We start from the raw sequence: 72,089 nt of genomic DNA, 5'->3' as shown, positions 1-72,089 counted from the left end.
ATTACCCAAAGATTTTACAAGGACTTTTCAAACTCTAATTTGGCCCTTGGCCTTTAAACAAAATGAAACGTATTGATTGATGTTCTGGCCATGATGCAAATGTACCCAAAAGCTCTGAATCAGTTTTATTGGTTTAAATGCACTTTCTTACAGCTGATAAAGCAAGCTACTAAAAGGGAAAGCTGATATAAAACCCAACTGGAAGATTAATTCTGTGTTAATTATAGCAAACAAACCCAGTTTTGAGATTTTGTCCTTAATGATATGGAAATATACTAATTTCTGAGAATTTTGAGAACTCAAATGTTCAGAGGTATAAGCTCTGGAATTTTTTTTTCAGGTATCCTATTTGTAAACTTGTGGACACTCATGGATGTCAACTCTAAAAACTGACAATTTTTATATCCCAGTGAAAATGCGTGATTATTTTTTTCTTCTTGAGGGTAAGATACATTCATGTTCCAAGAGTTCAGAGTGGTTACTGATGCTTTAAAAATGATTATCATATCATCTTGTGTATGTCATGGAACTAAGGGAGTGATGGGTCAATTTTTTTAAAAAAAGATCTCTCATTGAAATCCCCAAACCTATTCCACTGAGGTAAGCCTTAAAAACTACATAAATAGTGAGAGATAGTGACTGAAAAATCAGATTACGTGCCTCTCAATTGTTCTGTGGGAAATCTGATAGAAGTCACCACATGGCTTTTCCTAGGGCTATCCAAAACTTTGATTGTATATGTTGATTTGAAGGTGAATCTGTCAAATTAACCAAGAAATTAACAGTGGCATTTTCTTTTACTTATTGGAGTAATACCAGTGATTGATTCTTGGCACGCTCTGGTTCATCAGTGATCTGGGTATATGCAGCATATGGTGGCAAATAATTCATGTACCTTGAAAGTGTTGATTTACCAGACCAGTGATATTTTTTTAAAACTATTTTTTTTAAAAAAACAAAACACAAACTAAGTTCAGAAAGGAAATGAAAGAGAGAGAACAGAAAGTGCAAGAGAAGTAAAAAAGGGGAAGAAAAAGGAAAAAAATTAAAAAAAATCAATCTTTATTATGGTAATAGAGAAATATAAAAAATAAACATTAAAATAAAGAAAAACAATATGGCATATGGTTACAATTAACCATAATAGTGAATTGAATAAAGAAAAAAAAGAAAAAAATGGGTGAATTGCAATCTTCATTACAACAGGTATGAACAAACCCAGGAATTCTTTACATTTTATAAGACTACAAGCAAGTACCTCTTTTTCCCATAATCCACTCTTATCCATACACAATCCATAAATCATTTAACATTTCAATCCTGGAATCAAAAATCCATACAGGGTTCCCAAAATTTTATGGAAATTATTTTAACCTTTGAAACAAACTTTTGTCTAGTTCCTTTTGCTTCTAGTAATCTTGATTTTTAAAATTCATTCAAATGTTGTCATAGGATTTGGTAGCATAGCAGCAATGTGTCTCCTTAAAGGAACCACATCCATTTCGAGGCTCATAAAGTAACCTGGAAAAAGCATGGCTGATTAAAGCAGTTGTACATTCTTGTGCATTCCTAAACATAACTTCCAAATAACTTTTAAAGACACACAACCCAATCACCAAAACATCTACATTGACTCTTAATATTAGACCAATAGCCTGTGAGATATATCTTCACTCAATAGTAAGTGATCTTACTACATCTACCTAGAGTACAATTGCCCTAAGAAAATAGTTTAATGTGTAGTTCATTTAAATCAGAGTGGTTTGAGAAAGGGATGCTTATCTTGTGTTATGCAAAATGCAAAACTAATGTCAATCACAGAGACTTTGGCTCAAATGATTGAGCAACTGTTGTTTTCAAGATGACCATCTGAAAAGATGCTGGTTACCTTGGACAAAACCTTGTAAAGGCTAAGTAGATATGAGCGATATAGATCTGCATACGATTCAGATAATGGAGAATGGCTTTACTAATTATACCTTTACCATTTCATTTCAAGTTCGTCATCTAACAATTTGGCACAATTAAATTAATGGATATAGCAGTTTGTGGGATGTATATTGCAGCTGTGTTATTCATCAGTTTTAGGTTAAGGTTAGGGTTAAAAACTGATTTTGCCACATTGACATTCTAATTTGATATTTCCTGTGGGTTCTCTTTTCCTAGATTGACCTTTAGTATTAAACAAGGGTTTGGAAATGCTCTCTGAGCTTGGTTGTTTGCTTGTGGATATTTTATGACATCAACTGGGTGACATCATCTTCTACAAGCAAATACCAAGCTCAGAGAGTACCAACAACTTCACAGTTCGACCTTTTTAAGCTACATGTATTCTTTTCTGTTGAATGTGAATAGTCTTAAATTTCCTTTCATGTGAACAAGAGAAGAACAGGACAACATGAGCAAGAATTATGGAGCAATTTATTTAATAATGGACTACATTTAGATTTATTGTTCACAACTGGGTAGAGTAGAAGCAATTAACTTGTTATTACTGTTTAATGCAAAGATATGTAGACCATGGACATAGCTTTTATTATTTTATCAGATATTCTAAGAGAGAAAAGGGCATAAAATACTAGTAGGCTTGAGGTAAAGTTAAACGTAACCAGCGCAATAATCCAATAGACTAGGGCAACTTCAATAAACTGAAATAATTTTAAAAAATAATTGAATATGGAGGGTCAATACATGTTTACTCTTCTTTATTACTGAGACCTAGGACAGATCTATCAATTCAGCAATGCTGTTTACTTCTAGTTGGATCTGATGGATCCAAAGACATCCAGACCCTTGTTTTTCTCAGTCCTAGTCCTACATGTTAAACAAAACCTGAATATATATTTATATTTTTTTGTTATCTATCTAGAATGTATAAAGATGATGAAAGGAGCAAGATCAATTTTTTTTCCAAAGATATATTTAATATATAGAGACCACCAGTCTTAATGGCTTGAAGAAAAATTCTGGGGCTTTGTTTTCCACTTATATTTTGGAGAAGATACAGGGAGATTTAAAACTACTTCATTTGATGATCAATTGCTTCACAGTTTCAGGAACAATTAGAGAGACTTAAAAGGGGGTTACCTGAATCCATGAAGGAATTTCCTCTATTAGGTAGCCGTGTATATATTACCACAATGTCAGAAATAATGAGACAAAACTGCTGTGTGGGTTTCTAATAGATTCCAATTTGCAAACCTGGGATCATATCCAGCACAGCTCTTTTCATATTCTGCACTGCATTTAAACTTCACTGACCTCTCACATTTTGTTTGCTTGTTCATTTGTGGGTTGAAGCGGATTCTGTGGCAGTTGGCATTCCCAACCCTTTAAAATGTGACTTCTGGGGGATGGGGATACAGTTAGCAAGTGTTTTAGTTACCATTTTTTAAGCAAACCTAGTTATACATACTTCTCCAGCCTGGATTCCCAAAATGCACTTTAGCTCTGTTCCCCTGCTTCGCCACGAAACTATGCAATTGGGCTTAGTTTTGGGGGATAAAAATAAGGGGAAAAATTGTGCCTCTGCCTACCAGCATCCATCGGTATTCATCTGGTTAGCGTCCTGTCAGTGTGTGAGAGAGTTGAGGGCTGTTTGGAAACTGAAGCAGTATTTGTGTGAGCAAGAAGGAGACAGCAAGGAGCCTCGGCATGGCTTAACTCAACTGTTCTGTACTAACGCTGGTTGCTGCTGTGAAACTAAAACTAAAACTGAAACTCCTCTCCTTTGCTTGTGTTTTGCATTTGGAACGGATTTCTTTTGAGGTGGGGAAAGAAAGTAGAACTCCTTAGCATCAGACCGTGTTAATAATAATATAGAAAATACAAATGCTCTGATGGTCATTTCAAAAAATCCTTTCTTGGGATTTTTAGAAGCCAAGAGGAACATACATGCCAAATTTCAAGTTTGTAAGCTTTACGGTTCTGGAGATTTTGTGATGATGCATGACTGGTATTGCACTTTCATATACTGTATATAGATTGCCCATTGAAGAAGATTTGGAAACATTAGCCATACAAAACATGACCAGTATTCTTATAGAGACTAGCAGGCTACAGACATCACATTTATATGCACTGCTTTCTTAGTAGTGACTCTGAAGGCAATTTAATTTTGTTTGTGTAAATCTGTCTGAGTATTAAAATAATCCTCCGAGGCTTTAATTGCTGATTAAAACATTGCATCCTACAAGACTGATAGAGGATAAAGATTGGGCTTTTTCGGGGCTGACCCTTTTTTTCTGTGGAAGTCCCCTTTGAAAATTATGGGGTAGACTCGAATCTGTATAACAGAAGAGTGGTTTCGGGGTTTTTAAAAACTGATTTATTGACTTTATGTTGTTTTGTTGTTTCTATTGCACATTGGATTTTTTTTTAACTACTTCACTCTTGAATTAGTTCACAATTTGTTTACTGTTTTATGATACAGATACTGAATTTTTATTTTTGCCTTCATTAAATTTGGGCAGACCATATGTTACAAAGGGTTGTTGTTTTTTTACAAGCCTCGAAGAATAAAAGAATAGTGTAATATTTTATACTTCCAGCAATTCATGAAAAGAACAAAAACAAACAAGCCCTGGAAATTGTTATTCTTTCCACAGTAATAGATGGAAAGCACCTGGCTTTCCTATTCAAGAGTATAATCATAACACTTACGATCTCCAAAAATGTCCCTTATGCTTTCTTCTAACTCTCGAAGATGGACCTCTGAAAAATGGCTTTTTAAAATCAATATTCTATGGATGCCCCCCCCCTTTTTTATTTAACTGGTGATCCATCAGAAGCATTAACTTCAGGAAGAATATCAAAATATGAGCATCAGCTTTGGCAAGGGTTAATCGAAAGGATTTTCTTGTTTTCTTGGCACAATTCACCTCACAGTTTTGCAACTTTCTTTGAGAATAGCCTACTTTCAGTAATGAGTTTAAAATGTAAATTATACCTAGGAAAGAAATACGCCAACACCATGTTGGACTCCCCCCCCCCCCCGATTTTACGCAACATAAGATTTGCAAAGATCACACTCTAGGCCATGGAAATGTTGTGAAATAGCAAGGTGTCTCTCTGTGTGTGTGTATATGTGCGCGCGCATGCAGAAGGTTTTAACAGCAGTTACAGTAGTTTTCCTAACTCAATTATTTGAGACTGGAAGCATCTCTCTAAATAATTGAGAGCTATTGATTTAAATTTCAGGGGAATCTTATTTTCTTTACTTACAAAATTTCAAAAGTATTAGGAAATATATTGGTGATGTGATTTCTTTTCCTCGGGGCATCTTAAAGTAAAATTAGTGCATGAAAATGCAGTCGTATTTTGCCTAACCAACTAGAGAGTAGCTAAGTGGGAATATTTCATACAGCTTTTATACAGTGGTGCGCCTGTTCAAGCATTATACGCTAATTGTTTATATTGAAGACAACATGCATACAAATGTATGTACAAAGCCCTTTTTTCACACAGACATTTTTGCTGAATCTGTTAATATCTGCAGGATATTAACCAATTCAATTTGTGAGGTATCTGTGGGTGAATGGGTGTATTAGAGCAGGATTATCATGCAGTGACCAATCAATTTTAAAACACAATGTTTTCTTCTTGATTATATGTGATAGGGGGTCTCCTCTATAGGAGGAAATAGCCAAGGTCAGGAATTGAACTCAAGCTTAGTAATTTAAATTCACAGTATATGAATTTAAATGGCTTACAGCCTAATTAATAACTTTTCCCAGTATGAATTTGTTATATTATTAAGATCTTCCAGATGTGCATTTTTTAAAAGTTGCCCTTGCTCTCAAAAGCTAGCCATTCTGGGCCATAGAGAGAGCCTGCGTCATCTCTGAAGACTATCTTCCTCATTTTTCTGTAATGATACATCCCCAATGGCCACATCCCTAGCATTGACTTGAACGACGAACCATTTGCTACAAACAACTGTTTAAGTTTCTCAAATGTTGTCTGACAAGCCCAGCCAGCTTCTGAAATGGACTTTGGAATGTCAGGTAGCATTCAAGAATGGCGGTATTGAATTTTTCTTGTTGCTGTTTGGGGGAATATTTTGATTTTAAAATTTAAAATTCCAGCTATGTAGAATGCCCAACACAGTCTTTTTCCTTACCCTTAGATGCACGGGCTGTTTTGAAACCTACTTGTTCTTGTGTCCTTTTCTCAAGTTATTTCTTGCAAATTCACTGGATCCTCCGGTCATCTTTGCTCATATAGCTTTTCCACCTGCTATTTTCAATCTTAATTTTGTAGAGAAGTTCTTGGTGATGAGAGAGATCTTCCTTCAAAAAAGTTCAACAGGAGACATCCTGAAATGTTTTCTTTGAATGGCTAGGAAGAGGGACATCCCAGTCAGCCAAATGGTGTCAAATGGCATCCAACCTCTTAGACATTCGGCATAATTATACTTGAAAGAATGTAACTTGCATGTGTATATGGCATATTCACAGTCCTAATTTAATTTTCTAATGAAATCTCAGTAAGTACTGTACATGAGTGCAGTTTCTGCATGAACAACTCATAATGTGTCTTGTTTCAGGGTTCTAATTATGAGCTTTAGCTGCTTGATGTTCTACTCATGCCTTTGCAAAGGACAATTATTTCTCGGTCCATCATTTACTCTAATTCAGGAAATAGGACATGGTAGCATGCAATGCAGTGCTTATGACTCACTCAAAATGTCTGTCAACCTAGGCAAATCAGAGTTCAAGGCTGAGCTTTGGGGCCTCATTTAAGAATTGATGATTCTATTGCTTTTTAAATGACGAAATCATGACACCCTTCTTTTTAAAACTCAAGAAATATGTATTTATCCTATCTAGAAAAGAGGAATTTAAATGTGTAAAAAGAGGCAAGTCTATATTGTGAGTAGAATTCCCCAATGTAGCATTCAATGCAGACATTTTTATGCATTTTCACTTAAGGGAACACATTTTTTTTCATCTTTTGACTAGATCTAGAGAAAAATCCATTTTTTTTGGTGTGATTTCTATTTTAAGCAATGAAAAAGAATAGGGTTAGTTTAATTAGAGAGAAGAATTGAAATAAATTTCCCATTAATTAGATGTAGGTGACTGTTAGTTTGCTGATAAACCAACTTATATTTTTCTTTCAGTAACCATTTAAATTATTTTTCTAAATATGGACGAAGGTAGCAAGAATTGAGACTATCCTTAAAAGTACAGAAGCTTGTATTCTGTATATTATAGGGATCTATTAAAATGGTGTGTATTTGCATTTGGGTATAACACAGCGATGGATAGGATGGGGAAGGGAAAGAAAAATGAAATGAAATGTAATATAATGTTTATAGGATGGCAGAAGACAATGCATCCAGCCATCCCATGAACTTCAGGATTGTGACAGAAGATCCATTTGGAAACACCTATATACTGCAAGGCTAGTAAATAGCATAGAGTTGATTCTAAAATCAATGCTCCAGCTCTAATATTTTAAAAATATTTATAGAGTTATCAAATAGGAATCTAAAGAGTGAAGTGTGCCAATAAGTCTTTATCTCATTATGCCTAAAAACCACTGGGGTTATATCCCATGGAGAACAACTTTAAAGGTAATATCAACCACTAGCCTTCAAGGAATCTACACAGAAACGGGGACAGTTTTCAAGGAAAAAGCTTACTATAAGGGCCTACTCTGATCGGAAGAGGTAGTTTTGTAAATACCTGGGGGCCAAGCCATAGAAGCCTTACTTATAGTTAAAAACAGCACTTTGAACTGTAGAGAAATTTAATTACTGTCAACATAGTAAATACAACATAGGTTTTATATATTCTTGGTGACTATTATCCATCAGCGAGCAAACCATATTCTTTACTAATTGCAATTTCCCAGTAACTTTCACAGGCAATTCCTTGCACAGCATAATGTAGTCATCTGCATGGGTAGAATTATGGACATGAGCTATTACAGTGAAATCTTCATACCCCCAGATGAAGCCACAACTTAGTGTACCAGTTGAAACTGAGCAAAGACCTTCTTGTTTACTACCTCCACCTGCCTGATTAATAGTAGCTAAACAGTAGTTTAATAACTAACACAGCACCCATTGAAGGCATACTCCTTCAATGGTGGTGCCTTTAGTCAAGAAACAGACTGAGAATCATGATGGATCCACAGTAACATTGTCTTGATAGTATTCAGTATTGGCTTTTTCATCCCATCCAGTTCTTCACAGCTTCCCGGTAGTGAGAGAAATCTTTCACAAAAGCAGTGCTTCAACTTGGAGGGGCAGTCTTCAGCTGTCTTACCTTCACCATACTCATGACATTGTACCTCAATTTTAGATGTAGATTCAAGTAGATGTTGTGATTCGCCAGCAGCCGGTGCAGAAGGCAGTGGAATCGGACAGTGGGGAAGAACGGGGACCAGTTTGGGAATCTGGAGAGGACTCGGACGAGGGTTCTGCGTCCAATGCAGAGATGGGGCCAAGACCATCTGGGAGTGGAGTGCTAACTCTGGAGCCTCTGGAGTCTGGCAGCAGCAAGGCCGAGGAACAAGGGGAGCCTGTTCCCAGTGTGCATGTGGCAGAGCTGCTAGAAGGCAAGAGCAGCTGAGATTAAAGGGGCAACTTGGGAGTAAGGCTTGGAGGTGATTGCCCCTCCCATAAGGTATAAAGGACAGGCAAAGATGAAGAAACCTTTGTGGGAAGCAAAGTCATTTATTCTGTCCGAATTAATCCTTGAAGCTCTGTGTGGACTTTGTACTTCGACTGGTTTTGTATAATTCATTTGGCACTCTAGTTGTTGGCAGCAATTCAAAGGAAAGAGGTGGGTGCTTATCTCAAAGGGACTGTTTGGGACTCATTACCGGCTGGGAATGAATATAATTCCCAGTGTTGAAATAAAACAAGAGTTGTTTTAAAGAAGCATGTGCTTAATTACAATCTCAGGAAGCCTTGGTCAGAACAGTAGATGTTGAACACTAGTGCAGGGAAAGAATAAAACTGGTCGGGGTTACTATAGGTTAACAAGATTGGAAACGAGGAGTTGAACTGGATTGAGGCAAGAGAATTGTTCCTTTTTTAAAAAAAAATGTATGTGGTAATTGTATTAAAATGCATATTGTTTATATGCACTTATACCTGCATTTGGAAGTCATGTATATTGTAGCAAACATATTCAACATGCTTACGTCAAACTTTATCATAAAAATCGCATGAAATTTAACTTGGGAATGGCAAACACAAAAATGAAGTTATTTTATCTCATTTCTGAGAAAATTGAGTATTAAAATGCTTCTGGGCGTTTACCATATTTTTCACACTATAAAATGCACCTGACCACTATAAAGATGCACCTAGGTTTAGAGAAGGAAAACAAGAAATAATAATAATAATAATCAGGCGGAGCCTGAGAGGACCACAGATAGGTGTCCTCTCGTGTTTCAGCTCTGCCTATTGATTCCTGTACTGCGGAAAAGAGACAGAAGAGGAGGACTATGGCAAAGACAGAAGAAGTGGGACTCAGCACTGTAAAAGGACCCTGCCACTGTGGCCCGGCTGCTATTCACCAAAGGACTGGCACTGACGCACAGACATTTCCACCCACTTTTTGGGGGAAAAATATGCGTCTTATGGAGTAAAAAATATGGTAATCATTGTGTCATAAGATAGAAGTATTATCAGTATCCCTCTTCTTCACATAACTGTAATAGAGATACAATTCTTTGGCATCTCATCTCTTTTTAGACCTGATGATAAAACCAGGTCAATTAAAATACATTTGCATTTCTTTCTTTAAAAAAAAAAAAAGAGTTGCTTTTGTAGACCATGAAACATTTCTGTTGCTGATGGTGACAATCCTTTTATCAGGTTGATGACAATAAAGAGTGCATATTGGATTTAAAAAGGAAGTTATATTAAAGCACGTGGACATTGGATAGATTTAAAACCTGCTTCCTTTCAAACGTGCCACAAGTTTTTAGAGCAAATATTTGAAATTCCGGGTTTCTCTTGCAAATATTAAATACAGTAAAAATCTATCACAATTCTCTGGATGTACCAGTAGGTGCTTAGGTAATCACAAAATGGCAGCATTTGCCAACTGATGGGGATAATGGGGGACTGAAAATGCAAGAAATATTTAATAATAATAATAATAATAATAATAATAATAATAATAATATAATCTTGTATCAACCATCAGTGCCAGTAAATAATATTTGTGATACATTTTTAAATGTTCAGTTGACTGAGTTTCATGTTTATTGAATAAAAGTTTATAATAATAATTCCATCTAGGCCAAAACTGCTGGTGGAAGAAAGCAAACATCAGAAAAAAAAGGGTAAAATAAGCTATCCGCGGCATTCTTGTTGGTCACAAGAGGAACATCTAAACCATAATGCTTAGCTGTTGATGCTGTATTAGCATTGTTAGCATTACTATTAGTACTGATTTTAATGCAAAAAAAAAAAAAGATTCAGGACTGAGTAATAACAGGTAAATTGATGTTTGTATACATAGTTTCTCTCGTGCCTTGTGAGCTTCTAGAAGTAATAACACAGCGCTGTTGTCATGATTTATTTATAATGGAATCCTTTTCTGCCTAGTGGAACATTTCAGGGCCTGTCTATACCCCACCCCTCCCCATTCTTAGAGACACCTGTCAACAATGCTGAAAAAGCACCTCTGTTTACGAAGGCTGCGTGTTGCCATTGTACCGACAGAGGTCGCTAAACTACTACATGGAGGGAGATATGGTACCTGGTTAGGCTTTGGTGAAAATGAAGCTTCTGTATTACAGTAGCTTAAAAGGCCTCCCCATCACTTCATCTAACAGATTAATCTGATTCAATAATGGGGAAATAGCATGAAGAGATGGACATACGTTTTGGGAAAATGGTTCTTTCAAGAAAAGTTAGCAGCAGACCCAGTCGTATTTCACTGCAGATTTAAGTCAAAATTGTACACAGGATTAACATTCGAAATCAATTATGTTAAACATTTGATTCCAATTGTGAGAAGTAAAATACTTTGGGCGGATACAGATATTTTTATGCACATAGTAACTGATACTTTATCTAAACTAGACCTTCAAGGAATAGTTATATGATGGAGAATGTTAGCCAAAAGATGTTGACTGGCTAGCAATGTGATATGATTTGATGGTTCGTGGCTTAGTGAACAAAACCAGGCACAAAATTGTGTGTGGTTTAGCATCATGGCCCACCTAGTGGGTGGGTTAGGAGTCAAGGTGCAGATTAACAGCACTCATATGTGCCACAGTGTCTTTGTGATAATAATTCCCACTGCTTAATCTATGCTATTTGTGTGGTGATATTGAAGCACAGCCCCAATGTACTGGATATTTATGCTTAACCTAATATATGAAGCAAGCCGTTGGATTAGTACAATGCTAAGTAACATGAACATTAATAAGTGAAATGAACATTTTTAAAGAAACAACATATGATATCTAAGATATAAGCAAAACTATTTGGCTTTTATTGCTAGGTTAGTGTCAGCCAGGTGGGGTAGTCCCAACAGGAAGCATGACTAGATGTTCTAAATCTGCTTTATTGTAAGATGACATTAACAGAAGTCTGAAAGTACATCCTCCCCTCACTTTGCCTTTACAGTCCAAGAGATTAAGGAGGGTTTCTTTTGAGATGTCTGCCGTGCCACCAATCCTTTTTTCTAGTACACAGTATTGGATTCCATCTCACTGTCAGACAGGTACGCATGGATAACATTCTAAGTTATAAATAGTATTTTCCTATTCCTAAAGGTCTCTGCATTCCCTTTTATCAGGTAAAGTTTATTGACCAGGACAGTCCGTGATCTTCATTTTTCCCATCTCTCCCGACTTTAAAGCTTCAATAGGACACAGTTTAAAACTGTGTTTGTCTGACATACTGTAAATAACCAAGAATATGTCGCCTAATATTTTCAGCAAACCTAAAGTCATGTGTACTTGGCTGCAGTTGCCATGAAACCCGCTAAATTGGTTTAACTATTTTCATCTTAACTTTAATTTTCTGACAGTGAGAACAATCAACCAATGGAACAGCCTGCCTTCAGAAATTATGGGAGCTTCATCACTGGAAGTTTTCAAGAAGAGACTGGACTGTCATCTGTCAGAAATGGTGTAGGGTCTCCCGCTTGGGTGGGGGATTGTAGGATGACTTACAAGGTCCCTTCCAACTCTGTTAATCTGTTATTCTATTAACCACTTGTGTCATGCAAACATAACATTGCAGTTTTAACTCTGCCCATCCTTAATGTATTTTGCAGAATTTAAACATGATGCTGGGATGCTGCGCAGGTACAGGGCAATTGGAGAGTTCTCAAGAAGAAGATAGAAGAGTGAAGAAGATTCAAAGTGGTAAGAAGAAGGTGGTAAAATGTAGAAAAATATTGAAAAGAGATGATTTGGATTCTCCTCATGTTCATTTGTAGAAAGCCAAACAAAGCAAACATGAAAATAAACGGATCAAATGGGACAAAGACAATGAGGCACAGTGAAGAACAGAGGTGGTTGGAATTTTGGAGCTGAAGTCCACAAATCTTAAAGTTGCCAAGGTTGGACATCCCTGGGTTGAAAGAAATGTTTTGTAGTCCAAGTAGACTGGAATTGTGCCTAGACCAAAGTCACTCTAATGGATTTGAGTTTATTCATCTCCGCTTTTTAAGGCACAATAGTCCTAATCTCTGTTTTAAGGATTAGATTAACAATTTTTGGCTTGCTCTTGTGTACAAATAGTTAATGTTGGGGTGCAATTAATTAAACCGATTTGGCAGGTTTCATGACACACACTGAAACTGCAACCAATAAAGAGCCTCACAGGCCCAATGGAAGATACCTTTGTTTAAAAAAATGAACAAAGGAACTTCACTGCATATCCACAAGTACAACAGATGCTACCTAAGAGACTTGTTTGGGTCTTTTATTGAGGTTGAGAAGATGGGTATTAGAAGGATGCTCATGTTTTGAAAAATGGGAGTAACAATTATAGCTATCAATTTATACACATGGAGGTCAGTTCCTGTGCCAAATGACCTATTAGTGTAATTTAATACTGGCCTAGAAAAACTTAATGCAAGCTTTGCAACATTGGTTTTCTTTCTAACAGAGCCCCTGTGAGATTCAAGCTGCAGACTGTCCCAATTTTACCTAGGGCACCACATTCCTGTCTTTATGATTGATTGATAGAAAGATCAGAGATGGATAATGAAGAAACTTGTTCAGATGAAAGGAGGAAACAGCAAAATAATAATAATAATAATAATAATAATAATAATAATAATAATAATAATAATGAAAAAAAACCCTGTCAAACTTCTTGTTCCTATAATTTTGTCCAAGGGGATTATTTAAATAGACTGAAAATCCACTGAGCTAGAAGTTAGCAACTTTCCCTTTTGAGTGGTTTATCGTTGTATAGTATGGAAGCAGGCATTCTAATATTCAGCAATTGGATTTTGAAATACTGCTTAACAAAGCAGACATTTAGGGTAATCTTCTGTTATATCCAGCCTCCTTTCCTTGTAATTGCTCCATGATACCAGAATCTCCTTGGGTCATTCTATTTTCACAATAGAAAAGTATGCAAGCCTTGTAATGCCACAGTAGTCCTGATACATTAGCCGTGCTAAATTAAGTAAGGGATCTTTGTAGCTACTGAAGAGAGTTTCCAACATGACAGGAGGTTACGCAGTACAGTGCTAGGACGACCTCCGAAGAGCCACTCAGAGTAAGCAAAAATAGCAAGACTTGTCCCCATCTGCTCTAGAATGCAGATTAGCAGTCCTCATCTGGATTTTCTTTCAAGTAGAGAAATTTGTTGCATATGAAAGCTAGTCTGTCTGGAGAAGGTGGTTCAACCCAACCCTGTTATATGAGGCTACTGCTATTGGGAAGAATCCTAACATAAACCTTGCATGTGTATATTGCTGAGAATCAGATCCGATTGGTTAAAAAAAATAGAAACCTCTGGCAGATGAATGAATAGAAAATTCTGCTCATGAAAAAGTCTGCACGTGGTCTTATCTGCCTCTACCCCAAGACTTTAAACAGACTTTAACTTACAATGGTATATGAAGTTTGAGAATTTTGAAACTTTGCTTTCATATTCACAAGCACGTAATTCTAATAAGGGAATATTTTGGGGGATTGGACAACCTGATAAACCTAAGTTGTTGATTACAAAGCTGCATGTCGTACAGGATAAAATTAAGGCACCTGCATGCTCGCCAGACTTTCTGGCTTAGCATGTTGTGCAAACATATCTAAGGAAAATATGAGAGTCCTGTCTCAAAACAGGTCTATCACGTATAGTTTTGCCTCTGGAGCATTCCCCGACCCGGTGCCTCACCATCATTCAATCCACCTGGAGGGCTACAGAATGAGAAGAGCATCTAAGAACATCCAAAATGAATATTTGGAATTACAAATGTGGCATTTGCAGGAGTTTCATACCGGCGTGGGTCAGCAACACCGAAATGGCAGGCATGATTGGTCAATAAAAGGTCCACCCCTTTTTATGACATAACAGTGCCCAGGTGTTGAGTACTTGGGAACAACTTTGCTAAGTTGCCCAAATCTGTTCACTTTAGAGAACAAATAAGGACACCATACATGGTTACAAGCCATGGATGAAGGAGTTGAATAACCTGCAGCTGTCAGCGATATCCCCATGAGCCTATATTTTATTCCAAGTCTCCAACAGAGGCAACAATGGAGTTCAGTGTGATACCTACGTTACCACACACTACTGGCAGAGGGAACCATTTGGGGGGGGGGAAGATTGTGAAGTCAACATGGCACCCACAACTGCATATCTAAAAAACATGACACAGGCAAATCAATTGTGGTGGGGGTGGTCTCAATTTTGCAATTGTGACCATCCTGACTTGACTCCCCATTGGGAGTCCTACGCCACCAAGGTCCGTGACACACATTTAAGGTTTATAATTTAAAAAAAACAGGCCACCTGAACTTTGGAAACTGTAGTTCTCGAAACATCTCTTGACCCTAAGCAGACTCCCAGAAGCATTTTTGGAAGACAAGCTGATAGGTGCCTACATTTCAGTACATTGTTTGGAAGTGGAGCACCTACCCAGAAAAGGTGAAGGGAAACAACTGGTAAAGAGTATATTGGGAGCTAGAGGGGATGTGTACTTCACACTTGTCACTACGGCAACCTCTTTGTCCAGAGTACCTGTGATGGTCTCTGAAAACTTTTACTTGTATTCACCAACTCCAAAGAGCAGGGAATTTCCGCATTAGCCAATCCTGATTTATTGAGGATCATTCCTATCTGTGGACAAGACGATGCGTGAAGATTGCAGTCCTCTATCCAGATTGCTACTGACATTGGTGGAACTTCTGTGTAGATCTGTACAAATGTGTCAAGGTGCTTCCTCTGAAGTGCCACTATTGGACTCAAATGAACACATTGTGCCATTTATCTACAAAATTTTTTAATTGAAATACCTGTATAAAAAATATGATCTCCATACATTTCACACTGTTAAACAGAAGGAAAAAAAAATCCAAATCCAAGCTGCGTAAGTGCAACCAGATCACAGAACACACATCTATTAAAATAAATTAAGGTTTATGACTCTGCCACTCTTCCTTCCAGAGCCAATGCACAAAGACTGTACAATGTCAATAATTTAAAACCCTTCAAAAACAGTATTACTTTACAGTTCTGGTATGTCAATAATACCAGACGAAAAAAGGCATACTAACTTTTAAAGTCATTCTAATTCCCTTAAATTAGACTTTGTACAACATTTTTCTATCTTCCAACCAAAAATGAAGGAAAAAAAGAACAGGTATGGTCAGGCTTTATATATTTCTTTGTCAACAACCCACCCCTAACCCCCAAAAGAGGAAAAGACAGGAATGCAAAAATAATTGTCGACTGATCCCAGAGAAATCTCCACAACAGAAGAGAGATAAAAAGCAGTGTTGCATAATTCTAAACAAATAAATTAGCTAAAATAAATAGCCACAGCTGAGTCTGTGAGAGGTTTTCTAAACTCCAGACAATAAATAAAACTTGTATTGTACAGGGGGGGGGAAATTTACATAAACACATTATACAGGTAATGGGAAAAGGAAAAAAAAAAACCCACGCACACAGTCCTTGAATATTGCATTGATTGTGCATTTAACATGCCCATTCATACTGGTTTTTTTTCTTTTTAAGACTTGGAGGTTGGGGGAACTGAGAAAGGGCCTTTTTTTTCTTGTGCCCAGTGGTAGAGATGAAATGAAATATGGATAAATGTTCCTGATAAAGAGCTGATAACCTGAAGGCTATGGAAATATGGTGTGGATCAGCAGAAGTTGTCTTGCTGGGGTCAGATTGGGGGTGGGGTGGGGGTTTGAGAAGGGAGAAAAGGCTGGGAAAGAAGAGGGTGAAATGTCTGTGTTCAAGTATTCCATCATCAGTTGATGGGACTACTTCATTCAGTCACTGAACATGTTTTCTAGTGCATCATAGGGAGCCGCTTCCCCAGCACCCAGAATGGAGAAGGGAAGGCAGGTTCTATAATGTACTGGATCTTCTTTGGACACACACAGCTCAAAAAAGAAAGTCCCACTGAAGCAGCTTTCAAAAAGGCACTCAAAAAAGCAAATAAAATTTAGTCCAGGCTCTATGAGAGCAAAAAGGTTTACCGTGTTATTTAAAGAGGTCACTGCTTTTCTTAATAATAATAATAATAAAAAATAATAATAATAATAATATTAAGGTCAGTCTTTCGGGTTAAGTACTGGCCTGGCCAACTCCCATATATTAGCGTTTCCAAAGGAAATTTCTTTCTGAAGCAGAAACCAGCAATAAGGGAAATTTTTTTTAAAAAAAATCAATTCCCTCTGACAAAGATTCAAAGTACAGAATAATTAATGCATTTCTCTCCCTCCCTCCAGCCCCTTCTACATATTGGCAGCAGTCTTTTCACTCTCCCCCCCCGCTTTGTGGTTCCCCTCCCTTTACAAGGTCCTCAGCATTTCACAGGCTCTCGTTGCTTGAACTTGTGCGAGACACGTCCGTGCCAATGGTCCGTAACCGTATGTCACAATCTTCTGACTTCACAACTTCGGATTTGTGTAACCACGGGTGGTCAAAAATTTGCTCCAGGGTTGGCCTGTCTGAAGGCCTCAGGGAAAGGCACCATTTGATCAGTTGCTGGCATTCTGAAAGACAAAGAGAGGCAGTGGGTCAGCCCCCAAAACAGCGCTAAGTGGGGAAGAGAGAGAAACGGGGTCGTCGTGGAGATCTGCAAACTTGCGGCTCACCCAGGGAAATTCGCCTCCTGAAATACAGGCGTCCTCTCAAGATCTCTTCATCTTGCTCGAAAGGGATGTCTCCGCAGACCATGTCGTAGAGCAAAACGCCCAGTGACCATACAGTAGCCGATCGCCCATGGTATCTGTGATAGCGAATCCATTCTGGTGGGCTGTACACTCGTGTTCCTATGGGGAAGAGAAGACAAGATCCCCTGCCCTGTTAGCCAAGATGAACTTTGACTTGGGAGCATTATTTTACATGTTACCACTTCGAAAATCCCATTTAAAAAAAACCAAAACAAAACCCTCCACCCAGCACACAAACATATATGGGAAAATTCTGGACCTTACATCACCCCTGGGATTATATCATGTTTTAATCTCGGCCCTCGGGCTCGTTCTATTTTGTGGTGATGAGAAGCACAAGCTTCCCATCAGCTGACTGTTTACTAACATAAAGCTGCCTTTCCTTGACCACGTGGCGTCTGCAGCAGCAGCACCGTACCAAAAATAGACACAAAAGGACAAAGGAAGAGGGGATGAAAGGAAAGAGGCAGGGAAGTGGGGCGGGGGGGTAGAGAGGTGAAACTCTAGCCTTGGTTCCTAAATGTGACTAATCAGTTTTGGCCAGTTCCAAAAGTATGCCACTCCCTTTTTTTAAAAAAAAATAATAATAAAAAGAGAGAGAAAATCAGAGTAACCTTTTAAAAAGAGGAGTGAAATCTGCCTCGCGCATTAAGAAGGCAGTTAGCAACTGCCCTCCCTCTGCACCGAGTGGTTACTTGGATACCAAATGAAAACTGGAATTTGTGATGCTGAAGGTCACATGTCCAGGAGAGTCTCGTTTCACAACAAACAGATGTTAAATGCTGCAGCTGACTAGGGAAGGGAGGTGAAAATGGTGCCTCCTTTACTTGGATCACCTTCACCTCGAAAGGAAGAAAACCCTGCTGTTCTCTTAGGCAAAAAGCAGAGATAATGTATTCCGTACAACAAAAGGAGGCAACCTATGTTTCAGCGGGTAAGTTTTAAGAAAGGAAAAGAAAAACTTCTTTGGGGGGGAAGTTTCCCCCCCCCCCCTTCCGGTCCCTCAATCTGCAATGCGGGATTTCCAAAACATCATTAGGGGAATGAGGAGATGGGAAAGGAGAAAACCGGGTATTTGTGTGTATGGAGGGTGCGGGGGGAGCACTAAGAAAAGCACAGATGGAAACACACAAGCTTGACTCAACTGTAAACACATCGCCCTCTAGGAAAATGCCTTTATTTTTTATTTTTTTTTTGGAAGGCAGGGAACATATAAACTGCTGCGTCACTGCCTGGAATTGCTCCTTTCCTAAACAATTTGACACCCCCGCTTCCATCTGCCTCCATTGCGAAGGTTTTAATTATCAACCCGCTACAGACGTAGGCGACGAAGATATATTTTGTCGGCCGTAGGTGGTGAGAATGTGATTAAGCACGAGGGGGTTGTGTAGGGATGCATTCCCAATTAAGCACTCATCCACCCACCCAACACAGACAGGGACCGGCTGCGGCTGGGAGGGGCGCGTACCATCAAAGTCGGTGTAGACTGTGTCCTTGAGGATGGCTCCAGACCCAAAATCGATCAGCTTCAGTTCTCCCGTCCTGAGATCCACTAGAAGGTTCTCGTCCTTGATGTCTCTGTGTACCACCCCGCAGCTGTAACAGTGGCGCACTGCTTCCAGGACCTGATGGAAGAAGCCCCTTGCGGTGTCCTCATCCAGCGCCCCCTTTTCCGTTATGAAGTCAAAGAGATCCTTCACCAGGTCTGGCCGTTCCATGATGATCAGGTAGCCATCAGGCCTCTCGTACCAGTCAAGCAGCTTAATTACACCCCGGAAGCCTGAACCCACTTTCTTCAACAGGACTATTTCCAAGGGCACCATTACTCCACCCTACGAGGAGGAGGGGTTGGGAAAGAGGGAGAGAGAGAGAGAGAGGGAGAAAGAGCAAAAGAAGACATGATGAATTATTTGGAATTGCCGGGAAGGGAGGAGGGGAGGGAAAATCCCCTTCCTTGCCCATCCGAAAACAAATCACACACTTCTTTCTCAAAATGGAAATTCCAGCAGCCAGGCAGAGGACGGGGAAGGGGAGGGCTAAGCAGCTAGACCGATGGGGAAGGCGGCAGCTACTCCACTGGGTGTCTCTGCTGCCGCAGTCAAAAGGGGAGGGCAGAGGGGGAAGAGGAGGAGGAGGAGGAAAAGAAGAAACCTTGCCAAAATCCCCCCCCCCCTCAATGTAAACAATAACAGAGAACGGAGAGGCAAAGCAGCATGCGGGGTGGGGAAAGGGGAATCCATGGAAACCATCATCAGCCTTCTGTTATTGATACAGGGAGAGAAAAGCCGTTGGAAACTACTGCAAGGTGCAAGCAGGCAGGCAGGCGCACACATACGTTTTTGGGGGGATCCATCCTTAGATACTTACAATCGTGCCCCACTCTGTCACCCGCTCCTTCACCACATGTTTTACAGCTACCTGGAAGCAGGGAGGGGAAAAAAAAAAGAGAGAGAGAGAGGTTATGGGGAAACCAATCTGCAAATTGAATTTTTTTGGGGGGAGGAAACGGGATGGAGGAGGGGAGACCAAGTCCGATATGCCTGTTGCTGCTTGGCGTCAGAGAACTTGCCCAGGGATTTCTCTGCTCTGGATTCCAACAGCTGGAATTCCCAGCCAGGCAAAAAACGGGGATGGGTGTGTGTGTGGGGGGTAGCCACCCCAAGCCTCGTGGTGGTTGGGGGCGGAGAAGGGAAGGAAGTGTGTGTGTGTGGGGGGTGTTGCTCAAGAGCCTCCTCTTACCGGCAAGCCATCCGCAATCCTGTTCCCGGCGTAGACGGTGCCAAATCCCCCACTGCCCAAGACCGAGCCCACTTGATAGATTTTATCGAAGGGCTCCTTTTCCACTTTCACTGGAGAGGGGGAGAAGAGAAAGCGGGAGGTGAGAAACGAGGTGAAGGAAGAAAAAAAAAAAAGCCCTCTCAAAACCTAAGGGTGGGAAGGGGCAGCTGACACCCCCTCCGTCTCTCTCCCCCCCGCAGCGTTTCTTTTTAAAAAGTCACCAGCAACGTTGGACCCGAAATCAAAAGGGCGGCCAAGCCCAGATTTGGGAATTAATGGATGGGGCTGTACAAACTGACCGCGAGGAACGTCTAAGTCCCTCCCTCCCTCCGGGGTTTTTCTGGGTCAAGATCTGCCAGCCCTTCGGCCAAACGTCTTTCCAATTCTTCTTCTTCTTCTTCCTTTTTCTTTCCCCTTCATCATCCTCCGGGTGCAAAATATTCGCCCGCCAGACTCCGCTCCCCAAAACGCCCTCAACTCCCGGGTTTAGGATAACCGGGGGGGGGGATACAAGGCAGCTCCTCCTAACCCCCGGCTGAGATTTTATTTTTTTAAAAAAAGGGGGAAATGAATGAACGGCTCCAGCCGATCGCTGGGATCCACCACCGCTCCTCGTCCACGGCTGACGCGGGAGGGGAAGAGGAAACCTCGTCACGCACCTCACACACGCACAAGACCCACACACAACCGCGCAAGCAACGCCACACACGGCCGGTGCCCCCCCCTCGCCAAGAGAGGCGCAAACGGCAAAACTCCGGAGAAATTGGGTTTACCTGGCTGGAGGATCTTCACCGGCAGGTGATCCATGCTGGTCGGGTTGCAAAGATGAGCCAGGGACCCAAATTTGGAGAGTAGCATCTTCCCAAGCGACACCACAAAAAGGTGGGGTGGTGGGGTGGGAAGGAAAAAAATGCACAACACCCCAACGACCACCACCCACAATAATCACGACGCAAAGGCTTCTTCTCAGTCCGCCGGGATGGGGGGGCGGCTCGCTGTTTGAGGGCAACGGGACGGGGCCGGCAGCGCAGCTCCTTCCCCCGGATCGCGGGAAAAAGCCTCGCTTTGGCAAAGCCTCTCTGCCCGCTTCGGCGTCCCCGGTCTCTCCCCTTCCTCCGCCGGGAACACACGCACACACGCACGCTCTCTTCTTTCGGGTCGAAAGGCAACTTGCAAGTCCGTGCAGCCCAGCAGAGAATCCCAGGGAAACGGATAGATGTCCTTAAAGGGACGGGGAGGAGAAGAAGAAGAAGAAAAAGGGGGAAAAAAAATTCCACACGCCAATCTTTATTTTAGGAAAAAGAAAAAAATGAAAAAAAATTAGGCAAAAAACGACGACGGATCGGGCTCTTTTCAAGCAGGCAACCCAGGCCCCCCCCGGGTGTCTTCTTCGGTCGTGTCGCGCAAAGAAACCCCACGCGAGCAATCGATTAAATCCAGTCCGGGATGTAGCGCCGCAGTGAGGCGGTCGTGGTGGAGGAGCGGCGGCGGCGGCAGGAACAGCAGCAGCAGCAGCTCAGCCTCCGACTGACACCGCTCTCTTTCTGATCTCCGCTGCACGCAGCAGCGGCCTCTTAACTCTCAATATTTTGGTGGGGGAAGGAAGGGGAAAAAAAAAAAAAAAACAGACACGCATCTCCAAGTCTGTATCCCTCCGCCGGAGGGAATCGGCGGGTAGCGTCTTTCTCTCCCTCCCTCCGCCCTCCCATCGCTTCGAATAGGTCCGGAAAGACTCCGCCCCTCTCTCTTTTAAAGCTCCAAAGAGGGGACTGCGGAACCTCGCCCCATTGTAAATACGGCGGGTGGAGGCGAGGGACTATTTGCTTATAGTAAAGAGACGCGGCGAGTTACTGTCTGAAAAATTCTCATCACAGGATGATGCGGTGGAGGGAAAGGCGGGGGGAGCGCGGGGAAGGAGCGAAAAAAAAAACCACGCGCGCGCGCACACACACTCACACAAACACACACAGAGAAAAGGAAGGCTCTCTCTCTCTCATTTACATGCGTCGGAGCCAATGAGAGGGGCGGCTCTTTCAAATGAAAGCCTGGCTTCGGCCAATCAAGGGAAGGCGGATTTGGGTATGCATCAGTGGAACTTTGGGGTGGGGAGGGGGATCGGGGGGGGCGCTTACGAGCGAAGGGCGGGAATTCCTGGGCGCGCCTTGCTCGCGCGTCGCTAACCTGGCGGCGGTGGGGAAGGTCATTCTCAGCAGGGCTGAGCGCTGCGTCGGAAGCGGGAATTCGGGGGAGTCGCGGGGCGGGGGCGCAAGGCAGCCGCCATGATCGGCAGGCAGGAGAGGGCTTTCCCCTTCCCTCCTTGGTGAGGCGGTAAAGCCCCGCCGCCGAATGTCAATAAAACAGTAATAATCCCACCCCCACCACCCCAAAAAACGGCGCCATTTAGCAGCAGCCCCACCCCGTCAGCTCGCAAACCTGCAGCAATTTGGCGCCAAAGACCCTCAGAAATGCCGTTTTGGACGCCGTGTGACAAGAGCGGGGCATCCGAGAAGAAACTCGCACATGGTTCCCCCAATGAAGGGTTAATTAAAAGCTCCCTCAGATTAATAATATTTTTTAAAAAAATACGCAAGGAGCACCTTTCTACTCATTCTCTCGTAATCCAGAAGCGCTGTTTGATAGGATTTATAGTCCGGGAGGAGCGAAAAAAAAAAAATTCCGCACGGTAGTAGGGATGGGCTTTTTCCTAAGCGGCAGCCCACCCACCCGCCTTTTTTGGGGTTGCCACGGACACGCACACGCGTATTTCTTCCCTCCCGATTTGAAAGGATTTATAAGGAAGGAGTTCCGTCCTCGGTTGCCGCCACTTTTCCTGAGGCACCGCGGCTGCCCGGGGTTAATATAAAAAAACAAAAACAAACCAAAGCACGCCCTTATAAAACATTGCCCAGAGAAAAGCAACAGGACCCTCGCTCCCCGAGGGAATGCAGTCTAGCCTCCTTCATACCCGAAGCTGAACTTTTTTTTTTAATTTTTAAAAGGATGCTTTTATTTCGAGAGCGTATTGAATGTTGCCGAAGGACCCCCGCAGTTCCTTTAGACGGGAAACCTCAAGACCTTTCCCGCTTCCCCCCCCCCCCACCACCCCCGACCCCTCCTTCCCGAACAGCTTTTACCCCAAACAAACCCTTATTATTTTGTCTGGCACCGCTGGCCTGGAAATCCACCCAGCGCCACCCACCCACAAAGACTCTCGGAGACATTGCACGCGCGCCGCAGTGTCTCACGTTTGAATTCTTGCTTGTACAGTACTTAAAAGGCGTCTCGTTGACACCGGGGTGGGGTGGGATGGAAGTGGGGGGGGGGGGGTTGGGGGGGCTGAGCCGGTGTAGCGACCCTTCTTGCCCACCGGGGGCGCCAAATCAACGAGGAATCCTCCGTTCCGAAAAGGGAATCCCGGCTCAGCCGCAGAACGGACGGATCTGCTGAGCCTTGCACGTTTGTAAGGAGCGCCGCATTGGAAGATCAATGGGGGTGGGGGGGTCGAGGATCGATAGACAGCTGGTAGGCAGATGAAAGAGAGATAGAGGGTAAACATATAGTAGATAGGTGAAGTGATACATACATAATAGCCGAGAAATGGATGCATAGATAGCGACAAATGATAGGAAGAGATAGATGAAAGGTAGAGGGTAAATGGGTGATAAGTGGATGGATGGATGGAAGGGAAAAAAAAAAAAAGAGAGATAAGAGATAGTTACACGATAGAGATAAGTACAGGGGTGTCACAGAGCATGATCCAAAAAAGTCAAGGTCGTAACCATGGTGGAATAAAAGCACCAGTTGTTTTTCTGTCTTGCACACACACACACACACATATATACATACACACAAATGAGCGAAGCTTTGATAGCACTGTTGGGGCTGCCCATCTATATGACCACCACCTACAGACGCTTTTAGGTAAACAACAGACAAAAGATGTATTTTATATTATAAAAAGATATGTGAATAGATAGATACATACATGCACACCGAAAAAAGGGTGATTGTTGACAAAGAGGTGGTTAGGTGATAGAAAAATGAGGTTATAGAGCCGTGATGGCGAACCTATGGCACGCGTGCCAGAAGTGGCACGCAGAGCCATTTCTGCTGGCACACGAACCGTCGCCCCATAGCAGGTCTACTCTGCAGGTGCGTGCGCCACCCGCTGATCGTCAGGTAGCTGCTGGATATGTGTGGGGGTGGGGCGTGCATAGGAGACACGCGTGCATACGCAGAGACGCGCAGCACGTGTGTGGGGTCGCATGCGCAGAAATGCACAGCATGCATGGAGGATCGTGCGTGCATGCGCAGGGGGTGTGGCCCCCCGCGTGAATTGCCTTATGGGTGATGGTGCGCATGCGCACGTGTGCACGGGCACACACACACTTTTGGCACCCGAGGACGAAAAGGTTCGCCATCATTGGTATAGAGAGATGAGAGATGAACAGAAGATCAATAGACGTCTTTATAACCATTTACAGTTTTAAATGCATCTATGCTATCTTTTTTTTTTTGTATGTTAAAAAGAAGACGACAAAATTAATAACTTTCCTCTTAAGGAAATTACACTAACTATACCTTTCGGTTGCTTATTTGAAAACACTGAAATGACTCAATGGCCAAGCAACAAGTACATGCTAATAATATGTGGTTATCATAAATATGATATTAAGCATAGGATATTATTTCATAGTGTAAACTTGTATCCTTTTTTTTTTTTCAGGACATATAGTTCTTGTCAATTGTGCCTTTAACAGTGCAATGCCGATTTCTGGGAAAGTAATGGGAAACTGAAAACAACTGCAGTAGAATGAAAATCTGGAAAATAAACTGAATCTTTATAATTCCTGTACAAACAAGAAGAGGATTTGAGATTGTCAACAAGTGGTCCAAGTAGTTGCTCCTTGCAGGAGACCACAAGAAAGTTTGCAGCTCCGGGAGATGAGACAACAGCCATCTTTTAGCTGAAATCATGATTGGCACCTTCAAAAGGGCATTAGGTTTGCATAGTCTCTTTTCTATTCACTTTTGGAAATTGTTAATTGCTTTTCAGTTATCAGGGACTTTTGGATTGACAGGTTTTATAGCATCCTTCAGCCCTAAGCAAAAGAAATTTAAAACAGGTTTAAGAATCATGTGATTGCACCTGATTTTACAGCCTTTTTACGGCAAACAAATGTAGTCATAAAGCAAACCCATCGTTTGGCATGGGGCAATACTTGCCAGAAACCAGAAATAAACACTGCTTTCCAGCAAAAACATAAATTGCAATCATGTGATTGCAGGGTGCTGCAAGTGGCAAAAATGCAGTCATGTGACCATGGGAAAGGGCAGAACTTCAAAAGCGAGTTATAAAACCCAATTTTGGGGTTCGTCATATCTTTGAATGGTTGCTAAGCTGTCAATTGTAAGTTAAGGACTACCTGTATTGTATATTCTTATTTTTTCTTCCTTTTCCATTTTTATTTTTTTCCTGCACTTTCTATTTTTTCTTTTTATTCTCTTTGTAATATTTTAAATTGTAATTTTTAATAAAATTACTATGAAACAGTGAGATGTCAAAAATGCAACATGCGTATGTAGTGAAAAGAAACATTTTGCAATCACTAACTGATTTTTTTGTCCTATTGTGAGTCTGTGAGAGAACAATAACTTTACAAACACAGGATGGCTAATGTTTTGAAATATGGAATACAGTGCTCCCCAAATAGGAGAGGTGGTTCCTTATATCTGATGTAGCATCGTTCCAAATAATTTATCCAGTTCCTGAAACTTTAGGAGGGATAAGCAAAGAAAAGTCAGATGCAAACCCCAAAAGGAAAAGCAAAAAAGGTGTTTGGTTTTAGAATAGTTCTGCAATGTTTATTGAGATGCCTTTTGCTCTCAACTGTCACCTTATTTAACCTTTCGGTTTCACATGACTGTTGATGGCTCATTGGGCTTAACAGGGTGTGGATCTGGGGTTACACTATAATGCTTTAGTCCAAACAGGAGAAATGTGTTTTGTCAGTTGCATCTTTCACCATGCCAAGAAGGATATTAACCCAATATGTGATTTAACTTTTAGGTACCATGATGATGATAATGATGATGATGATGATGTTGAAGGTAATGAAAATAAATATGGTAAAGGAGGAATTACTGATACAATCACAGGTAGTTTGGCTGCCATCATCTGCTAAATGACATTACCAACTTGATTTTCTAGGACATGATTTTCGATTCCATGTCATTGTTTTGTTATAAAGTGTTAGCAGTTCATTAAAGTAAAAAAAGGAAGTGAGGAATCACAAATCCCATCTGATTCATTAGCCTGTTTCTCTCCTCATTTTTCTTCTGGTAACCATTCAGATTACTGGTTTCAGAAGTGCTGTATTATATATGTGGCTTGAGTCTTATGAGGGTCCACATGTTAGTGTTTGTTTTTTAAATCTCTCAGACTCCCCAAATCAAAAACAGTTATATCATCAGTGGGCTTCTGAGATGTGGAGAAAAAAAACCAGAAAAAAACCACACACTCCACCCCTGAAGTATGGCTTTTGTCCGGTGAGGTTCCCCACCTGTGTTTTAATACAGAGTTGCCCAGGGACACATTTATCATGGGTAAGGGTTGAATGTTGGAAAGTGCATGGGAATGCATCACACTTACAGATATGGCAGAGTGTAAAGAGAATTTGGAGGTTTGCTTTAGTTTTGAATGGTGACTTGTCTACTTTAGGGTTTACGCCTGTTCTCCTTTGCTTCCCACGCTGTCAGTTTGTAACAACCTTAATTGGAGAAGGCTCTGAGGTTGAAAAGAATGGTTGTGCCCATCTCTGCCCTGGAACTGCGTGTTAGGAGCCAAGATCATAAAAGGAAATGGTGTGCAGGAAAGATTTTAAGATACTGCCAAAAAAAAGAAAGTCTGGGGAAGATCCTTATTTCATCACAGGTAGAATAAACATTTTGTAATCCTCAGAGGCTTCTTTCACTGTATTTGCCAACATAAGATTGTTCTTGCATACTGAGAAATTATAAGACAGATAGGATTCAACCCTTAAAATAACCTTAGTTTTTAAGGAGACATGTATTTTACTCTTGCGGCACCCATTTGGTAATATTAAACCTTACTGATTCTCCTCAAAGTAAATTGTGCAGCCCTCATATACAAAAAGTTGATTTTTGTGATGAGAACTGGTGGATATTTCAAATTATTGGATTGGCTCAAAAAAAAATTTCCAATATTTTCTTATTTTAGGCCTGACACATCTGTGGTAACATCTGACTTAATTCTAAGCCAGCTTTGCCCATATACTTCAAATGTATTTCATAGATTGGTGGGTTAATGCAGGTAAGAAAGCAAAGTTATTATTGTAGTTTACAAACCTTATGTGGTCAGTTAGTGATAATTGGATAAAACTGTTTTTGCCTCACTATCAGGTGGAAGTGAGATTCTATAACACAAATTATATTTTCATAGTGTCTGCTGCACCTAATTTGCTGGTCTTTGTCCATTCCTGATAATGATTGTCATGAGTATTTTCCCTGTCTTGTTCGCATTTTCCCCTTTGCTGTTTAGTTTTTGTTCAGGGATATACTTTCATAACTGACTCACGCACAAAATACAGGTAGTCCTTGACTTACAACAGTCCGTTTAGTGACCGTTGAAGTTACTACGGCACTGAAAAAAGTGTCTTATGACCATTTTTCACACTTATAACCATTGCTACATCCCTACAGTCATGTAATTAGAATTCAGATGGTTGGCAACTGATTCATATTTATGAGAATTGCGGTGTCCCAGAGTCATCTAATCACGTTTTGCGACCTTCTGACAAGCAAAGTCAATGTGGAAGCCACATTTGTTTAACAGTTGTGTCATTAACTTAACAACTGCTGTAATTCGCTTAACCACTGTGGCAAGAAAGACTGTAACATGGGGCAAAACTCACCTAACAAAATGTCTCACTTAGCAACACAAATTTTGGGGTCAATTGTAGTTGTAAGTCAAGGATTACCTGTAATGCATTGGAGATGTGCAGTTACATAAATTGAGCAACTAAATAAATAAATGCAAGTATCATGAGCTCAACAACCTTCTTATTAAGGAATGAGACAAGCAGCTATATGGAAGTTTACAGTACAGCAGCTAACCTTTTCTGGACCGAGTGCCCAAAGTGAGCGCATGTGGGTGCGGACACCAACCCCCCCCCCCAATGCAATGCACATGCCCCCCTCATGTGCGGCCCAACACCCTGCACATGTGCACACGGTGCCCCCGCATGCGCCCTGCCCCCTATGTGCGGCCTTCCCTCATATACCCCACCCTCCACACACACACGTGCACCCCCTGCACATGCCCCACTCCTGCACATGCGTGGAAGAGATTGATGACCAGCTAGCCAGCGGGAGGCATGCATGCATGCACGGCGGAGCTGAACTGGGACAATGCGTGCCATAGGTTTGCCATCATCATGGCAGTATAGCATGGAACTCACACACTTGCTCCTGTTAAAGGAGGTTCCTTCTAATACAATCTTTCAGATAACTTATGTTAAAAAGCACAATTAGTCTAGGATCTTGTGACAAAATGTAAATGAACTGAAGCATCATAAACCCAAATGACCTAAACCAGCCTAAACCACGTGTGTTCAGAAAGCTACAGGGAAGCAAATATGACAAGAATCATTTCTTCAATTTTTAAAAAGTGATGTTTTCCCTGGATTTTCCCTGGATTGTAGACATAACAGATGTGACTGAAATTACTATGCAGATGTAAAGGCAGACTAGTAGAAATTTTTGTTTTAAACTTGCACAGTTTTATAATCTTATTGGCTGGGATGGAAATAACAAACAATTTTAGGTCTATGATACATATACTGTATCAACACTGTTAAAGAGAGAGATGCCACAGATCTAAAACTTAACATCATTGGAATTTGCATCTGCAAAGTTTAAGACAAAATTAGGTACATGATATATGTGGAGGGCAGGAGGTTAATCAAACCAGTATTTTTTCAAACTTAGCAGTGTTAAGTTATATGGACTTCAGCTCCTGAAGTTCTGGGAGTTGAAATCCACATATCTTAAAACTAACAAGTTTGAAAAATTCTGAACTAGAGTATAATCTTTCTTTGCACATAAATAGACTGTAATGTATGTATGTATGTATGTATGTATGTATGTATGTATGTCCTAATTAGAATACTCTGTGATGTACTAGACAGGAACATAATAAAATAATTAAAATGTTCAACCACTAGACCAGGGGTGTCAAACTCGATTTCATTGTGGGTCGCATCAGTGTTGTGTTGACTTGGGCGGGGGCAGGGCACATGGCTGGGATGGACATGGCCACAAGGATGTCACTCATCAAGGCTCCGTTTTTGGTCTCCTGGAGTCCTCTGCCAGGGAAAAGATAGGTCGTACAACCCTTGTGAGCTCTGTTTTCAGCTGCGACGGCCTATGCAGACCTCAGCCAGTGAAAACGGAATTCTGTTTTTGTTATGTCCTGAGGACTCAAGGAGTTCTCACTCAGGTCCACTCACTTTATGTGGGCGTTATTCCCCCATTCCCATTGGTTGGTTCTCCCCAGCAGCCAGCTATAAAAGCAGGCTGCGGGGTCCAACCGGTTGCTGATTGCTGCGAGCCAGTTCCAGGCTTGGCAAGCACGGTCAGCCCTTTATTTGTAAAATAAAGTACTGTTACACTCATGCTCTGGTTCAGCCTCTCATTGCTCAAACTTAACACTGGCGACGAGGATGGGATGGCTACCAGAAGCACCTTGCAACCGCTGAGTCACTAGCCACCGATCCGCAGCCCAGAGAGCGCGATCGGCTGGCGATAAGGGAAACGCTGATCCGCAGCCAGAGAGAGCGGTCAGCCAACAAAACGAGCGATCAAAAAGAGCAAAACGCTGATCCGCAGCCAGAGAAAGCGGTCTGATTCAAAGTTAGAAGCGTCTGTAGCCGCTTGTTAGCCCCGCCACGGGAAAGTGAAGCGCTGCGAGCCGCAGCCGCTTCAGATTTGGCGCGAAATTCAAACGGGTGTCATTTGAATTTCGAGCCAGTAGGAAACACAGCACAGCGCTGTAGGTAGTCACTAACGCCCACTTTTTGGCGCGAATCAAGACACCTCCAACGGCTAGCAGCCAACGTGGTAACCCAGAGAGAGAAAGAGAGGGTAGCAAAAAACCTCTCCAGAGCTGATATCACTAGTACGCACGAGCGCTCGTAGTCCCAGAGAGATTTTTTCCGCAGGTAGCCCAGCCGTTCCAGCACCATGAGTTCCAACCCAGTATTCCCGGCGTTTAAACCAGACGAAGAGAAGTGGGTATCGTATAAGAACCGCTTCAATCATTACATCGACGCGGTCGGCCTGGCGGACGCGGGAGAACATCGGAAAAAATCCTATTTCCTAATCTACTGCGGAGCCACCGTTTACGATACAGCCGCAGCACTCGTGGCGCCGAGAGAATTGAAAAACGTTCCGTGGTCCGAGTTGCTTGAGATCCTCACTAACCACTACGCTCCCAGGCCTTCACAAATCGCCAGGAGGTTCACGTTCCGTATGAGGAAGCAGTCAAGTAAGGAGACCATCAATCAATATATGGCCGCCTCAGAACAGCAGCCCTGCACTGCGGGTTTGGAACATACCTGGAGGACATGCTCCTCGATCAATTAGTTTGTGGGGTCAAGGATCTCAACCTACAGAGGCGCCTGCTAGCGAAAAAAGACCTCAACCTCGCGCAAGCGGTCGAGGAGGCCCTAGCAGCCGAACTAGCAACGAACTCAGCCACCGAAATTCAGGGCCCAAGTGCCAAGCTAGCATCGTTCCCAGTCCATTCCGAAGAGGTGGAAGAGGAGGAAACCCACAACGATGAAAACGACGTCCACCGCCGCAAACGACAGACGGTCGCAGGTAGGGGCCAAACAAGAATACACCGGTCCACCCAAGCACATCACATTGTGCCTAGCCTGTGGGGGATCGCATCAAAGGGCCACCTGCAAGTTTAAAGGAGCCACGTGCAACAACTGCCATAAGAGGGGGCACATCGCGAGAGTCTGCCAAGCCCCCCAAAGCGCTGCACACAGACCCCCGTCCTCGCACTCGGGACCACAGAGGCAAGTATTAAACTGTCGCACGCACCGCCTTGCCAGGCGTACTTGCCACACTGTTAGTAAAATTTCTCTCTCCGTTTCCCTAGAAGGTAAACCGTGCCACATGGAGGTTGACACAGGGTCAGCGCTCTCAATAATCTCGTGGAACACCCTCAAGAGACTCCACCCCAGCCTATCTACTACCCGGCTTCAGAGATGCCAGTTCGGTCTGAAGGACTACCAGGGGAAGGCCATTCCCGTGATCAGCAGAGGCAAGTTCTTTGTCAGTTTTAGAGCTTTTAAAGGCCACCTACCTCTAGTGGTAGTTAACGGCAATCTACCCACCTTATTGGGGCTCGATTGGTTTCCCCACCTCGGCCTAGGGTTAACAGGAGTCCATGCTGTCTCAACCTCAGACACTGACTCCTTATTCGCTGACTACGCAGATGTGTTCAGCGAGGAGCTGGGGTGTTATAATGGAACCCCCATCTCGTTCACAGTTGACCCCCAGGCAATCCCAATCAGATTAAAACCACGTAGAGTTCCATTTGCTATTCGACCTAAACTAGACGCTGAATTGGATAAACTACTAAAACAAGAAGTCATTGAGCCAACAGATTTCGCCAAGTGGGAGACGGCCTTTGTCACACCCCTTAAAAAAGATGGTAGCCTGAGAATTTGCTCGGACTACAAGACAACAATCAATAAATATTTACAAGTTAGCGCCTACCCTGTGCCCGTCATTCAGCACTTATTGCACACATTCGAGCCGGGCAGTATTTTTGCTAAATTGGACATGTCTCAAGCATATCAGCAGTTCCCTGTTGATAACCAAACAGCGGAACTTCAGACCATCGTCACTCACAGGGGTGCTTTCTGATGCAAGCGTCTCCAATTTGGCGTAAGTGTTGCCCCGGGTATTTTTCAATCCCTCATGGAGCGGATTTTACAGGGCCTCCCTGGTGTAGTACCCTACTTCGACGACATCTTGGTCTCGGCCAGGGACAGACCCCAACTCTTCCAGAGAGTGCGAGCAGTGTTAGAGAGGTTCAGACAGCATGGCCTCAAGTTAAAAAAAGAAAAATGCGCCATTGCCACTAGACAGGTGGACTTTCTGGGTTATAAAATTGACGCCTCTGGCATTCACCCCCTGGAGTCCAAGGTTAGGGCGATCCACGAAGCTCCCACACCAACCTCCAAAACGGAGCTACAAGCTTTCTTAGGGCTGCTGAACTTTTATGCATCCTTCTTGCCCCATAAAGCCTCAGTAGCCGAGCCCCTACACAGATTACTAGACAAAAAGTCACCGTGGCACTGGGGGCACAAAGAAGACCAGGCGTTTAACGCCATCAAATCACTACTTACGTCAGAGGCAGTGCTCATCCAATTCGACCCCAACCTTCCTTTAGTACTGGCAGCAGACGCATCCCCTTTTGGAATTGGGGCGGTCCCTTAGTCACAGACTCCCCAATGGCGCCGAGGCCCCCATCGCTTTTTTCTCCAGGACGCTCTCGGCCACAGAGCGAAATTACAGCCAAATAGACAAGGAAGCCCTAGCAGCTGTTGCAGCCGTGAAAAGTTTCACGAATTCCTTTTGGCCACTTCTTGAACTGGTCACCGACCATAAGCCCCTCCTGGGCCTACTGGCCGGCGACAAACAGACACCTCAAGTCCTTTCCCCTAGGATGACTAGGTGGACACTTTTCTTAGCGGCCTACTCATACAAACTTATCCACCGCCCGGGCAAAACTCTATCCCATGCCGACGCTCTCAGTCGCTGCCCCTTACCCGCTCCGGCTGAAGACCCAGCTCCTGTCAACGCCATTTTCGAAATCACCCAGTTGGACCTACCCATCACCGCCCTTGACATCACCGCTAAAACCAAGGCAGACCAAACGCTCGCCCAGGTGCTCGACTGGGTGAGGAGGGGGTGGCCGGGAGGCAACGTTGATAACAAATTCGCATCCTTTAAGACTCGCATGCAGGAGCTGTCCAGTTTGCAGGGTTGTCTACTGTGGGGCACTCGAGTGGTCATTCCGACCTCGCTGCGAACCCGAGTCCTGGAGGCGTTGCACGAGGGACACCCCGGCATTGTGAGAATGAAGGCATTAGCACGCAGCTACGTGTGGTGGCCGGGTCTAGACGAGGACATTGTCAATTGGGTAAGTTCCTGCAGCATTTGCCAGGAATCCCGTCCTGCTCCCCCCATCGCCACCCCTACCAGATGGGAGAGCGCCAGCGCCCCTTGGTCTAGAATCCATATCGATCTGGCCGGCCCCGTGCATGGAAAGATGTTCCTAGTGGTCGTGGACGCTTATTCCAAATGGATAGACGTGGCACAGCTATCCACGACCACCACACTAGCAATCACCAGCGTGTTAACGCGCCTGTTCGTTACACATGGACTACCCGACTCCATTGTCTCCGATAATGGCCCACAATTCGCATCAGTAGAATTCAGCCGTTTTGCTGCCAACCTGGGCATTCGCCACATTTTCACAGCCCCATTTCACCCTGCCAGTAATGGGTTGGCTGAAAGGGCCGTCAGGACCACCAAAGAGGCCCTCGCTAGGTTTGGCAGGGATGACTGGCACCACAAACTCGCACGGTTCCTGATGAGCCAGCACTCAACCCCCTGTGCAGTCACCAATAAGTCCCCAGCGGAACTTCTGATGGGCCGGCGCCTGAGGACTGTATTGGACAGATTGCACCCACAATACTGCCCTGACTCACCCCTCGCTTCTACTTCGGAGGTTAGACATTTTATGTTACAGGAGCCGATATTCGCAAGGAATTTCGCTGGGGACCCACTTTGGATTCCAGGCGAGGTCATCGCCATCACCGGGCCGAGATCGTATAGAGTCAGGCTGGAGGATGGTCGCGTCTGGAGGAGACACATAGACCAGCTTAGGAGGCGCCTCAGCACCCTTGCCAACAAGAATCCAGAGTCTCCAGTTGAAGGGGAACCGCCTCATCCGCCGCCCAGCCACATCGTACCCAGCGACCAGTCTGCACCAGCGGTCGTTCTGGTCAGCCCAAACTCGGACAACAGCGCCCAGAGAGTTGATCAACCGGGTCCAACCCACGAGAGTTTGACTCCAGGAACCAACCCGGTGGTTTCCAAAGATGCCCAGTCCAGAGAGAGTGTTAGCGACACTATGCCGGCTCGACCATCACAGACTGATACCGAACAGACAGACAATGTCCCCGAGTTGCGCCGTTCCGGGCGCCAACACAAACCCCCCGTCTACCTCAAAGACTATGCATGTTCGCATCTGGGGGGAAGGGGTGTTATGTCCTGAGGACTCAAGGAGTTCTCACTCAGGTCCACTCACTTTATGTGGGCGTTATTCCCCCATTCCCATTGGTTGGTTCTCCCCAGCAGCCAGCTATAAAAGCAGGCTGCGGGGTCCAACTGGTTGCTGATTGCTGCGAGCCAGTTCCAGGCTTGGCAAGCACGGTCAGCCCTTTATTTGTAAAATAAAGTACTGTTGCACTCATGCTCTGGTTCAGCCTCTCATTGCTCAAACTTAACAGTTTTGCTGGGAGAGGGCTACAGAAATCTGTTTCTGTTCTCTTTTGCTGGCAAAGGCACTGCGGGCCGGTCCTTCGTTGTGTCCATGGTGGCTCCACAGGCCATCTAAGCACCCCACAGGCCGGATTTGGCCCATGGGCCTTGAGTTTGACACCCATGCCCTAGACAGTTGCATGTAGTGGTTAAGTCATTAGGCTAGAAAGCAGAAGCAAAGATGGGCTGGAAGGCAGGATTTCTGTTTAGAGCAGCATTTTTCAACCTGAGCAATTTTAAGATACAACCTTCAGAATTTCCCAGACAAGTTGGCTAGGGAATTTTGGGAGCTGAAATCCTCCCATCTTGAAGCTGCTTGAAGTTGAGAAACACTGTCTGGAAGAATTTCTCCTACCTGCACAGGAGATTCTGGGAACTGACGTCCACCCATCTTAAAATTACACAAGCAAGGAAACACTAGTTTAGAACAAACACAGCGAGGGTGGGAGAAGCCATTAGCTCATGGCATCTTAAGAGAAGACAGGCAGGCTAGGATTTGTGTGTTCCACATAAATATTGAGCCTCAGTGTGAAAAGAGTGTCCCACTCATCTCAAAGTATGACCCAAAGGTTGCTGTAACTGAAAAGCAGTGTGCTTGTTCCTTGCTAGTAATAAATGATTAACCAACCAACTTGGCACAAATTCTACTGTGGACTTTGCCACTGGTGCAGAGGCCAATGCAGCCTATCATTACCTTTAATGACTTATTATCCATTAATGTTGGTAATCATCCATATCAACAGAGAGTGAATTGCACGCACTCAGATAATGTTGTCTTATGTAATAGGTACTGCCAAATTTATTAAAGCAGCTAAGGCTTTGTGAACCCATTTTAGATCTGAAATCTAATTTATCAGGATTGACTTCATCACGTGTTCTTCCCCTCTCATGTGTGTGTCCTGAGTAAGTATTTGCTGTAGCTTGGTGGGGTGTAAGATTCTGCAGGAAGGCCAAAAAAGTCAAGATGGTGGCTGCCTCCACACAATCAAAGCCCACCCATATATATATATATATATATATATATATATATATATATATATATATATATATATATATATTGTGTGTGTGTGTGTGTGTGTGTGTGTGTGTGTGTGTGTGTGTGTGTTACTCACACATATACACACACACACACACACACACATACACACACATACACACACATATATACACACATATATGTAAAAAAAATGGAACTTCGATCATGCAGTTTTTCTTTTGTCTACAGATAGCTTCTGGTAAGATTAATTATGGTGGTGAAAAGAATCTTGCAGCAGTATATTACTGCTGCAATCACTTACTTTCTGCCCAATATTCTAGTCCCTTCTTTATAGGAATGGTTTTAGGGATGTTCCCCTAAGTTTAGGAGAATCAATTTAGGGAACATTTGAACATAGAATTCTTCCTATTAACACCACACAAATTGAGCTTTTCATTTCATATATATTTTCGCGGGTATTTATATGTATGGTATTCAGCTTTGTTCGGGTATTTTCCCACGTCATTATAGTTGTGCTTTTAAAGTTGTAGCAGCGTTTCGGCAGAATCTCATCTGCCATCATCAGGCTTCTGTATTGTATTCGTCTGTGAGTCAGACTATCACAGCCATTTCAGTTTTAAATTTGGGGCAGCCTACTGCTGTGCCAGGATGGTTTTTTCTTCATCCTGATTGGTTGAGAGTCTTGGTCTGTGTTTATTGGTCTTGCAGTTTGCTGTGTTCTGCTTGATTGGTGTTTCTAATATCTTCTGTCTGTTTTGTAGCTTTTTTTTTGTCTTGATTGGCTGGCAACATTGTGTTTCCTGTATTGGAGGCTTTTAGTGCGGCTTGGCTTCGGTAAATGGACGGCTATCATTTATTAGGAAGCTATGTTCCATCTGGGTGCCTAATTGGGATGTATTTAAGCTGGAGGTATCAGGGAAGGTCTGTTTGTGCCCAGGTGTTTGCTTGGCTTGTGGTGTGGAGATTGTTTTGTTTATGAGTGCAGGCTTCCAGATAATTGACAGTCTGGTGGAGTCATCTCTTCTATTCTTGCTTTCAGGTCTTTTTACAATCTCTGATAATTCTGTAGCTTGGGTTTTCTATAGTAGCTAGGGTTTTGGTGCCATTGAAGTTGATGCTATGACCTGTGGCTTTCATGTGTTGGACTAATGAGGAAGTGTGTTCCAGCTTTTTTATTTCATTCTTGTGTTCTTCAAGGAGGGTACTTATCCTCCGTTGGTTTGTCTTATGTATGTAGCAGGGCATGATGCACAGGGGACTTCATATATGCCTTGGTTTTCTAGGTCAATTTTATCTTTGGGGTTTCTTAGGATGGCTGCTATTTTTTTGTCCGTTTTGAAGGCAGTCTTGATGTGATGCCTCTGTATTATTTGCTGATTTTGTCTGTTGTTCCTCTTATGTAGGGCAGGACAGCTGTTCCATAGGTTTGTTCATCTTTATATATATAGGATTTGATCAACTTTAAAAGGTATTTCATAACTTCAGGAGTGAATGATAAGCTTTTAGAGAGCCCTGGGTGTGGTTGTAACGATTGGCCCCAGTTCTGCAACTGATTGATTGATTTGAGGCATCTGCAACCAGTCCCAATTGCAAGATTCTGGCTGATACAGAACAAAGCAAGAATATGACCAGATAATTCAGACATTAAAATAAAGCATGAAATATTATGCAGGTTAGGATGCAAAAGGCCATTCCATTGGGTCAAAGACATGGTGGCATAAACCGATCTTCATGGGACTCAAAGTTGGCATTCTCCAAATGACTGGAGGGGAAGGATTTTTTAGAGGCTCAAAGCTCATAGTAGAGAGAGCAGGACCGCAATTTTCTTTTCTGCCCACAATATTTGGCATTGCAAAAGATGATCAGGAAGGGCACCAGAGTTCAAATAGTTTAAGACACTAAGTTCTGTGCGTAACCCTGAGGATCTGTTTTGTAAACATTATTGTAGAATGTTTTGAAAGGAAAGTGTAAGAATGCAAAAGGCCCTGTTTTATAATCTCAGATTAAGGAACATATGATCATTCTTACTAAATGCTTTGTAAATGCTTTGTCCCCAGATAACTGATATGTTGCGTTTACACACAAACAGCACGTGACTGATGGTGAAAGGAAACTTGTGGTGATTTTATCTAGTGTACTTGGCATGTGTTTTGATTTTACAGTCACTGTTCCTGCATTTGTTTCATAACCAGTGTTACAGGTCTCTTGTTTTGTTTGTACAGTATTTCTTCAGGTATATACCAGTACTTGATTTCCTGGAAGAAATTTCCATGGAATTACTTGTTATTAAGTACTTACTTGGAATTTGCTTCTCTGAAGTTCCATATAGGTTATGTACAATCAACTGTGTCCAAGTATGGAATATTTAGCAATTAAATAAATGACTAGCTAAACATTTGGGCAGATAGAACATCTGTGGCTGTAGTTTTACTCCTCCTGGTTTTCACTCTTTATTTTGACTTTACTAAATTCCAGTTCTATGCCTACTTACTTACATTAAGTCCTGCTGGAATTAGGGATCTGGATTCAAGACTAGATGAATGATTTCCATTTGAACAATGGGACATCTCTATATGTTGCTCTCTGTTGCATTCCTACTTTTGGAGAGGAAAGTTGTATTCCCACTTTTCACAAAGAACTACTTACGTAGGAGAGAGCTTTCTGAAATCCAGAAGATTAAGAAACTGTAAATTTGGGTTACTTTTACGTCAGGTTCTTGATAATAAGATTTATGTTCCATTTTTCTGCCTTTATGGAGTTTAATTAATCTTCTCAGCAGGTTGCAATGTTAATCACAGCATCAAAAATTAAAAAAAAATCACAGATTATGCTGTTTTTTTAAAAAGAAATAATAAAACAGCAGAGCACATAAATAATAAAAAGGAGATATTTTATGTGTTGTTTGATTTATTTATTTTTTTAAAAAAATACCAGTTTCTCAAAGTCTTCTCAATGTCATTTATAAAAATATCAGAATTAACATCAAAGTTAAATCAAATGTAAGATTCATATATTAGCTTTCTTTGCCTACCATTCTCCAGACGTTATGGAATTATACCGGTAATTGTTATCATACCAGACAACAGGCTGGGATAATATGAGCTGGAGTCCAAGAAATGGAAGGGCAACAGTTTGAGGAAGATTATTATACACAATACAATCATACTAATTTTTAAGAAGATGCAAATCCAGAAAACTGGAATATTTGGGGGATAAAAAGTAAATATAGCTGGAAATACCTAGGTAGGAAGTGAAAACTAGTGATCTAAGAATATGAGAGGAAACCACACACTGAGACCTAGAAAAGATAAGTCATATGTTGCTTCTGTGAAATATAAAACCTCTTTTTAGAACCCTATTGTCCCTAGTAGCATAGCATAAAAGAAAAAGTCTCACAGAAAACCAAAAATGATCTTTACATATTTAAGGCAGAAGGGTAATAATTAATCAATGTTGAGTATTGTTTGTTTTTATGAATAGAATGTTTCCATCCAACAAATTTCATATACTCTTCTTTTTAAATGTCTTGATTTCTATTAAAGAATCCCAGAAGTAAAGGTTGGCACAGATTGTAAACATTGCCAGACACATTCTTCCACCTCTCTTCAGCCATCCCGGAGCAGAAGGAATGACTGTTCCTTTTCAATTGTTGATCCCTGTTATGCTTGGGAAACCTGTGCTGAATTGCAAAGTAGTAGAGTAATACCAAAAAGAAGTTGCATTCCAGGAATCTCTTTGTAGGGTGTGAAGAAACTTTGTTTACCTGCCTGATCTTCTCAAGATGATCTTTTATAATGCTTAATTTATCATGCTTTTATCTCACTCTCTAATGAATTAAAAAAAAAAATCCTTGTGTATGGGAGAGTGAGAACAAGAATGCATGTGTAATGTGAAACTTGAATGCTGTCCTATGGATCAGATAAGGTTGAAAGAAGGGCGTTTTCAACCAAGCATCACTTTGTGGTGGCTTTCAGCTTAACTATTGTTCAAAGGATAATGTGTAACTCCACCTTTTTCCTTACCTTACTCAGCAAGGGCATTTTCTTCTTCAAAATAGTTTCTTACAAAGAAGCACATGTAAGTCTAGTATCCTTTTTTTTCTTCTTCTCAGCCCAATGCTTTTATTAACAGCACTTTGGGGAGAAGCATTCATGTATACTTATAGCGTGGTTGAGATTAGGAAAATGTGACTTTAAAGTTGAATTACCATCTCGGAATTTTGTCTACCTATTTTAATTTCATTTTGTATTTTGATTTCAAAATTCTGACTTGCATATGATGGGTTTTAGCAACTTTTTAAAAAACTTTATTTAGACAATAAGCATACCAGAGGAAATAAAGTATTGTCAACAAGGCAAATGCATTTAATATAATAAAATTATTCAGTCATCCAACATTAGATAACTTTTTAAACAATGACTTATTGAATAAAATATAATTATCTAAAGTGCTAAGCTATTAACCAAATAAGTGATATTATTGTTTCTGTGAAATATAAAAACCTCTTTTTTATGACTTGTAGTTCCTATTCAGGATAGAGTCAGGGTGACTAGTCTTCTAAATAATTAGACTTTTCTTGAATTCCTAAGAACATTTCCTAGGAATAAGCATGCAAGATATATTACATGTTTGCAAATTTGAGTAAATATGCATAGGTGTACTGCTTGTTTAGCTTTATTTACTTTAATTTCCCACAGAATCCTAATAATGATAGTAGCAGATGTTTGCCAATGAAGAAGTCCCAGCAGGAGAATGGGTTGCATTTTTCAACCATTTTTAGCTTTGGAATATTATTACAGCATAAGAGAAGAAAGTTCTGCTGAAATCTACTAAAAACAAATCCTATATGATTGTGAAGAAAATCTGTCTTAGGGAGCAGGCGCTATATGAACGCACGTAGTGGAAATTATGCTAAGATATATTAGCAGTATACAGTTTCCAAGATATACCCAGAGAGTGATCCCCACATTTAGTACATTACAGTAATCTAGTTTAAGTATGTCCCAGCTAATGGCTAGCGTTATAGTATTCATTTTCTTAGGAAGACACTCAGGTGTTGCAAAAAGCAGTATGCTAGTTTTTAATTTGACAATCTTACATTATGCACGAAGACAAGAAAACTGATACACAATTGTGATGTCCCTATCATGCATGCAAAAATCAACATTTAGGAACATTTTAAGGACAGGCCCTTTTTTATCTATAATTGTTTAACTGCTAATATTATATTACATTTAGGAATAGCCATAGTTATCAAATACTAACATTCACTTGTACATAAAAAAAAAAACAATGAAAGATAGTGTGCTTGAAGGTTATAGTTACACCAAGCACAATTACTAAGTGTGTGTTTATTTACAGATGAAGAGGCACCTGAGTTTTTGCCAGGAGCTGAGTGCTATTTGTGGAGCCTGGCTTTTTTTTTATACTGTTTTCAAAAATGTTTCAAGCCTTTTTCAGCTGAACTCCTACTTTCTATATCTGTGCAATATGTCATGGTTTCCCAATTTATCTGGAAGTTTGAGAAGGAGCCCTTTTCTTTATGACCACATAAATAATCAGGGCTGAACAAGCTTTGCATTTGGGTGTGTATGTGCATTTCTTTGTGAGATAGAAGATAGTTACAGACAAATTCAGTATCCCTCCTCTCTCTTTAAAAATTACATTATAGGTTGTCCTTTACTTACAACCACAACTGAGCCAAAATTTTCTGTTGTTAAGCACGACATTGTTCAGGGACTTTTGCCCCACTTTATGACTTTTCTTGCCCCAGTTGTTAAATGAAACACTACAGTTGTTAAGTAAGTAACACCGTTGTTAAGTGATTCTGACTTTCTCATTGACTTTGCTGGTCAGAAGATCATATGACCCAGGACACTGCAACCATCATAAATATGAGTTAGTTGCCAAGTGTTGAATTTTGATCATGTGACCACGAGGATGGTCATAAGAGTGAAAAATGATCTTAAGTCACTTTTTTCAGTGCAGTTGTAACCAGTGGTGGGATTCAAATTTTTTTTACTACTGGTTCTGTGGGCGTGGCTTGGTGGGTGTGGCCATGTGACTGGGTGGGTGTGGCTTTTTTGGGTCTTTTGCCACCCCCAACCATTTTTGGGAGCTTCCTAGCCTCAGAAGAGCCTCTGGGGGTGCGTTTTTGCTCCCCTAAGTTTCCTCTGGGGCTCAGGAAGGAAAAAAACAGCATGGGAGGGGCATGCAGGACCCCTCCAAGCTCCATTTTGGGAGATGGTTTTTGCTCCCCCGAGGCTCCTCTGGGGCTCTGGAAGGCAAAAAATGGAGGGAGGGCTGAGCTCCTCCCTCCATTTTTTGCCTTTCTGGGCCTCAGCAAGGGGAATCCTGGCTCAGCTGATCTATGCACAGCTGATTGTCAGGAGGGGAAAAAAAGAAATACCTTAGGTGAATGTCAGGTGGGCGGGTAAGCGAGCATCGGGCAGGAGGGCGATTGGATAGGGGGCATGGCCAGCCAGAAGTTACTACCAGTTCGGCGACCCACGCTATATTCTTGCTACCGGTTCGCTCGATCCGGTGTGAACCGGCTGAATACCACCACTGGTTGTAATTTCAAAAGCTTACTAAACAAATGGCTGTAAGTCAAGTATTACTTGTACATTGTTCCCTTCTATCCTATACTCAGCCCATTTTAATCAGCATATTCAAAAATTGTTAATTTTTTTTCTATTTTCAGCAACAAGTACAAAGAGTTTGGGTTTCTTTTGCGTTACTATCTGAGTGTAAATACCTACTCGGGCTTAGTAAAAATAAAAAAATAAAAACTACCAGTTTTCTTGTATAATTTTATATACTGATGGCGCAGTGATGGAATGCAACAACTCTGCCCACAGCCCGAAGTTCAATCCTGACAGGGTTCAAGGTTGACTCAGTCTTCCATCCTTCTGAGGTCACTAAATGAAGACCCAGTTTGTTGGGGGCAATATGCTGACTCTGGAAACCACTTAGAGAGGGCTGGAAAGCACCATGGAGCAATATATAAGTCTAAGTGTTATCGCTATTTCATATTTTTTTCTTTTCAGTTAGAAATCTCTATTGCCCTCAGAGTATTACCCAACTGCTAAATTCTCAAGGCAGTGATGGGCATGTAACAGAAAGTCTTTTCTCAAGAGTATTGGGAAACTTCATGTTTCACCATCCAGTGTTCATTTCTAACCTGTTGTCACTAATTTCATCAGGTTATCACAGGATTCTCATGCAAGCGTTAAATGCCAAATTTAGTTAATGCAAACATAAAGAATACTTGAGGATTGAACTGAAAGATGTAAATATTAAATAGTTCCTGTAGAATCTGCAGAAGGAAAAGGTATTATCTGTTTTGGTAAAGGGGTTTGGTGACTAACTTCTGATTGACTTTGGGTTATTTAGTACAGAAAATAACAATATATCTATGATTGCGTTGCTATGTTGGTTTTTTTTTTAATAATGAACAAATATCCTTCAATAGTAGAATTATTGGAAATTGAATTTAAAAAATTACGTCCACACAAATATTTTAATTAAACAAGTGATGTTTGAAACATTAGTTAATCTCGTCTTCTGTTGTTTAAAATATTCTTTAGTTTGGGATATGATAGTTTGTGCCAAGTAGGAAGCATAATTTGCATGGTGTTTACTTGCGGTGTAACAGATTTTTAGCAAATGAGTCTTATTTAATGAACTATGATCTGAATAGATGTTACTTATAAGCAAACATTTTGCATTGTTGACTTGTTTCTTTCTTCTTTATATGCTTCACCAGAACACTGTTGTATTTGAGTCATCATATGTTTGTGATACTATGCAACAAAAGTGAGCAATTGTTGAGAAAGCAAATACTTTTAGTCATATAACATTCATAAAGGCAATAATGTTATCTTGTTGGCTATACTTGGAAAATATTATTTGCTTTTCATGCCACCTTGGACCAGAATAAAAATTAAAGAAAAATAAATAAATTAAAATTAAATTTTAAGGAGAGGAAAATACTAAATCATTTTATGCATTTGAAATCATTCCAAACTGGCATTGGTTGAATAATTGATTGCCTTTTATATCCCATTGCATTTCTCTCTGACCACATTAACCTTATAAAGTTCCAAACAGTGATCAATTGGTGCTCAGAACTCCAGTTCTGCTATATGAAGATACTGTATTGTACTTCACATGATGTGCAAGGTGACCTCTGTTAAATAAATTTCATTCTTACAAGGACCCTTTGTGCTTTGAATGCACTGAATTCATAGAATTCAAAACAAGAAATATGAATGTATCAAATTTAGAACAGCACATTTTTTACATATTCTGTTTGAGATGTAAAAAAAATGGAACTACTTTGGTTAAAACTGGGTGTGGACTGGAGAGAATCTACTTTAAATACCAAATTAGTCATGAGACTCATTAAATCATTACATCTCAACGTGGAGCATAAACTTCTCATGATACTAAAAAGGGAGAGATGTTATCTATACCACCTTTGATTCTTGGAGAAATAGCGGGATGGAAATATAATACCTAAATAAGTAAGATTAAAGTCCAAACTATCATGATTTGTAAGTGGCAAGTTGCAATGGAAGTTGTAAACAAGTGAGAATGGGATGAAGTCTGAGTTGGGTCATTTCACATTGACTGAGTGATTGAACCAATGTATCATATTATTTGGGTAAGAAATATAAAATATTGAAGTTTCACATCAGTCGGCCACTTGCCATCTTGAATCCCAGTTATACACCATATGTACTTCAGGAGTATGAGGTCAAGTAACTAAATCTGTTACAATTTGTGAGAATACTCATTTAAGATGATGCATTTTTAAAAAAGACATTAATGGGTAAATGTGTCATTATTGTTTTTAATCATAAGGATTTTTTTTTTTTTTTGTGGGAGAAATCATGGCTTTTACAAAACTTTGAGACTAGTACTAGCAATTAAGCCTAGTCTTTAATCATGGGATCCAGCAGATTCAAGCCCTCTTAAAGAACTCAATTTGTAGTTTTGGGTGGAATGATAGTTTTTGATATTTGCTTCACTGCAGTTAAATACATTGCTGCAAGACAGCTACCAGTAGGAAATCTCTTTATGCCAAGCAAAAGGACAGTTTGTCAGTTTGCTGTTCTCTGAGCATTTTCCCACCAACAGCTTTCCTGAAGATGAGCCAATGCAGCAAGTTTTGACTCGTAGTTTCACTGGTTTACCAACTCTTTCACCCTGAAACTGGGGGAATTACTCAACTGCTGGAGCTAGATTATGATCAGAGTTTTGCCAGAGTATATCTAGACTATGTCCGTTCTAATAAGGAGCATAATTGGAATAGCATTACATGAAAAGTGACCCTTAGCTAGTTTGCTTGTAAAGGTGACAGAAAGGAAGGGTTGTAAGATCAATCAAGCTGGAAAGAAAATAACAAAATTATGGTCCTAATTGCAGTACTTCAAGAACATTTCATTTTGCCTTTACACACTAAGCTCATATTAAAGTAATTATTTAATTATAGAAGACTGTATAAATATCTGTTTGGAGCAGAAATCAAGACTGGGAAGACTTGGGAGCATTTTTCCCACAGCCTGGAATATGGGCAATGGTGAAAGCTGCAGTGTTGAAAGCAGAAAAGAATGTGTTAGGCATATTAAAAACCTGTACTCTGAAATTTAGTTTTGTCCCTTCAGGACACCAATACAGATTTATGAATGAAGGAAAGAAGGAAGTGTATAAGCAAACAGTGAACTAGATCAACACATTGAATTGCATCACTTCCAATGCTATTTTGCACGAGACTGAGTCAAAGGTTCACTCATGCCAGAAATGTAAAATCCAAACTGTTATTTTAAAAACCCATGTTGCAGCAGATTCACATGAATTTCAGTAAATATTTTGACCATTAGAAATCTCATAACTGACTGGGTCTATTCTTCTACAATTGTGTATTTCATTGCCCAAGAGAAAGACTGACACTCACAAGGAACAATTTAAGGAATTTGTGCATCTGTATTGAGAAGAATCAATTCTAAATTTTGCTTTGTGTAAGTTTGCCATCATAAAAACTACTTCATCATTGATGCTGTTAGGTAAAAGTGATGTGCCACAACTAAGTTATTTCAAGGAGTTACATAAAAGCCAATCGACCTAGTGGTTCTAAATTATGAAATCATATGATGATGATGATGATACTGGCCTTTCTGTATGTTCTACAGTTATCCTGTGGATTAACTTTGCATGTATAAATGCTCTACAAACAGGACTTATAAATTATAATGGGCTAATACTCCTCTCCCTCCAATGGAGCCTTCCTGTATTAAATCACCCAGCTCCAACAAAAGTACTTAGAAGTGTTCCATTTAATGCACCATTATATGAACTTCCATTCTTCAGATTCTGCTACTAGTGACTACTGGAACTATACATATACCAACATGGTTATAAATCCGGATGTTTGTGGGAAATGCCATTTCATCTTAAAAGCATGGTTGGGGTTATATTTCTGAAATAATCCAAAGCATTTGGTCGTAATCTGAATGTGTGCTTAATGAAAGAATGTAAACATTAACTTCTTGGTTGTGAGTAATTTCATTTAACCTTGATCCAAGGTCTCATGAGAAACTATAAAATTATATACAGAACTCCAATTATTGCAACAGTATTTGAATAGTTGGTTTTTTTAAAAAAATGAGTTGCAAATACTTACAAATTTCTGCTACCTCTTTGAAATGATTACAGGACTTTGAAGAAAATACTGCACTGGTTATCTTGTTTTTTCTAATTTATTCCCAGTAGGCACTAAATAACAGAATCTGAGGCATGGCACATATAAATCTAACAAAGGCATTCTGAGATAACATTTGCAGAATGCCAACATTATTTGAAATAAATGGGCAGCAAATACTGTGAACAAAGAAATAACTGAAAGATAATCAAATCTCTTATGATATCATGTGATATTGTCAGGTACCCAAAAATGTTTTTTTGGTTTTTTTTGCCTCAGTCAGGTATCTTCTGCCCATCTTTGCTCAAGAGTAAGGTGAGCTTGAATGAGAAAAAATACAACTTTATTTTCATTAACTGAATACTGGAATTTGTCTTCTCCTAATTTAATAAAGAAGCATATATATTATTACATATTTGTTATCTTTTAACATTTTGGTAAGTATACTGTATTTGAACATAATTGTTCCCTTTGTAATACAGTCTCTTTCTGTCTCTCTCTCTCTCTGTCTCTTCTATCTCTCATCTGTCTGTCTATCTTTTTATGCATTAAAACATATGCTTCTGAGCAGGAGTCTATAATTTTCACCTGAGGTCTCTACAGCACAACAAGGTTAAGCACCTTTTCTCCAAATTAATAATTCCCAGTCAGGGTAGAGAACATACTGAGTTTGCCCAGGTTTTTCCTGCCAATGTGGTTGAAATCTATAGGATTGGAAGTTGTCAGGATTGGCAATTGGTTTAATTCATATAGAGGTGCTAACAGGTTTCCCAACCTTGGTGGTAAATCACAGATCTCTTGACACATCACAGCTTAGCTCAACATATCTTGGCAGTAGATACTCAAGTTGCCTAGATTAGAATCTTTATGGCATATAATAATATAAGTCATACAAAACAATCAATTGCCCCCTGCAAGTAAGAAAGCACAAATGATTTTTATGCCTTTAGTAATTTAAATTTATTGTTTCAATCTCCTGCCCATCCCATGAATTAATGGATTGATAGTGGTGAATTGTTTGGTGACCTTGAAGCTCAGCAGTTGATCCATGTTTACATAGCTTTTCTGACCTTAGAATCCCTGGCTGGCACCTCAAGCCTTGCAAATTCTCTAAAGATTTGTTTCTCTGCCAATCAATCTGTAAGGGCTGGTTCTCAAGGTCATAAAGATTCAGAAGAAATTCTATAAATAAATACCTGCAATCTTAACCGTTACCAGTAAAAATGCTTCCCCCTCTTGGCAGTTCACAATAAAACAATGAAGAAGAAACCATAACACTAACATCTTAAGCAATCAATCTGATCTAATAGAAAATAATTCAGTTTCTGAAATTCTTATAACCATATAGTTTCGCTTCAATACATTTTGTTAAGAAGACTGTGCAATTTATGTTGGGGGGGGGGGGGTATTATTTTAGATTTGAGTGAACTGCCTGAAAGCCAGGCAAAATTCATAAATGTTAAGTTGGTAATGTGATGTGTCTATATCCCTTTGGCCTTTACCAACATTTTCTCCTTCTTCTCATTAATGTTTCAAAATAGTACCAAAATCATAAGTCTGTTCATACAAATATTAATTTTCCTCCAAAAATGTATACATATGAGGTTATTTCCCCCTCCCCCATCAATCAAATTCAGGGGTGAGATGAAGCTTTTCAGATAATGTTGGATCATCAGTGGTCAAAAACATTTGCTAATCATCAGCAATATTCCAGAAGGTCTTGCATTTTCTTCCATCCTTCCTTCCATGACTTGTCACTGTATACTGTAACTCTTTTTTGACGACAAAGGAAATGAGAGATATAAGTGTTCCTAAATGAACTTTTCCATCTTATTTGGTGCTGCTGTTTGTGCTGGTGATAAATTGCAGACCCACATAATCAAAATGTTATTGAAAATGAAAGTGAGAACAATATGACCACATGGTAGCATTTTGTTCTAAGCTAAAAGTAGCTGCTATCAGAGATTGTTCTGTTCTCTGAACAGTATTTAAACGAGGGCTCTTTGATGCTTCTGTCTGCCAAAGCTTATTGGGGTTGGTTTTCTTTTCTTTTTTTTTTTGGAAGAGCCATGTGGTATTCTAGTTTTATTTGCCAGGGTGTTAATATAGCTGTCACAATTGTCTCACTCTAGTGTCTGGTACAGCTCACAGGAAGATAGAATGCCAACCAACTTCACAACTAGAAAAGGAGAAGAACTTAGTTTTGTGTGCATTTAAATATATGCCTACCTAGTGGACAAAAAATGACATACATTGGTTGGAAAGTTCATGAAAGAGAAAATTGCACATAAAAATGTAAAGTTGCCGGTGCACATAAAAAAAAACCTTAACTGATGCAGAAATAGGTTGGAGAAATGTGTTGGAAAATAATGAGGAAAAAAAATCAATCATCCATGTTTTCTTAATTAGTACCTAGTAGGCATCCTAGTTATAACCAAATAAAATATTCTCATGGATTTATATCTTGAAACATTGCCCATCTTCATGCCACCTCTGAGAGAAATGGATCTGGCATGAGTTTTTCATTGTCCGAGAACTTGGAAATTGCCCTTTCAGTTTTATGAATGTCAGTCTTTCTTTTACACTACTGAATATGAATTGTTGTAGTGGAAATCAGAATGGGAAATAAAATGGAAGAGTATTATTTCGAGCTGAAAATGAAATTCCACAGGGGGAAAAAAAGATACCTGTCAATATCAGAAGATCAAACACTATCTCATCCTCCATGCTGTAATGTAAATATTGAGGAAGGAAATGAAGGGGAAACCTGCAATTATCAACACCACTAACCCCGATCCCTGTAATTGGTGTCAAATGAGAAAAATTACTGAGAGTTTTTCAGGATGATTTTCAAATTCTTTTCTTGGAAGGCTGCAGAATATCTATTTTCTACAACCTCTTATTGACCCAAAGGATTGATGCAATTGTTTGATGATGAATCACCCAGAGCATGAAGGAAAATCTGTTTTTGCTGCTCTACTAAATCCCCAGAGCTTCCAAGAATCACTTTGAAGGGTTCTCTTCTGAAGTCCAGAAATGGTTGCCTAATTCACCCAGTTGAAGAATGCATGCCGTTGATTTATATTTATTAAATGGAAGTATCTGTTGTGCCATTACTCAGCTCTGAATACCTATCTTTGCTCATTGTCATAAGGAATGCTTTAACTGCTATGTGAAGTTTTAAAATGAGCCCTTAACGATTAACAATTTCTTAATGCCAGAGATTAAAAAGTAAAAACTAAATGTAAGAATTTTAAGTGCATACAATGTCTCTCTTATCCAATGCACATCCTCAGGATGCTCTTTTTAAATGGTGCTAGAAAATAATAAATAATTGATTCCAGGAGAGGAAAAGTAAATTGTACAGTAATTGTAAATTATCCATTAAAGAACAGGAAATACTGGATTAGAGTTCACATGTTTCAATAAGCTAGGTTTTGATAAAGAGGTTAAACAAATGATAAAAAAGGACTGTGAGAAAGGCATTCCTATTTTACTAAAATATGCATTTAACTTTCCTTAAAGCAACACAGGTCCAAGAATATTTGTGCAATGAAATCCTGAGCTCTGCAGACAAAGTGGGTTTAAATAAAGACAGAATCTAAGACACACATTTCCAATTATTTAAAATCACATATAAATCACAAAGCCAACATTGATGATGGATTCTGCCTGGTATAGACTGCACATGATTTTATATTAGATATCTAAGTTATGACAGTGTTAAAGTGTTCTCTTTTCTTAACTTTTGTAATTAATCAGGAGAACAGATGGTAAAGAAGTAGTTCAAAGTAATGGAGATTGATTAAATTAAATGATCATGCTGCCTGCCATCCTTGAATTGGAGGGCTAAACCCAACCGTGCCTTCTTAGACAGAGTAAAGAGGAGATATCTACACGTCAAGCTCAGTCTTTATACAGGGCTTTTTTTGTGCGTGTGTAGCAGTTGGAAGTGGTTTGCCACTGCCTTATCATAGGAATTTCTTGCTTTTATTTTAACTTTACTGTCTAGCTCACAGTCCCTGGAATTAACAATCACCCTCCTCCTCAATCAAAATATGTATCTGTGCCATCTCTTTTGAGTTTTTGAAGAAGTTGTTTCCACCTGCTGAACTAGTTTCTTAAGTGGACAGCAACAACATGGAATAGGAAGCTTATCTTAATGTTATTATAGTTTGTTTTAATTGCTATGAGCAATCTGAGTTAATGCTTTCAGGCAAAATCATGGATTTCCTTCTACTGAATGTGAATGTTGGAAGGAGAAACATATTGGAGAATGCATGTTGCAAGACCCTAACAAAAGTCTTTAATATTCCCATTAGGTGCATTCAGTTCCACAAACTATTGTGAAGGCATAGAAATAAATATTTTCCCCAGGTGAATTACCGGTAAAGCCTTTTAGACAGCAACTCAAGAACTCTGCTAGAGGCAAGCCTGAGGAAAGACAGATCCTATTGTGCTTGTTGAAAGGAAGTGTGTGCAAACTCCCTTAGGGCAATGTAAAATTTGCTAAAATGCAGCCAGACAATGGTAGGATCTGATATGGCTTCTTGTCTAAGTAAAGCAAGCTTGGTATATTGGTAATATAGTCTCAGAACAAGGAGAGATCTGCTAACAGGAGTGGTTTTGTGGTTGCTATACTTTGTAGGCTTCTTAAAATAAAATCTAGAATGTATTTGTATTTTCTCTCTGTGTAGTGCTTTTTAGGTCAATGTCATTGGGATTTTAGGAGATTATTTATTTCAAGTTATTGTGTTTGTTAAAGAGTGGGTAATAAAGTGAATTAATTCATTAATTGTACTGAAATGTGGTTTTCAATACTATATTTGATAAGATGCTTATCCTTTGTTGAAGAATTCTTCTTTTACATGTTTTCTTACTCTTTGCTAACTAGTCAACTCCCCAAAACATCTCTGGACAGCAGTTGGTTAATTGCTAATAAAGTTGTTGAAACATCCATTCCAAACTGTATTTTAACAAAATAGCTGACAACTGCTGTAAGAGGCAGGAGTGATTATGGAAAAGTTCTTTAGAGCCTTGATTAAGAAAATTCTTCATTAGCCCCAGTAATGGAGCCATCAAAAATGTGTCTTAGTGGGCAAGTTGAATGATATATTGTTCATGTTGTGCTCTGTTTGAGATGTCAAAGATTTTTCTTACCACTAGAAGACTCAGTTCCCAAGGGAATCCAGTCAAGGGCTCTTGTCTAAATAGAAGTAATACATTTCCTCCTTTTGTGTGATTTATGGCAAAGCTACAAAGGATTTTTATGAACTGTGATGATGATAAATAGCTCTCCAAAGTTATAAGCTCACACAAACCTAAGAAGATAAATGTGTCATATTATGGCAATGTATTGTTTGCCCCTTAAATAGATACAAGGACAATATTTAAAGTGTAACATTTTGCATGTATGAAAAATATCATCTAATTCTGCAAACACAGATGCACAATAAAACTTTCCTGCTTTTGAAGATATATTAAATATGTCCCAAATGAATCTTGATGATAGTTTCACGTGACAATACAGTTCTGGTTTCCAGTGAAGCATTTAATTAAATGAGTATTTTAATAGCGTTAAGTATCCCTCACTGTAAAGCATGTATTTATTTCTATGAATATTCTGCTCTGGGTCACAAATCTATAGTTGTGCTTTTAAAGTTGAAGCAATGTTTCGGCAGAATCTCATCTGCCATCATCAGGCTTCTGTATAATGTTCATCTGTGAGTCAGACTTTTTTTTTTTTGACTCACAGACGAACACAATACAGAAGCCTGATGATGGCAGATGAGATTCTGCCGAAACATTGCTACAACTTTAAAAGCACAACTATAATAACGTGGGAAAATACCTGAACAAAGCTGAATACCATACATGTAAGTACCCACGAAAACTTAAGAAAACATTTTATATATATATATGTGTGTGTGTGTGTGTGTGTGTGTGTGTGTGTGTGTGTGTTTGTAGATTTTCATGGGTACAGGTATGCAGGTCTTGTCATGTTCGGGTCTTTTCCTGTGTAAGGTTGAGAGTATCTTGGCAATGTTTCGATGAGGTCCTACTTCAGGCTGGTGCTTTCGGCTTCGTGCTTGTGTGAGCAAAGCATGATCGGAGCTGCCGTCTCCCTATATATACTGGTGGGGAGGTTAGCTGTGTTGTCATTTCTTGATTGGTTGATGGAGCTGAAGTTTGCAGATTGGCTGGCTTTTTCGTAAGAACATGTGTGGCTGAGATGGGCTGTGTGATGACCTTCTGAGTTCTATTGTTTTGACATCCTGGGTCTTGTGCTGTAATCTGGGTCATAATAACTGCATCATGGGCTGTGTGATGACCTTCTGGGTTCTATTGTTGTGACATCCTGGGTCTTGTGCTGTAATCTCCTGGGTCATTGGCTGTGTTGCAACATCCTGAGGTTTTGTGGTGTAACCTCCTGAGTTCCGTGATGTGATATCCTGAGCAGGTGGCTGTGATGTGACGTTTCCAGTTTTGGTTTGGCTCTGAGTTTGAGGCCTGGATATGTGTTCATGGCATGTGTTCATTTGCTTGGTTTGGGAGTCAGGGGGTGTGGCAGCTGGTGATGCAGCCATGGTCTAGTTTCTGGATGCTGCTTGTCTTTAGTCTATGAGATGGGTTTGGGTTTGAGTCTGGTGAGGGAGAATGGTGGTAGTGTCATGTGTTGTTTTGGGTCCAGTGTTGGTTTTTGTGGCTTGGACTCATTTGTTGATAAGGGCTAGTTTCCAGATGTCTGGTAGGCGGGAGGCATCATCCCTTTTATTCATGTTATGGGGGTGTTTCTCTATTTCGATGGCTTCCCTGATTATTCTCTTGTTGAAGAGTTCAGTATTGGAGATTAATTTGGTTCCCTCAAAATTAATTTCATGTCCTGTAGCTTTAAGGTGCTGGAAAAGGGGGGAAGTATTTTCTTCTTTTCTGACTGTGTTCTTGTGTTCTGCGATGTGTGCATTTATTCTCCTGTTGGTTTGTCCAATGTATGTGGCTGGGCAATTGTTGCATGGTATTTCATAAACTCCTTGGTTTTCTAACTGGATCTTGTCTTTGGGGTTTCTTAGGATGTTGACTATTTTTTGGTCAGTGCCAAAGGCTGTCCTGATATTGTGTTTGTGGAGAATTTTGCTGATTTTATCTGTGGTGCCTTTGATGTAGGGGAGGAGGGTGATACCATTGTCCTGTTCTGTGTCTCGGTTTCTGGGGGGTGTCTCCTTTAGGATTAGATTGGTAATTGTGTTTCTTTGGAATCCGTTGGAAATTAATATGTTAGTGAGGGTATGTAATTCTGTTCTCAGGTGGTCTTTGGGTAAGTTTGCACAGTCATAGACCTTCTGGATTATCAGATTGTTTGTTGGCAATAGATCACCCTTCTAACAGTGTGCAACACTATCCTTGCTGCCATGATTATGTGTAAAATCAGGTATTTCATCTCTTTTGAATATTCACCTTTTATCATTCCCAACAGAAAAATTTCGGCCTTGAGATCTAATTGAATATTTGTAATATTTTTTATCCAAATTCTTATTTTTTCCCCAGTATTTTTTACTTTGGGGGCAAAGCCACCAAGCGTGGAAGAAGGATCCCTCTTTCATTTATATTTCCAACAAAGTGGACTTAGGTTTGGGTACATATTAGCCAACCTTGAGGGTGCCAGATACCATCGATAGCTCATTTTATATTGCTTTTCTTTATAGACCGCCAATTTTGTTATTTTATAATTTTGCTTCCAAGTTCTTTCCCAGTCTTCCAAATTGATATTACGTCCTACATTCCTTGCAATAATGGGGCCCTTGACTATTTCTTCTGCCAATTCAAGTTCTAGTAGGTAGTTATACATTTTGGAGATTATTTTTTTGTCTGTCCCCTCTAATATTTTATTTAACTGATTCGACTTTCCCTCTGTTCCAAATTCTTCTACAACTTTTTTATACCTTGTTTTAAGCTGTAAATATGGCCACCACTGTATCTTCATCCCTTGCTCTCTAAGTTCTTGATTTGTCTTTACTATTCCTTGGGAGTCTAAAACATCATAGTATTTAATCCTTCTTCCAATTTCTAGTGCATTGGGGTAAATCAGTGCCTCCATAACAGATACCCACCCTGAAATGTTCATATAATGCCCTAGATCAGTGGTGGTCAACCTGGTCCCTACCGCCCACTAGTGGGCATTCCAGTTTTCATGGTGGGCGGTAGGGGTTTTGTCCCCTACTTTATAAATCACCATTACTGTGGAACCGGTGGGCGGTTAGAGAAAACTTTACTACTAACAGAGATTCAAAAGTGGGCGGTAGGTATAAAAAGGTTGACTACCCCGTCATAGAACTTTCTTGATGTACTACATTATCTTAAGTCTGTTCCTTTGACAAAGCAAATACTGTCTACTTTTGCTAAGGAGATGGGAATGCATTATAAATCCAGCAACTTTTTGTTAACCCCAGAAAGAAAGAAAAGTCTGTTCCATCTAGCACAGTAGTCTTTCCATGATGAAAGCTGATATGACTTCTGGCAATTTCATGGATTAATAATTACTTTGCCATGCCTTTGCTTTCATTTGGGATATTTTTAGATTTTCCAACAATTCTTTTCCACAATTCTATGATTTCTTGATAGTCACTTGTCCTTATATCAACTAGATCTGTTCAAGTTTCATTCTTTGAGATCAGCCATAGGTGCTGACAACTACCTCAACTTTTTGCCTCTGCATTTTTAAAAAAACAATTATCTTCTCAGTAGGAGAGTAGTATAATCGTGTCATGACATGAAAGAGAAGAAAACATTTTTTTCTTATAAAAATAAAAACCAGGATATCTATTTCTATATGGATTGGTTTGGTTTCAGGATAATGTAGTTCAAGGCACACTAAGACTTTTCAAAAGTTTAACACCTTATATTGGCTGGAAGTCCTTGGGAAACTGCATCCCCCATGTTTGATAATTGGCTAATGTAGTTTTGACAAGTTAATAAGGAAGAGTTGCTAAAACAATAACAAAAAGAGTTTGGATCTCACTGGCAGCACCTCCATGACTTCTGAATATGATTATTTTCGATTCTAAAGACAAACAATGAAACCTTCTATAGAACATTGAATCTTTATCTCAGCAAGAAAATCAATCTGGCCAAGGCTACTGCGTCTGGTGGCAAAGTATGACCCTATTTATTCTCTTGTAACTCTTGCAGTCGTGTCCAAAGATCCTCTTCCATTGATAGTTAAATTTGCAAAACCAACAAAAAAGTTATAGTTAATGGTATGTAATATGTAGCTTGCCCTTGACAGTCAATGTATTTCAGTAACAGAAGAATGAAGAAGATTTAACATATCTTAAACAACTTCACTGGCCTAATGCTATCTGATTGTGAAGTTAAATCTAAAACAAGTGAAGCTACCTTGTTGGAACTGGGGACAAAGAATGACCTAGAATGTAAAAAATTCTAAAGGCAATTATTTTTGCTGCATGGACTTGTCTGCATGTTCAGTTTGCTCTTTAATCAGAGGTCAGGAATGTGGCACTACCAGACTTACAATGGTATATAGGAAGAGGAAAAAGAGAACTCATTTAGCTTAATTTACATTCAGACATGTGACTGGATAGCATATGGAACAGGATTGAGCTAGCCATCTGGACCAGGCCAGAGTATTGTCTAAAAGGTACAAATACCTGGGACTGCTAGGGGGATTGGCTGGGACCTGCTAAGGGGCCTAGTTTAGGAAGAATTGCTCAGCCATACGCAGAATGAAATCACTTGACAGGAAATCTCTTCACAAGCTCCAAGCACCAGCAATGATAGGCTTTAACTAGGACATTTGATAGTGGCTCTGGATAGAATTCCAAATTTTTTTTAGCGTGCCCTCCAGTTCTCAAGTCCTCAAAAAGGAGGCAGGGCAGTGTTCATCTAGTAATGTATGAGAAATAAAAAGCAGCAAGATTTATTTAGTAGAAAGGAGAAAAGCAGGCACCAAAGCAAGAGGAGCAACTTAGAAAAGGATATAATTTAGAATAGTTCTTTAAGCAAAAACTTCAGAGGGTGCAGAGTCCTGTAATTAAGTGACAACCAAATTAGTGATTAAAGTTGTCTCTGGCTACACATTCCCGGATTGGAATGCAACAGTAGGCTTCATTCACTGCTGGACTAGGGCAGAAATGCTACTGATCTCTCTCTTTTCTGAAATATGTCTTTTGTTTCTCAACCTTTCTTCTTCTCAGATTTTTGTTAAGATATCTTCTAGGACACTTTTTTTTATAAATAAAACTCTTCAGTTTCCAGTAGTTTTTCTTAACTGCATATGAAAGCATATAGATTATTTATCTCATATTCCAACGTTCCTGAATCTTCAGTGGAATGAAAAAGCAAAATTAAAACATTTAGAGTTGAATCTGGATCCTGGTGATAATACCAGCACAATTTTGTTGGCAGAGCTAGAGGATTATTTCTACCAGCTTCTTCTGTGAGTTCTCCCCCACCCCACAACTTCCTATTCTAACTCAGGAATTCCCAGGCAGAATTTAAGTACTAACAAGAGTCAACCTTGCTTAACTTCGTAGATTAGCCAATATTTGGCTAGGGGACATTAGCTGTTGAGCCTATTAAAGATAGTTGGGGATTACTCGAGTTCATTTCTGCCAACATCATTATGATATGACATTGCATCACATTTCAGGGCAAAGAGATGTGAATTTTTACAATGGGATTTCCTACATTTTAGAGATTAACCCAGCATTTGTCCTTTCAGAAACTGTGCAGAAACTGTATGTAAAATGTAGGCAAATGACATCAAAATAAAGCCTTCTGTTTTTAAACTGTGTTTAAATTAAATAACCTATATTTATATTGATTGTGGCATACATTATGATTACCCCTATAAGGCTAATATTTTCCCTTTGTTGTCATATTTAAAATTATAATTTGGCAGCAAATTTTAAGACTGCAGTGGGGTTAAATTGAAACCTCAAGAAAGTTCATGAAAACCTAGAGCTACAACTTCCATCATTTAGAATCGATTTCCTCTGATTTTTGAGATGAAAACCACCAGCCTGTGGCAATATAAATTACAATCCAGAGATTTAAAACACTGAGAAAGGCAAGAATGAGGAACTAGAAAAAAAGTTGAGCGTTTCTTTAGGAGAACAAACCTCCAGCTAGAAATTGGTAGAACTTCCAAAGTATTGGATAGAACATCTGATACAATTGTAATTTTTACAACTATTCAATGGAATCCATACATTTTGGCTTGTCCTGCAGCAACATGACCATTTTTTTTTCTGAAGAAAAAACCAACCATATTCATACAGGAGCCTCTGTGGCTCAGTGACCAGCTGCCTGCAGTTTGGCAGTTCAAATCCCACCAAGACTCAAGGTTGACTCAGCCTTCCATCTTCTGAGGTGGGTAAAATGTGGACCCAGATTGTTGGGGGCAACATGTTGACTCTGTAAACTGCTTAGAGAGGGCTGTAAAGCACTATAAAACAGTATATAAGTCTAAGTGATATTGCTATATTTGCACACAGACTACCTATCAGAAACAATAGAACCTTATAAGAGACCAGCCATAAAATAAATCAGTCAATCTGACAATCGTTTAAAAAGCATGCAATAGTTGACCCTCCCTTTTATTTTGTATAAAATGAAAATAGTACAGATTTATCATATTTTAAAAAAAGATAAGTAGAGATGATAAATGGAGTGATATGAGATCATTTTAACCTTTCTTTTAAGGGAGGAGACTTACAAATACTTCACCTGTTCATGTGCTTAGGAAACCTAAAATATATTGTAATGATGTGTGAGAATGATCCTTAGGGACAAGGGGAAGAGATGCTACCTTGGAAATGGGCACACAAAAGAGGTGGAAGTGTCCAGTGACTTAACAGGAAGAAATTTCGAAAGGACCCGCCATAATTGATTAAGCCTAGTTAAAAATGGCAGCAGGATATTAGTACCTTTAGACTTGCAATATTCTGTTAAAATACTAAAGAATAATTATCTATAGGTAATTCTCAATTTATGACCGTAATTGGGGCTGGAATTTCCATTGTAGGTCATCACAGTCAGATCTGATTTTATGACAAGCTATGTGGTACTCTTCAAGTGAATCGATGAAGTTGTTAGGTGAATCACACAGCCATTAAGCAAATCATATGATTGTTAAGTGAATCCAGCTTTTCCAATGGGTGTTTTTTTGCTGGATATCACCCCCCCCAAAAGTTGCAAATCATGATCATGTGACCACAGGATGCTGCAGTTGGTTGTAAATGCAAGCCAGTTACCAAATCCTTGAATTGTAATCCTGTGACCATAGGGCAGTGTGATTGTCATAAGTGCAAGGAGAGATTGTAAGTCACTCTTTTTCTGATACTCTTGTATCTTTGATCTGTCATTAAATAAATGATCATATGTCTAGGACTATCTGTAGTTGTGTTTCCTGTCTGGTTTACCTGGGAGGGCTGAATATATACGATTCTAATATTGTAGGGATGGATTAAAACTCCTTGAAGATAAAACATTTTCTATCTGCCTTCAAAAGATTTCATTTTGAGAAGTATTTTCTTCATGCTGTTATATAATCGCAGTCTGAAAGTTCAGTTCAGTAGTATGATGTATATAAACTACCCTCAAAACGACACTATAGAGTACTGCACACAAAAACAACTAGACACAAGGACAGTTTTTTCCTGAACGCCATCACTCTGCTAAACAAATAATTCCTTCAACACTGTCCAACTATTTACAAAGTCTGCACTACTATTACTTTTAATCTGCTCATCATTCCTTATCACCCATCACCTCCCACTTGTGACTATATCACTGTAACTTTGTCACTTGTATCCTTACGATTTATATTGTCTGTTTCCTAGTATGAATTGATTGCTTATTGTACCCTGTGACTATTATTAAGTGTGGTGATGATTCTGATGATTCTTGACTCTTGACGAATGTATCTTTTATTTTGTGTATACTGAGAGCATTTGCACCAAGACAAATTCCTTGTGTGTACAATCACACTTGGCCAATAAAGAATTCTATTCTATTCTAAACTCCCTACTTAGTTTCTTTTAAAGCTATTCTAGTTAAAGGGGGGCATTTACAAAATATAGCACTTCCAAACCACTTCATGTGGCTCTATGCACCTTTTCTCTACCTGAAGGGCTTTATGAGATGTCCTCAAAATGTTCTGACTTCCAGTGGTTACAATGCTAGAAATATAGCAACTGAACTTTAACGTATGCTTTTCAAGTGTCTCCTGAAGAAGAATACTAGTACTTTTTAAGACTTTTTGTAGTCACAATGTCACCTGTCGAAAGAACGTACGGGGAATTGCCAAAACACATTGTGCTAAAGTGCATTACCAAAGTCTGGAGTATATCAAGATCGAGCTGTCAAGGAGGAACAGGAAAGCAGAAATTTGTTGAACATTGCAAAGCCTGAATGTTTATTTTAGTGCACATTTCATAAGCCATTTAATCACACACATGTTTTCTTTTAATAAATATAAAGAAAAAGAAAAGTCAGGAATTCCAGCAATGAAGATGGCAGGTATGGACCATACCTCTTCAAATTATTACACAAAGATGCAAATACAGTATTATGTGTAAAATTTCTGTCACATGATTAGGCCCTAAGATAGCCTTGCATTATGTATACTGGACAAGCCAAATTGTCTCTATGCATATAAGATGAACAAAAGGATATTAAGACTTTTGCATATTTAAAGCAGAAGAAATTATTTAATACAGTAGGACTTATAAGAAGACTTAAGTAAGACTGAAGAAATAAACCTTATTCAAGAAACTGATTTTATACCAGAGAAAATTTAGATGGTGTTGTCAAATGTACCTTATGATTCTTTGAAAATAAGCTACTTTTCTACATCTGGATATTTGTTTAGTTGGCAAGGGAAATTCTCATTATAATCTTTTTCCATAGTAAGTAAGATTACAGAGTCAATACCTTATGGTACATTACCTGACACAAGGTTAGTTAAATTTCTGAAGAGGAAAAATTGTGTACACATTCCTTTCTGTTTTTTTCTCCCTAGGATTGTACTGAATGGAGAAATCCTTGGTGGAAAGGCTAAGAATTCTCCAGCTGAACAGACTAGAGCATACCAGGAAATTTGGACTGATGGGTGATAGTTTGTCGTATGTTTTTCTTAAAACAAATCTTTAGAATAACAGATTACTAATAAAGCACCCTCCTCTCCTGTTTGTAATGCATGCCCTTCCTGATTCTTTCAAGTAGCCAAGTAAAGCATCAATAGCTAAATCCAAGAGATTGTTAGTAAGTTTTTGAAGGAGGCAATAGTGCATCATCTTCTTTTGGAGCCCTATGGTGGATCCAGCTATTTTTGACAACTTTAATGGGTCTCTAGTGTTTCTTTTTCAAGGGAAGGTGCAGAGAAGTTAGTGGGTACTCAGTGACATCATAAACTCGGGGGAAAATTATCTAGATTCATACCAGTTCAAGTTCATACCAAGTCACAGGATGGCAATGGTATACTAACCACTCTAATAAAGCCCACACAGGGAATTTAATGGGAAATGGGATCCTCTTGGTCATGTTACCTCTTTGGTACATTGGTTAGCATCAAACATTATAGCTTTCTGAACCACCATTAAATATTGGAAGTTGGAGGGCATCATCCCAGAGTGGTTCAGTTCCTACCTGAGTGGCTGATTCCAATTAATAATCACAGAAATGCAGCACTAGAGGCTAAAGTCCCCATTCTAATGTGGGCTACTATAGGGTTTGGTTTTCTTGCACATGTTTCTTAAAATTTGGAGTAGGGCATATATCAGTTTGGGATTAAGTTTAATCTCTACACCGAGGATTCAAATTTATTTGACTACCCTGGATTGAGGTGGAGATGCCATAGACACCCCTAGACAGTGGTTGGTGGTTGTCAGAATCAGATGGGACAAACTGTACAAACTTCCATGAAATCCTTTGAAGACTAAATTTGAATTTTTATCCAAAAACATTGACTCAATCTAGCAACAACAGCCACACTTCTCTTAAGTTGTCTCATGACTCAAGGGACTTTCTGGACTCATGGGCCTTTTATAAGGGTGCCTTTGCCCATCTTCAATTGGTGTGCTAATTGCAGTCCTATCTCCGCCAAAATGCCCAGGTGATAGTTACTTGTGCTCTTATCATCACACTGTTAGATCACTGCAGTGTGCTCTACACTCAGAGCCTTTGGAAACAATTCAAAAGGATGGATATTTTAGCCAAATATCATACCTTTCTGCAATTTTTCTCCTTTTATCATTGTTGTTTTCTCAACTATAAAATACTATCAGATATCAAATAAATGTCACAATAGATATAAAAATCAAATACTGAAATATTATTGGTACGTTGACATAAAAATAATCTGATGTCAAACTGACAATTTATGTAATTTAGGGATTCACTTTCCTGCTAGTGTGTAAATCAAATAAATCATCTTTTGCAAAGGATTGAATTGTGGTGGGAAGGTAAAACCTGTACAATGTGTATTCTTAATGTGTATTTTACAGGTATTCATTTGCTGCACTATAATTCTATCCACTTAATACCGTTTTTCATCAGAAATCATGGCCAGACATTGAAACAAAGAGCTCAATTCTGCAATGAAATGGTATTCCACTCCTGAATTTTGTTTTAAAACTTGGGATAGGTAAGTGAAACATACCTTGAGTTCCAATTCAACATATAGTTGAGAGCAGTAGCAGTTATCTTGAAACCCAGCTTTATAAGCTAACCCATGAATGTATTGATTAGCTTTAAGTGGCATAATTTCTCTTGCCACTGCACACTCCCTAACATTAAGGAGACATTGGGGGCATTGTACTTCAGATCTATAGTCCTGTTCCTTATTATTATTTCTGCCTTGATGAAAAGGCATGTGAGAAAAGAAAGAAAACCACCTTTTAACTCTGGGAATAATGACAGCCAAATTTGGATTAAGCATGTTCTCTACTCATAGCCAAAATAAGACCATGTTAGCTAATGTTTTATTGTTAAGCTTGGAATATCCTCAATCACTTGAAGAATGGCAGTCACTTATTACATCAGAGAGAGTATTTTCCTTCCAGCATATTTGTAGTCCTGAAAAGCATGTTCTTAAGAGGCTTAAACCAACCTTTAAAAAACTCCTAACTACAGAGACAAATCTCTTGTACTGTAATGACATCTGATTTCTTTTCTTGTCTTTTCTTTTTTCTTTTCCTTCCTCCCGTCCTTCCTTCCATCCTCCATCCTCCTTTTCACTTTCTTTATTCTTTTCTCTCTCTCTCTCTCTCTCTCCCCCTCCCTCCCTCCCTCCCTTCCTGCCTTCTCCTTCCTTTCTCTTCCCTAAAATTCAATCAAAACTTTTTCTTTCACCTTTTTAAATTTTGTAACGCTAATGTCCTTCTTGGAAGAGGAGACACCCTCTAATTGTATTAGTAAACATGCCTGTACACCCCTGCTTTAATCATCAGTTAAGCAAACCACATATAGAGATAATTTTAAGCTGACTCCTTTGAAAGTGTTTGTATCTGTTCTTCAGCATGTTCCAGTTTGTAGTATACTATCAAAACAAAAAGGAAAATTAGATGGTAGACGAAACAGACAGGGAACATTTGATGTGAGCTAGGAAATTAGTTCAACCTTATTTTGAATCTTAGCTCAATAAATTGAATTAGACAAACCAACTTCAATATCCAAATCAGCATCCCTGAATCAGAATTAAATCATTTCAATTTTGGTCATTACTAATTTGCTCTGTGATGAACTGATTCTTTAGAACATTTTAGAACCCCGATTGTATCAATGTTAGATAGCAGTGCAGTGGGCCAAGATCCCATGAATCCTTAATTCCAAATTGTCCTCTCCCATTATATTTTCTTTTGAGACCTTCTTTGATTAGCGATTTGAGAAAAGACCAGCCATATGATTTGAGAAGAATTCTGACCTTCTGTCCAAGGTCAAAATAAATTCTTATATAACTATTATTCTTAATGAGATGCTGGGCCACAGAGCATAGGATTACTTTGTAAGTTTATATTCATGCCATTGTTTCCTTAACCTACTATTGTAAAAATGACAAAGGAAAAAAATTGTGATCTAAAAGTTGTACAACAAAGTTGTGTGATCTTTAAGCTGCACAAACATTTAATGGTTCAACAAGTTTTCAAGATATTACTCTTCAGGGAGATAAAAATTAAATTTACATTATTGTTAACACAATATATAAAAGCAAAAAAACAACCATGACATGACCTATTTTGAAATGTCTATGTATTATTTAAATACTGTAATGCAGTATATATGTAATTAATTATCTTTTTTATCCCAGCCAACTTTGGACTCTGAATGCCAAGAGTTACAAATCTGAGCATGGACTCAATTTAATTAATTTAAATTAAATATAACTACAACAAAGTTTTAAAATATACAACTACATAATCACTCTTCTATATTTAATAATTATTCCATTTTGCCATATCCAACATTTCAGCTTGGTGGAAATTACAAACAGATTTCAGGAACTGTAATCACAGTGAAAGGTCACACTTGGCTTTCTGTCTTCAGGTTGCACACTTACAATATGGTTTTTAAACCATATAAACAAGTATTAATCTCTTTTTTATATAAATGTGTGTATTCTATATTTCATAAGAATGATATAGTCATTCACTGATGCTTCTATTTGTCTTCTAGTGTATAATGTGCAGGAGGGATCCACAAACTTTTATCATGGACTGTATTTTATATGATCACTGAAATTAACTTTGGTTATCAACAGCTCCTCTTTATTCATTGGTAAAATGAGAATTAATAAAAACTGCTCTCATGAGATATTGGAATTGAAAACAATATAACATACTAAAAATGAGCTTCCTCTATGCAAATGGGTACAGTACTTCTATTCCTTCTGAAATAAATGATAATTACTCAGATCCTGTGTTAACAATGGAAAATACAATGTGGATATGTTTTGGAGAGGAAACTGATTTGCATTCTTCAAAACTAGAATTTGCATTAACTGAAACAAACATGTCTACGAGTAGTAATAGTATATGTTGTGGAAACAAATGGAACATCTTGACAGTTTCAAAAATAAATTTGTTTGTTTTTCTGTTGTTTTTCCCTTCAAGTGAGTATTGACTCTGGTTGACTGCCTGGACTAGCCCCTGAAGACTTCTTGGCAAGATTTCAGAAGTGATATACCATTGTCTTCTTCCTAGGGCTGAGAGAGAATGACTGGCCTAAGGGCTACCTTTGTGCCTAAGATAGGATTAGAACTCACTGACTCAGTTTCTAACCTGGTTAGTTAGCCAATACATCGAAGTATCTATGAGAAATTGCAAGGAGAAATTACTCACCTATTTAGAAGACAGAAACTGAAGCTGAAAACTTTTAGGAGTTCTGTTGCTCTGTTTCTTGCCATTTTCAGTTTGAGCGGGTTTATTTCTGTACTAATCTATGTTTTAAAATTTAAAAAGTACGAAGAATTCTATTTAAATATTTTACAACTTTTTTCTTCAAAATAAAATATACTGTCATTCTCTTTAAAAGTAAGAATTATATCAGAAGATCTGAGAAATGCAGATATCAGTGGAGGCTAAAATTCCAGTTATTTGGGAAGTGGCAATGCAATTGATTTATACTGGTGTTTGCTATATCTAATATTTCAAACTTTTTTTTTTTGTTAGAGAAGGGCTGATGTTGGGGTAATAGTTTTTCTGCTTGCTCTAAGAATGTCTATAAATGTCAATAAAACAAATAGTACAAAGATATCACAAATCTCAAATAAAAAATATATTTTCCTATTAATTTTTAAGGTAATTTTGTCAACACTTTTAGAAGCTCTAGTTAAAAAACTGGGGAAGACAAAAACACTCCAGATCATCTTTTTAAAAATGTTATATAGAAATCTAATTTATAATAGAGTTTTAAAGTTTCAAGTTTTAAAATGTTATTAGAAATCTAATTTATAATAGATTGGAGGCTCTGAGTTTTCTCAACATGAGATTTAAATGGAAACTGCTGTTTCCTCAGATATGTTTCTAAAAAGTGCTTTTCTTGTTTCAGTTCAGCCATTCACCACACATCCCTCACTCTGAAGGATGGCATTTTGAAAAGGAGACAGCACATTTTTGTGCCAAACGATTACATGTTGTGTCAGGCAGTGGGATGTGATCAGATAGAAAAGAATGTCTCCATTGTCCAAACAGACAAATGCTGCAGCTTCCCAAATTAATAGTGAATATTGATTCCCCCCACTTTGTACTTACATGCCATGCAATCAGAATTAAAAATATAGTACACAATAGGTCTTCCCGGGAACGTTAAATCAGAACTGGGATTTTTATTTTTTAAATGAAATAAAATTATCTTATAGAACACATTGCTTCATTTCTAACTCTGGGTGATAGAGTTATATTGCAAACCTTTTGGTTTCCAGTGTGAAGATAGGACAAGTGTGAACATATCTCTCTATCTCTGTGTATCCTCTTCAGGAAGCAATTGCTTCCTTTTTATTGTTCTTTCTCATTATTAGGTTTATCAGAAAATAATGCTGTTTCCTCTAGCTGCTGCCTTCCATGAGTTAGACTAGAAGACCCATCCCTAATGAAAGTTATACTACAATTCAGTTTGAGAGTACTAGGTTAGGAAAGAGTGCACAAAGGCCTGAACCAACATAACATGTGCTTAAAGGGAGTTTATTGGCACATGGCAAGAGCCAGCTGAGAAATGATCACAAAGGAGGTAACCATTACCCTGGAATGACTTTCCTTTTGGGCAGGGCCAACATTTTGACAGGTTTCATTGTTGTTTGATTTCTGAAAGCTAGTGCTGATTCACACTAGGCTGTAGAAAGATTCTCCTAATAAAATCCCTCAGAATTCTATAAAAATTGGAATATTTCCCTCGAAAAGACTGGTATTTTACCCTTTTAGGAATGCTGGTGTGGAGCAATAGCCCGGTACTCATATGGTGTCTCACAGGGTCTTCCTAAGACATTTCAAGGCAAAAGGCACATATACACAATAGATGCATTCTACATTATTTCCATTTTAACTGATGATTTCAAATGACAACAAGGAAAGAGAGACAGAGCATCTGCATAAATAAAGATTATTCATGGTGTAACGAGATAGATCATTTGCAGTTGTCTCTGATTTGCATTTGGCTAACATTAATGCCATTTGCAGTCAGATTTTCCAGATAACATCTGTTTGTTTATTTATTTTTTAACTACTTAGATTTCTGCTATGATTTGGTTATCTATTCAGCAATCCCAAAAGTAGTTAATCTTAGAAGAAAAGATTACTAGCAATAAATTAACATTACTCATGCATTCCTTATCACAATCACAGTCATAAATCAGAAGTCACTTTGACAGATGCCTGCAGTGGCTAAGCTGATGTAGAATTGGGGAAGGGTGATAAAAGAGGAGATAAAAGGCTAGTTATACATATTGAGATGCAGATTGTACATAGACACATTTTAAGTATACTTTATCAATTAATTATTGGCATATTAAAAAAAAACTATTGTGTTTGTGAAGACTTTCAGTGATAGTTTTAAGCCTTTTGATGTTCAGGAGTTCAGTAGCTCCTCATTCAAATAGGGTGCTAGAGTTTCTTTGTTCTAAAGTAGCTGGTTTGAAATCTTTAACTGAATATTTTGGAAGGTTAAAGTGATCTGCAATTACTCTGTCCTTGGTTTGAGATGTCAAAGTTATATCCATTCATTTTTTTCATAAAATCTTGTCTTGGATAGAATCCATAGAATCCATTGCTGCCCGATGATGGGATATATCTCTAGCTGGGGAATTCTGGGAATTGAAGTTCGTAGGTCTTAAAGTTGCCAAGGTTGAACACCCCTGAACTAAATGAAGGCCATGTCAAGGTGCTTCTAATCTTATGTATAAAACTGATGGAACTTGTAATGGTACCATTGGTATAAATGTGGAAGCACCCAGACATGACAACAAACACAGATATCTACCTCACACCCACTTTTATGTAGCACAAACATTATTAAGATGGTATTGGTTTTGGAATCGTGGATATGAAAGTAGTAACTCCTTCACAGTATTAGCCATGACAAGCAAAAATGAACAACTTTGTGAACCACAGCCATAAAGAATGTCAGCCTCAATGCTTCCCAAATGTACGTAAATACACATTCATTCATTCATTCATTTTTACATTTCTGAACTGCCTCCCTCCCTCAAAGGGGAACTCTGGGCAGTGTGCAATAAAACATCAAAATATAAAACAGCATGTAAAAATTAAAATTTTAGAATTAAAAATGTAAAAAGTTATAAAAATTTCTAAGGAGACAAGAATAATTAAACCCTGTTTAAACCAAAACTACTTATCAGAAAGTCCTTTTTGCCCAATATAGGTAAAATATTTTAAGTCAATTTAAAAATTGATGTAACGACTGGGTAATAGGTTTGTTTGTAGTTACTCAAAAAAAAAAAAAAACCACTCTTAAGCCAATTTTGACCAAGTTTGAGAAGTACTGGTCTAGCTGTTTTATTAGTTGGTCTGATTTCTGTCCATTTCATGAAAATGTGATGTTTCTCCATTTAACAAAATTGTCTTAAATTGTAACAAAAAATTCTGGTCTTCCACATATGTTTGATAAATACCAGTTTGCATTACAGAAGAACTAGATCTACAGAGGACGCTACAGCCATCACTCTTCACACTGCTCTGACTCATCTAGAACAGAGAGGGGTGGAGGGGCTACACGAGGATGCTTTTTATATATTTTAGTTCTGCGTTTAAAACAATTCTCCCACATAGACTTCTAGACCTTGGGCTTTCTTATTCAATCTGCCTTTGGATTATGGATTTCCTGTCTGGATGCTCACAGAAGGTCAGATTAGGTAATCATACCTCTTCAGCCCTTATTCTTAACACTGGTACACCACAGGGTTGCATGTTGAGTCCCTTACTTTATACTCTTTATGTGCATGACTGCATTCCCACTCACGCTAGTAATACTATTACTAAATTTGCAGATGATACAGTAGTGAGGGGACCATCTCCAGGGGGGATGAGTCTGCCTACCGAGATGAGGTGGACCGGTTGCTTTGGTGGTGTGGAGAGAATAACTTTGTCCTCAATATCAATAAGACCAAGGAACATATAGTGGACTATAGAAGGAACAGATCAGACATTCAGCCCTGGCTTATCAATGGGGGCCAAGTGGAGCAAGTGGCCAGTTTTAAGTTTCTGGGTATTACCATAAAAGAAGACCTGACCTGGGGTGCTCACATTGCAGCCCTGGTCAAAAGGGCCCAGCAGAGATTATACTACCTGAGACTTCTCAGAAAACAACTGAATGAGAAACTGTTGGTGACCTTCTACCGCTGCACCATAGAGAGCATTTTAACATACTGCACCTCTTTATGGTTTGCCAATTGCACAGTGGCAGATAGGACAGCACTGACATCATTGCCCAGAAGATCATGGGTTGCCCTCTCTCCTCTTTGGAAGAACTTTATAGCTCCCGCTGCCTTAAGAAAGTTCAAAACATTCTCAAAAATCCATCTTGCCCTGGGCACCCTTTTTTGGAATTATTACAATCTGGCAGATGGTATAGGATAATAAAAACAAGGACAAATAGGCTGAAAAACAGCTTCTATCCCAGGGCAGTAACTCTATTGAATTCTACTGTATAGTACACTGAAGATGGTATTTAATTTCATTGTATGATGTGCAATGACAATAAACTAAACCAAAAAAATAGTACTTTCTGTAAAAAAAAAGTTGTTTTACAATAGTCTCACAAATAGCAGCAAATAGAAGTAGCCCCATTCTTACATATTATAAAAGGTAAAATTGATTATGTAAAGCAATCAGATTAACCACTGAAAATCCTTTTCTGAAATCATTTCCATATTAACATGCTCATCCTCCTTTTCATGGTCAGGACTCTATCCATTTGCTGCATACAGTATTTCGCTTTAAATGAGAAAAAAACATGGTTTCCAATTTCATAAATCAACAGAAATGTATTTAGTTAAGAGATTGGTGACTAAATGGGCCGTACCATGAAATAAGCATATCACAGGTACTTTTGTGCGAAAATTCTAACTTATACAAAGAACGGGATGACATGAGGAAGGATATATCAATCAACTTGTTAAAGGCTTGTAAAAATATAAAAATAAGCCTTGAGGGAAATATTATCCCTTTGCTATAAAAACTCAGTGATAATATAATAGAAACCGAAAACTCTGGGAAGAGGAAAGATTGTTTGAAGAATAACTGGGGGAATTAATATATCATAATTTTGTATTTTCTCCTAGTAAATTTTGGGATTACATGATATAGTGGCTAATATGATACGGAAATTTATAGCTGTAACTTGCCTAACACACACACACGTACACATCAAGGATTTGATGCTTTAATAATTTTAAACTTAATACACTTCCAAAAAGTTCGAATATGAGTTAACAATGATGTCATTAAATTAAGGTTTAGAAAGGTAGCATTAATGAGAGTTCACTGCTTCTTTTTATGTTATTAGAAGGAGCATTAAGGCCCAGGCATATTTGTACAAAAATTAGTCTTGCTACCCTTCCTTTCCCTTTCCTTCCTTTCCCATTATACTTTTACAGGTGGTCAGCAACTAATGAGCACAATTGAGCCCATTGCTAAGCAAGAGAGTTAAGTGAATTTCTCTCCATTTTATTACCATTGTTGCCACAGTTATTAAATAAATCATTGCAGTTGTTCAGTTAGTAACATGATTGTTAGGTGAATCTGACTTCCCCGTTGACTTTATATGAAAATCACAAAAGGTGATCACAAAAGGTGGCCCTGGGACACTGCAACTGTCATAAAAATATGCCATTAGCCAAGCATCTGAATTTTGATCATGGGACCATAGGGATGCTGCAATGGTGATAAATGTGAAAAATAGTCCTAAGTCATTTTTTTCAGTGCTATTTGAATTTTGAATGGTTACTAAAGAAATTTTCTACAAAACACAGACTCATATTGTACCTTTATTTATGACTGGAAATCAGATCACCAAAGAAATATAGATTTTTTTTTAAATGAGATATGAAAAAGCACACGGTCTTTAGGAAATCCAAGTTTATTGATTTATTCAGTTTTTACTGGTGCCCATCGCAAACAAGTGACACTGGATGGCAAACAACCATAAAATCAATTAAACTATTAAAAACTGAATATAAAAATAAATACATATACATACATACATACAAATGTCTATGGCCCAGTTACATGCAACCCATTTAAGATAAAGTAGAAATTCAGTCAAAAGGACTACCTTCCAACTTTCAAGATTCTGTCAATGTAGCTTTACAAGGTAAACAAATTAAGCAGTAAAACTGATTATGGTTGGCATCTGCTCCACAACACATGCAGCCCCAGTGTTATCTTTGAAACTCCGAGGAGAACTTCACCAGTAAGGAGATCCGGTCTTCCAATGATATAGAAGCACAAATAACCAGAATTTGTTATAAAGTCAGAAGATACAACAGAGCAAATTCAACTATTACATATTTTTTTGCATATTTTACATATTTGTTGCAATTTATAGAAGGAAGAAATGAAGGGCCTTTTTCCTGAGACAGAGTGGAAATTCTTTTCATCCATTCTTGTGTAACTAAATAGCTGGATCAATGGCGGAGAGTAGGAGGTCACAGCTCCTCTACTTCTAGGTGACCTAGAAGTATTGCATAGAAATAAAAGGTGAGAAAAATTGAAAGAAACAGAGATATTGAAATTTAATCTGTTTGCTACATAGGTGGAAAACATATACAAGTTTTCCATCTATGAGAGTTGTCCTTAACTTATGACAACAACTGAGCTCAAAATGTTCATGATCAGTCATTGCAGTTTTAAATCAAATCATCACATGACCGAGTTCAATTTTAGAATCATTTTTACAATAGTTGTTCAGTTAATCACATGGCAGTAATTCCAAATGCAGATTATCAAGTGGCTGTATTTTGCATTTTAATTTTTTTTTTTTTTGCTCTAAATAAATGAAAAACGGGATAATGTAAACATTGGAAGCTGATCCTAAATTGGAGTTTATTGCCAAGTATCCAAAATATGATCACATGAGTGTAGGGTTGGTGTGACTGTCGTAACCAAGAAGACAGGTCATAAGTAACTTTTTTTGAGTCTGTCGTGTCTTTGAACAGTTGAATATCAATTGGTTGTAAATTGAGGATTACCATTGGAAATACAAAGCGTGGGATGGATTTTCTGTCACTTCATGTGCCAATACCTTCCCCTTCTCCCTTTAACGTTCTAAATAAAGTTACCTTCATTAATGTAAGCATACATCTTTGCAGCATGCCAGGTTTCTCGGGGAACTTTTGGAAAAGCCTGCTGGACTTTATCAAGCTGGAAGATGCATAAAGAAGTGCCTCATGCTATTGCCAAGGTGTCGTATACAATAATTCTCCTTCCCTTGTCTATTGACAGAAATCTTAGTAGCAAGACATCCTTCCATCAAGTGGAATGAGAGGAAAAAGAAACTCCCCCCCCCCCCGCACTTACACACTTTGGTTACAAGAGAGAGGTTATTTGACGGTGGGGTCCCGAGAGCAACAGGGGA

General features: G+C 39.4%; 1 protein-coding gene and 1 long non-coding RNA gene across 3 annotated transcripts; one reads left to right on the top strand and one right to left on the bottom strand.

The window, feature by feature from the left end:
• Positions 1-15,432: 15,432 nt before the first annotated feature.
• PIM3 (Pim-3 proto-oncogene, serine/threonine kinase) lies at positions 15,433-22,088 on the bottom strand. Its single transcript, XM_026714057.2, has 6 exons — positions 20,910-22,088; positions 20,098-20,207; positions 19,726-19,776; positions 18,827-19,190; positions 17,281-17,457; positions 15,433-17,178 (listed from the first exon to the last, which is right to left on the bottom strand). The coding sequence occupies exons 1-6, from the start codon at positions 20,992-20,994 to the stop codon at positions 16,994-16,996; spliced, it is 972 nt and encodes a 323-aa protein (XP_026569842.1). The 5' UTR covers positions 20,995-22,088; the 3' UTR covers positions 15,433-16,993.
• Position 22,089: 1 nt separating this feature from the next.
• LOC148125539 (uncharacterized) lies at positions 22,090-65,269 on the top strand. 2 transcript variants are annotated; one of them, XR_015743762.1, is made up of 8 exons: positions 22,090-22,215; positions 24,863-25,139; positions 26,207-26,247; positions 26,896-27,070; positions 27,377-27,469; positions 60,529-60,631; positions 62,012-62,151; positions 64,616-65,269. It is a non-coding gene; the product is annotated as an uncharacterized LOC148125539 (long non-coding RNA). The 2 variants fall into 2 exon arrangements; XR_015743763.1 differs by lacking the exons at positions 26,207-26,247; positions 26,896-27,070; positions 27,377-27,469.
• The last annotated feature ends 6,820 nt before the right edge of the window (positions 65,270-72,089 follow it).

The sequence above is a fragment of the Pseudonaja textilis genome, chromosome 5 (assembly GCF_049901715.1).
Source record: "Pseudonaja textilis isolate UNSWEBS1 chromosome 5, rPseTex1.2, whole genome shotgun sequence".
NCBI lineage: Eukaryota > Metazoa > Chordata > Lepidosauria > Squamata > Elapidae > Pseudonaja > Pseudonaja textilis.
The sequence above is the reverse complement of the archived record's forward strand: the minus strand, read 5'-3'. Positions and strand labels throughout refer to the sequence as shown.

Coding starts and splice junctions, on each gene's coding strand:
- PIM3 (XM_026714057.2), bottom strand. CDS start 20,994: ATGCTACTCTCCAAATTTGGGTCCCTGGCTCATCTTTGCAACCCGACC. Junction 19,777..20,097: donor GGATTGCGGATGGCTTGCCG/GTAAGAGGAGGC, acceptor CCCTGCTTCCAG/GTAGCTGTAAAACATGTGGT. Junction 17,458..18,826: donor AGTCTACACCGACTTTGATG/GTACGCGCCCCT, acceptor TCTTCCCCATAG/GAACACGAGTGTACAGCCCA.